General features: G+C 32.0%; 9 protein-coding genes across 12 annotated transcripts; 4 read left to right on the plus strand and 5 right to left on the minus strand.

Moving 5' to 3' along the window:
• Nucleotides 1-16,775: 16,775 nt before the first annotated feature.
• On the plus strand, nucleotides 16,776-21,898 carry LOC141674391 (uncharacterized). Of its 2 annotated transcripts, none has more exons than XM_074481099.1 (3): nucleotides 16,776-16,976; nucleotides 18,750-20,473; nucleotides 20,829-21,898. In XM_074481099.1, exons 1-2 carry the CDS (start codon nucleotides 16,851-16,853, stop codon nucleotides 19,062-19,064), a joined length of 441 nt encoding a protein of 146 aa, XP_074337200.1. In that variant the 5' UTR covers nucleotides 16,776-16,850; the 3' UTR covers nucleotides 19,065-20,473; nucleotides 20,829-21,898. The 2 variants fall into 2 exon arrangements, with proteins under 2 accessions (XP_074337200.1, XP_074337207.1); XM_074481106.1 differs by having other exon boundaries at nucleotides 18,750-19,282.
• Nucleotides 21,899-22,355: 457 nt separating this feature from the next.
• On the plus strand, nucleotides 22,356-22,787 carry LOC141714190 (uncharacterized). Its single transcript, XM_074517723.1, has one exon. It carries the CDS (start codon nucleotides 22,356-22,358, stop codon nucleotides 22,785-22,787), a length of 432 nt encoding a protein of 143 aa, XP_074373824.1.
• Nucleotides 22,788-23,702: 915 nt separating this feature from the next.
• On the minus strand, nucleotides 23,703-28,913 carry LOC141674401 (protein WVD2-like 7). Its single transcript, XM_074481113.1, has 10 exons — nucleotides 28,525-28,913; nucleotides 28,363-28,440; nucleotides 26,872-27,537; nucleotides 26,395-26,601; nucleotides 26,026-26,069; nucleotides 25,851-25,943; nucleotides 25,642-25,738; nucleotides 25,440-25,511; nucleotides 25,095-25,202; nucleotides 23,703-24,555 (listed from the first exon to the last, which is right to left on the minus strand). Exons 2-10 carry the CDS (start codon nucleotides 28,408-28,410, stop codon nucleotides 24,232-24,234), a joined length of 1,659 nt encoding a protein of 552 aa, XP_074337214.1. The 5' UTR covers nucleotides 28,411-28,440; nucleotides 28,525-28,913; the 3' UTR covers nucleotides 23,703-24,231.
• Nucleotides 28,914-35,719: 6,806 nt separating this feature from the next.
• On the minus strand, nucleotides 35,720-37,456 carry LOC141723457 (putative aquaporin NIP-type). Its single transcript, XM_074525275.1, has 5 exons — nucleotides 37,279-37,456; nucleotides 36,791-37,012; nucleotides 36,491-36,688; nucleotides 36,246-36,307; nucleotides 35,720-35,994 (listed from the first exon to the last, which is right to left on the minus strand). Exons 1-5 carry the CDS (start codon nucleotides 37,381-37,383, stop codon nucleotides 35,787-35,789), a joined length of 795 nt encoding a protein of 264 aa, XP_074381376.1. The 5' UTR covers nucleotides 37,384-37,456; the 3' UTR covers nucleotides 35,720-35,786.
• A 4,131-nt stretch (nucleotides 37,457-41,587) lies between these two features.
• On the plus strand, nucleotides 41,588-43,989 carry LOC141714195 (uncharacterized). The gene is made up of 4 exons (XM_074517729.1): nucleotides 41,588-42,347; nucleotides 42,460-43,022; nucleotides 43,177-43,565; nucleotides 43,929-43,989. Exons 1-4 carry the CDS (start codon nucleotides 41,615-41,617, stop codon nucleotides 43,987-43,989), a joined length of 1,746 nt encoding a protein of 581 aa, XP_074373830.1. The 5' UTR covers nucleotides 41,588-41,614.
• On the minus strand, nucleotides 43,297-46,746 carry LOC141674417 (serine carboxypeptidase-like 50). Of its 3 annotated transcripts, none has more exons than XR_012555842.1 (3): nucleotides 45,244-46,746; nucleotides 44,243-44,358; nucleotides 43,297-44,141 (listed from the first exon to the last, which is right to left on the minus strand). XR_012555842.1 is itself a non-coding variant. In XM_074481127.1 (2 exons), exons 1-2 carry the CDS (start codon nucleotides 46,611-46,613, stop codon nucleotides 44,355-44,357), a joined length of 1,374 nt encoding a protein of 457 aa, XP_074337228.1. In that variant the 5' UTR covers nucleotides 46,614-46,746; the 3' UTR covers nucleotides 43,297-44,354. The 3 variants fall into 3 exon arrangements, 1 of the variants encoding a protein (XP_074337228.1); XR_012555841.1 differs by having other exon boundaries at nucleotides 45,239-46,746; XM_074481127.1 differs by having other exon boundaries at nucleotides 43,297-44,358.
• Nucleotides 46,747-47,528: 782 nt separating this feature from the next.
• On the plus strand, nucleotides 47,529-49,144 carry LOC141674409 (serine carboxypeptidase-like 50). Its single transcript, XM_074481120.1, has one exon. It carries the CDS (start codon nucleotides 47,619-47,621, stop codon nucleotides 48,999-49,001), a length of 1,383 nt encoding a protein of 460 aa, XP_074337221.1. The 5' UTR covers nucleotides 47,529-47,618; the 3' UTR covers nucleotides 49,002-49,144.
• Nucleotides 49,145-49,953: 809 nt separating this feature from the next.
• LOC141723465 (uncharacterized) lies at nucleotides 49,954-52,275 on the minus strand. Its single transcript, XM_074525286.1, has 2 exons — nucleotides 51,931-52,275; nucleotides 49,954-51,155 (listed from the first exon to the last, which is right to left on the minus strand). Exons 1-2 carry the CDS (start codon nucleotides 52,060-52,062, stop codon nucleotides 50,571-50,573), a joined length of 717 nt encoding a protein of 238 aa, XP_074381387.1. The 5' UTR covers nucleotides 52,063-52,275; the 3' UTR covers nucleotides 49,954-50,570.
• Nucleotides 52,276-53,048: 773 nt separating this feature from the next.
• On the minus strand, nucleotides 53,049-56,119 carry LOC141674428 (nudix hydrolase 25-like). The gene is made up of 6 exons (XM_074481136.1): nucleotides 55,934-56,119; nucleotides 54,612-54,662; nucleotides 54,058-54,150; nucleotides 53,722-53,819; nucleotides 53,444-53,555; nucleotides 53,049-53,367 (listed from the first exon to the last, which is right to left on the minus strand). The coding sequence occupies exons 1-6, from the start codon at nucleotides 55,997-55,999 to the stop codon at nucleotides 53,263-53,265; spliced, it is 525 nt and encodes a 174-aa protein (XP_074337237.1). The 5' UTR covers nucleotides 56,000-56,119; the 3' UTR covers nucleotides 53,049-53,262.
• Nucleotides 56,120-61,120: the final 5,001 nt, after the last annotated feature.

Consider the following 61,120-nt stretch of genomic DNA (forward strand, 5'->3'; position numbering starts at 1 on the left):
ACCGAAATCATTAACAACAATAAATGTTTAACAATGAAAGGGTTTCAATCCTTGTAAGGATCAACAAGGTACTTTCAAAGCTTGAATGCTGGGTAATGAAAGAATTGGATAACAAAGGAAACAACATTTCAGGGTTTCAAGGATTTGGTCTTTCAAAGCATAATATATCATGGATTGAGTATATAATAATTCAGTTCAGTGTCTGGTATTTAGTTTGTATGTATTTGTGGAGTAGTATCGTAGATTTGTGGTTCGTGTTTGGGTATACAATAATCAATGGCTTAGAAAGAATATGGTTCATAGCTCAAGAACAATAACTGAAATCAGGATTTAGGTTTCCGTGCTTCAAAGCACTTGCAATGTCAACAAGACTATCAAGAGTTACAATATCTCGAGAAAGTTCAGAACACTTGCCTGGTATTAGCTTACTACTCTGCACTCGCTTCCAATCACAACCGTCTTACTCTTCAACTATCTGTTTTCCTTTCCTACGTCTTGCCTCTTCTGCTCACATATCATAAGCATCTATCAATCATCAACTCACAAGATTCTATTCAACACATACTTCTATCTACCCTTCGTTTTACCCAAATCCGATTAACGGATTGAAATCTATGCAATAACGAAGTAAACACCGAATATATAGACCGATAGTCAAACAACAGGTCACGTATAACACATAATACATCACGTAATCAATGACATATCATTTATAAAGAGATCTCGAGTCATAAATGTGCTTTTGGGTATTTAAAATAATTTTTAAAACATTTTTCGGAATTAAAACGGGTCGTTGGATCAATTTCGGAATAATAAACAGGGTTCGGTTGGCCAATTCTGGCTCTGAAACAATTTTAGAATAATTATCGAGCCTTGAAAATAATTTAGAATAATATTTTAAAGCTCGAAACTATTTTTTGAAATTTTTAAATCATTTTTAAATAATTAAATCTAATTAAATAATTAATTAAAAATCAATTAATAATTAATTAAATCAATTAATTTTCGAATTAATTGACTAATTAATCGATTAAAAATTAACTGAAATTAATTAACTAATTAATTCAGATTTATTTGTGAATTAAAAATAATTTTCGGAATTAAAATAATAATTTTTAGAATTTTCAGAAATTAAAAACGAATTTTTATAATAAAAATAATTAGGAAATATGATTTTTAAACATTTTTAAAACAGGAATCCAATTTTTGCAAAGTCTGGAAACTTCAGGGACCAAACTGCATCGTTTTCAAAACTGCAGGGACCAAACTGCAATTTTGCAGTCTAGTCGCCGGAAAAAGTCGGGGGTGGCCGGAGAACACGTTCCCGGCGTCCTCACCCCACCAACACCTCCAGATCACATCTACACAACACCAGGAATACAACCATGCAATCAATTCATCCTAACAATCCCTGAGTTGGCCGGAATTTGGCCGTGAAATTTCCCAGTTTCCGGCGAACATCGGAAAACTTCAAAACACAACTCCCTTCTCTACAGACCTCGTTAGTTCATGAAACTTATACGACTAGATTGCAAATTTCAGAGAGAACACAACCCACTATAACACAACATCAATCTATCACAGAATAAGAAACCCCCAAATTTCAATTAAGAACATTCATACGGGTTATAAACCCTAATTTTGAAATTCGAAAAAATCAAACTCAAATTTGAACATGTTATTGAACTCCAAATCAGACGTATGACATATGAAAATCATCAGGAAAACAAGCTCTACAACATGCAATCATCAAATCATACAAACAATCATCCGAACAAAAATTCATATTTTTAATAAAATAAATTCGAAAATAAATAAATTTTTAGAAAAATAACCTTGATTTCTGCAGTGAAACAAAGCTCAGAATCTGATAGAACACCTCAAATCCTTCGTTTTGGTTACTGAAGCTTTGAAAACAGAGATCGGTAACGCCTTCGTTTTGCTGTTTGATTCTTAGAACAGTTTTAGGAAATTAGGGCTTTTCTCTGAAAATTATATAATTATCTGTCTGCAAAATGATTTTGATACGAAATAAAATATGGTAAAAGGCTATTTATAATTATGGAAAATTAGTATCCCGTTGGATCATTCCGGATATAAAACGGTACGTTTATTTGTAAAAACTGATCCAAACGGTATCGGTTTTCGGGATAATTATCCAAATCAGTACAATTTGTACTGCGGTCTTGGTCTCAGCGCCTGGTTACACGTATTACGAAGTGATAATTGTGATAGTTTAATAAAAAGCTCCCGTTTATCGAAAATACGGGTTTTATTGATTTACCGAAATGAATATTGTATCGAAAATGTTGCGCCGGGACCCACGCAGGACAAACCGTACGCCGGATCGAAAAAGTCGAAACATGGAAAATGCTCGGAATATTATAATTAGGTTAGGAAGGAGTTCTCGGAAGAGTTTCGGGTTCCAAAAACGTAACAACGGTTGACGTCGGTTGGTTCCCGTTTTTATAAAATAGATTTTAATTACCCGGAAAAAGATTTTAGAAATTTCATATGATTCTTATAATCCATAAATCAACATAAAAATAATTAGGAAGATATAACAATTATCTATATTTTATTTTGGACATATAAAAATTAAAATACTCAATTAATATTATTTTTGAATATTCAAGTACAGATAACACTTAACAATTAACTCACAGAATAGATACTGAGCACACATAATAATATCAAAAATAATTACACGATATATCCCGGATATTACAACAATAGATCTTCAAACTTATTTGATGGAGGTCAGTCATTTAATTTGAGCATCTGAGGATATAAATTTGCATTATTCTTCCTTCAACATAACATGGCGAAACCCGCAGGTATGAATCTCAACCTGTTTATGGAAACATAAATTAGACTTAAGACGAGCACTTTTCGTAGAAAGGAATAATATCTTGCACCGATCATTTAATTAAAACTTAATCGTGATCTTATTTCAGTCTGAATTCAAACAAACATGGATCTCAAAAATATTAGTAGGTCACTCAATTTTCTATAAATCAATAAAGTAGGTCACTTAACTACCTAGATGAAGTGTATATGATAATCTTGAAGTTTTCCGTCGCGCCAATAGCTCATTGACCAAATAATGACTTGCACCAAGTTCATATATGATTTTAAGTCATCACATTCAGTTTAACAGATTAAGCATACTATGTGTTATTTGTCTTTCCATTCAATATTTACAGTACATAGATGTTTCTGCAGTTTAACATAACACCAAAAATGTTCAACTGATGCACATTCCTTGTATGATTAGTTGGGATAAATACATGGGATAAACTTGGCTTATTGAGTTTAAAAACTGGCAAGAACATCATAATCTGATGTTGTATTATCAAAAAAAAGGAAGTAAGGAAATGAAGGAGCCAAGAACATGTAATACTGACATATTCTTGGTTGACATGTAAAAGACAATCTTAAATTTGGCCAAGGCCTGTGACCTCTTAAACGTAAAAATGGTACATGAAATTTTTTTTATGACTTGCCTCGTGATAGAAATATCAAAAATATTGGATCCTTCTCGTCTATCTCTCAGGTATCGCAACTAAAACATTTACAATTAATCCATATACAATTCTAAGTGCTAAAATTGCATCATCCTAAGTAAAATGTTAATTAGTCCATATTCAACTAAAATTTTATGGAAACATATATTGTAAAATATTAATTAGTCCATATACAATTCTAAGTGCTAAAATTGCATTATCCTCGTAACTGAAACATTCATTAGTTGAATTGTTCTGAAAATATAGTATCATATTTGTTTACTTTGTTGTTTAAGCCTGACTTTAGAGATCTTATTGACTGATATAAGCAGCCCATCTATGAGGCACATACACTTCCACAGTCAACATAGTTTGTATATATTAAGGTCATAAACCTATAAACACAGGAAACTCACAGATCTAATAAGGAACTTTGATGGAAGGTCGGTCCATGTGAAAGATTTCTCCACATAAATTCATTAATTATTAGAATGCATATTCCAGTATGGACATTATATCTACGTCACAATTTTGTCATATTATTTATTAGTAATATCAATGTAAAATATTTTACATATTAAGATTGAAATATATAAAATTAATTGAAGACTCTATCAAAACTTCAATTAAATATTTGATCGACAAACAAACATATAAACCATTAGTAATATTTAAAAGAAAAAAATATAATACCTTCAAAAACTACTTGCATAATTCACAGACTGTCCACCAAGATTAGCACCCATGACACCAAGATAAGAAACACTTCCGCGCCCAATAACATTAAGGCTGTCAGATGATTGATTGGATGATCAATTTATCAAGTAGGTTAGCTCTGTCATATATTGATCTTCCGCGAATGTGCATTTGAATTTAAATCTCCATCATTTTCTTCACATTCGGAATCACTACTGTATTTCAGAAAAATCATAAATTTGTTCAAGCAAACAGTTATAAAACTTTGATTTGTGTATATGTATACGACATGACACTTAATGTTCTAAAAATGTTTCAAACACTCCACTGGATACGCTGACACAAAAAAAACCAGAATAATATTATAATACATTCATCAACTACTTCCATGGACTTCCCCTTATCCTCCTCCTCCTGAGCAGCATCACAATTCTCCTAGGTGACTCAAAATATAGTCTGGCATAACCACATAAATCTTAAACTCAACATCCATTCACAAATTCATGAACACATACAAATATGCATACACATTTACAAACTTATATTCTTACAGGATGGAAAAAAACATCATTTAAAAAGCAAAATACCATAGTAAATCAAAAAAGTAGAAGGGGCATAAAGTATCATATCTATATAAACACACACAAAACTCAATGTATCATATGTATATATACACACACAAACCTCAAATATAATTGTCAAAACAATTGATGTAAGGTTCATTATCCCTTCATCCTGCACAAATTTTTATAATTAAATAAATTAAACAAATCACAAATCACACATACATATACAAAAATTGACAATTTTCTTCCTATTGTCAGCAAATCTATACCACTCAAGTATTGTAGAAAAATATTTATGCATTTGCGCATTTGTGTGAGCTTGAATGGCATGGAACATTCTAAAACATGGTTGTGGATCTGGATCTTTACCCCCCTTTAGATAATTTATCTTTCTAAACTGTTTAATGCACTATTTGAGGCTTGCTGTAACAAACAATAAAGTCCCTACATCATTCTCACTTATGATCTTTCCCCCAGTGGCAGTATAACGCAGAGTGACCATTAATTCAATCACAAAATGCACCAAGAAGTTGAAACATGAAAAATTAGTTTAACGTACAACATTAATATAAAAAACAAAGTAATTAACACTGTAAGAATAATAGTTCTAAAAAATCTGATGTTGTTTTCCCGCTTAATTCTTTAAGATTCACAATCTAAATTGTTGGTGCATTTGAATTTACAATCTGAGTTGGTGATGAAAAATTATTAATACTGTGTCTGTAAGTATGAACGACAACGTTTATTACTGCATAACGTCAATTACTGCATAGAAGATTACTGTCATTTTTAAATAATATAACACTCAAATTAATGATGTATTCCAAGAAATTCCAGATTCTAACTTGGGGCAGGGAAATTTGTAAGCACAGAACTACATAAAAACTCATATTATGTATTCAGTAGTACAACTTAACGATAGATAGATCCAAACAAAATAAACTATATTTTGGTATAGAATAATCTTTGACAAAATTGGAAAATATTATGTACAAACCTATAAGGGAAGTGTCGAGAACTTTAATTACAACAGTCATCGAATGCCAACAGTCTAAGAAAACATCAACTCTTGAGTAACAATATTTGGCATTGTCATGATACGTCATATCCTGTTGTGCAGAGACAAAATAACATATAAATGATGAATGACGGATATGATGATACGCCATATCATGTTGTTATATAAATCTTAAACCTTTACTTCCATTGCCTTGTCATATCAAGGCCTGAAATAAATGTGAAAATAGTAAGTAACATGAATGTGTATCTGAAAAAACAAATTAAATAACAAAAATGAAAAACAAAATATACTTAAGGAAAAAAATGAGTCAGAGAAAGAAAACAAATAAACCTACAATTGTAAACACATATGCAAACTTCTGTTTCAGAAACAAATAATCTATCCACAATCACGACCAATTACAATCAACACAAATACATATAGTTCAAAAATAATATAGGCATGAATCATATCTAATTACAAAAATAACTGAAAAATTATCCGAGAAGATATGGACACAGAAATCTGAGAAAATACAAAGTGAGATAATAGAATTTGGTGGAGAAAATAATCAACAAACATGTACATTTACACTTGCATTATAAAATTTATAAATATCGATAAAAACTACAAAAGTCATGCTTCAAACATATGAGACATGAGGCTATAGATAGTAAATCATTACTTAGTGTCTAAAAAAGTTTTAGCTAATTAAGTAGATCCATATACCCAACTTATGATCACTGTGATTGAAAAATATACTCTTGAATAATGACTACAATTGAATCAAAAAAATATGAAAAGTATTTTATAAGATATAAAGAAAGCATATGTAAACAATTAAATTAAGAATTCCTTATGAAAATATTTACATACATCATTGTTATATGACCTGGTAATGGTTGGAGAGAAAGGAGACGATGGTCAAGTAGAACCGCTCCCGACTTTAAAACAGAAAACAGATAAAAGTGAATCAAACTCTGTGCACGAAGGGAGATTACTTATCAATCATATATGTCACCAACATCTGTAAAAAGTAATAAGGCATAGAGTAAACAAATTAAGCACGCTACATTTCACCAGACAACAATCATGTCGAAATTGATAAGTATTTACCTGTTGACGTAGCATTAGTATGGTTTGAGGCGTCTTGACAACATTTCTTAAACGGAGTTGTAAAATCATCTAAATTAATTAAATTACACTTAAATCAGACATAAAACAAAAGCAAATCCAGGAAAATAGTAAGAATAGTACATTAGCCAACCGCGGTGGCATTAGAAATGTTGGGATGAATCTTCTATGAGTTTTGACTCCAAATCCTACATTTTAAACCTAAAGAAAACAACACATAGAAGTTACTCATTTTCCACATGGCCACAAAAATTACAATTAAACTTTGATCAATAATCAAACCTGTAAGTGAGGATCTCGAGGATGAATTTGTCGAGGGTGGATCTATATCTGTAACTGACCCACAAATGATCAAAACGTCTTTATCATCAATTTAGATTTCAAGTAATCTAAATTGAGCTGGAGGATTAAAAACAAATCTCTTTTAGAAATTTCATCAAACATGTAAACCCCATAAACAAAATTAATATAATTGTCTCCGTATAAAAATATTTTCCCGGTTTAATAGAACCTAAATCAAAAAACCTTCATCCAGCATAAATCAGTTACAGTGGAATACGTTTCATCCTCCAAAAATCAAACAAATTAAATAATTTACACACACATATACAAATATATATATATATATAAGAAGGCGACAAAAATTGGGAGAAAGAAAAAAGTCTAAGAAGGAAAAACAAAGAAAAAAAATATATATTAATGATTTTGTATGTCTCGCCATTCTTGAAAGAGTTCTGAGAAAAGTGTCTACATCAATATATAAACAAAAGAGAAGAAAGATAAGCAGAAAATTGAGAGAGAATAAAAATGAAGAAGGAGAAGGAAAAAGAAGAAGAAAAAATTAATTGATTGTATGTATCTCCATTCTTGAGAGATAGAATGATTTATAATTTTGAATTTTGAAAATTGATCTGGAATGATGATAAGATACAGTTGATAATTTGCTATAATCATGGAGCGGTTTAGGTGTAAGTTAATGGGTTGAGATGAATATTTGTGTAAAAAATCCATGAATATGTGTATAATATAAAGTTTTATATGTAAAAAAAATAAAATGGATCATTAGTCATGAGTCATGGGTCATGGTAAATTTATGGGTAATAATAGTCTTTAAGATTATACAGATACGTACACTTCACATAGGCAGTGAAAAACATCAAGCTTCTAGACTTGTAGTTAGCAACAAATAGAATGCAATTCACCAAAACCTTGCAAACAACGTTTGACTGATCCATTCACATCGTACTACTCTCTGTGACACATATCGGAAATCTTAGGAACTGGTAGTGATGTGATGCTCAAATATTGGAAATCTCTGAAAGATAATGGAAGCAGGCATGCGTCTGTAGATGTAAATTTATGTTTTTATAATTATTTATGTACGTATCAGTTAGCAAAAAACTTCATTGTTTATATTATAGTCTCTCCGTCTCATTTTTACGTGAGTCACTATATAACCCAGCTGAATTAACCTCCTGTAATGTGATGTATAATTAGATGTTTATATTGCATGGTTCCCTGTTAACATTTTAGAAGAGATAGTCTAGGTCACGACACTTGATAAGCATCATTATTCTTTTTAAGGATCACAACACTTTATACAACAGTTCGGAAGATAATCTAAATTATGCCGGCTTCAAAATACTACTCCTATTCTAAGATGAGTACAGTAATCATCTTTGAAAACTACAATAACATAATGCTTCGTAGTGTACTGATCATTTCTGATAGATTTAATTATTCAATGACCGTAAATATAAAATTTGTGCTTACGTGGTATGTAAGTCTAATTTTGTTGTAATAATAAAATAACACACTTTTCTCAGTTTAAGCGGGTAGGCTTGTTTGTATACGTAACTAGCATCCGTCGGCCATGGAAGACGCACAATTTTGTTATGCAACACACGTGTGAAAGTCGATTTGTTAGTTTTATATACAACTGTTAGCAGATTAAGACAAACGACTTGCAAAGTGAGAGGCCTTTTTCATCATTTTTTAACTTAATCTGTTTCTAATTTGGCTGCTCTTATATGGCGTGCTCAACTAGTACTGACGACATATACATTAGTTTTTCAACATGTTTTTTTATAGGAAATGTATTTGACATCTAGTAAAGTTTATCAAATGTTGTACCCGATACATGGAATGAGAACCTACATTTAACTAATATTAAATTTGTGAATTAGTGAACTGTTGTCTTGTTCTTTTTCTTCTGATATTTTTGAGAACTCTACCAGTTTCAAAGTGTTATAAAAGGCAAGACGCCCTCTTAACCAGCTCATGTCAAAGTTCACGCCATCCTCATTTCCAAATAGTTCCTGTAGGCTATCGTTTTGTGCGCGAATTGGCAGATAATTTGAATTTATTTTGTGTTACAAATATATATCGACAAGCTAGGGTATGATGAAGACTCCTGCAAGATCATGTTTGCTGAGGAATGCAAGAACTTTGTTGCTGATATTAGTGATTGTATTAGGACTAATGGCTACTAAGGGAGATTCGATGAAAGTGAAAAGTATGGAATTCGTCGGTTCGATACAAAGTGAGCTTCCAAGAGGTCCGGTGCCTCCTTCAGATCCTTCTCCATGTCATAACAGAGTCAAGCTCATGCATGAAGGCAGCATGGAAAGTTATGGCCAGGCCCATTTTATCATGTGTCCGTGATTATTGTGCTGGCATCACTAGTCATTTTCGTTGCAGTAGGCCATTTATGATTCAATATTCACAGTTAAATATATCAGTATATACGCATGTAGTGTTAAGATTTGAAAGCATTTTGGCTGGGGAAGTTGGGGTATAGTAGTTAATTATAACATTTCTAAAGAGTAAGTAAGTTGATCTCGTTTGTATATCAACGTAGCCTTCAATGATCATACAGTTATATTCTTCATATTTGTAAGAGCATATGCAAACCAATAATAAGAAAAGTTTAGCACCACATGTCACCTTATTTGATACCCTAATAACAACCGATAACTTAAATAGAGTGCTGAAAAGGGTGTCAAATTACACATCACGTTGATACCCTCTTTAACACCCATAATTGGAGAGAGACTCTAATGTGCATACATTTCATTAATTTGTATTAGGCTGCAGACAGGGACAAGGATTAAAACGGATGGAGAGCTAGTTTAATTTTGATGGCCTGTTTAAACATTTGCCAAACATAATATATTAATTATTTGCGAGATGACATCTAAGCCGCTGATGATGATAGTCTGTGATCCGGAGTTTTCTCAGGGAAGGGAGGTGAGGAGAGTAGAAAGCTGATCATAAATTTTTTTCCCAAGTCTAATTTGGGGGATAAAGCATAAATTTGGGGTATAAAAATAATTGAATAAAAAGAAATGCCAAAGGAATTAAAAACATTTTCATAACGGTTTTCAAATACTGAGTTGTCATTATATATTTTAACTGTCAAAATAAATGGGACCGTCTTACAAATCAGACAGTAAATGGGACAGTTTTTTTAAGTGCAGAATGAAAATAATAGTAAAATAAAATATGCTGAAAACTGAATAAAGTAAAAACACCCTAAATTTTCAGAAGATTCGTCTCCTAATCCTAGTCTATGTCTTATATCAAGTCCCTAGAGAATGTTTTATATCAACATTAAGTCATCATCAGAAATCTCTCTGCAAGTTAACGTATATATAATCCCACCGGTAAGATCACAACAATTGATAAATACAAATAAATTATTTTATGAGATAATCTGTGACATCAACCCAAAAACTGGATAAAACAATTGAAAATAAATTGTACATAATTTTTTATATGGCATCATTTCCAATCTTTTCTAACAAAAATTCTGGAGCACTGGAAGAAAGTTTTTTATATATAAAAAAATCTTTTCCTTTCCACTCTTTTATTTAAAACTAGGGGAGCACTTTACATGATGAGATTCTGGATGAGATTCTGGCTAATCGCATCCCATATGTTTCCCATTTCCCAAGCCATGGTTCCACTCAAGAATTATCAGTTAGAGTTTATTAAAAAGAGAGTATTTTGTTTAGATCTCTAAATCAAACTAATATTGACTTCAAACTTAACCATTTATGTGTAAATATCTTAAAAATAGTTTTTAACATCGGAGGATAGTTGAAAGCTTCATCTTGCATCCTGCAGGAAAATGACACAAGGCAAGAATCATTGCTAGTTGTACTATAATATTGGTTTATTTTATTGCAGGTCAAGTACTTCAATACTACTTTTATCAATATTCACAAATGCAGATAATACAATATATAAACTTTGGTAACTATTGCCGACATCCAAAAAGATTATAGAAGATAACTGATCAAAGTGACCCTTCAAAATTTCTAAGATGGGGATTTCAAAATTATCTTATACACAAATTTCTGCACATCCTATTTGGAGTTGAAAGAATGAAAGGAGGAAAAAAAAAACTTTTTAATTCTTTTCTTGGTCAAATATAATTTCTTATCTATTTGTTTCTCATTAAATTAATCATTAATAATTTGTTTCCTAATTTACATTGCTTTTATTTTCTAAAATTATGATGCACTTTTCCTCCTTTTTGTAATAATGTACACTTTAGTAGTACTACATGTAGGCTCTAGTACAGGATTTTTCATTTCTTTTTTGTAGGTGAGATGAGTGGTTACAGAAGAATGCTATTCAACTAAGATAATGACTAGACATGCACCAAATATAAAACTAAATTTATTTTTATATTTACACCATTTTACTTGGTGCATGCAGTACATTAATTGTTTTTAATTGTTGGTATGTTATCTGATCACAGGCACACACCACATCTTAATTCCTAAAAAAATGAGTAGCTTATTAATACATTCGATTAGTTGTTACTAAATAACTAATATCAGTTTAGTATGTTCTATAATTAATTAGTAGACATGAAATAATATTTCACCTTAATATGTATTATGGAATATTCAAAAAATTTTAAAAAATTACTAATTAAATAAGGTAGGGGCTGAATTAAAAAATGGGTCTCAATAAATCTTTCCCTAAAATACAAATTAAGTAACTGAAATTAAAATACAATATGATATCATACTGATAATTATATATAGTAACAAGAAAATCAAACTAAAAAAGTGAAAAGTGAACCTCTTATTTTTTTTGCTTTCACAAAACTAACAAAATCATGCAAATTAAAATTCAGTCGAATATTATAATATTTCAATATTAATAAAGCAATCCAGATAAGGCAAAGAAAATGAAAATGTAAACAAGAAAATAGAAAACCTAAACTAAGTACTATCACAATTTCACCGTATTTTGAGATAAGACACATATTCCTGTCTTGAACGGTGTGAAACTTTCTAAACAACCTCTCAATTATATGGCTTAGTCTAGTCCTTATCAAAACCAAAGCATTTTAATTTGGAAATTTATTTTGATTTCCATTCAGCAACGCTGAAGTAAATGTGACTTTATTTATTTATTAAATTTAAAATTAATTATGAAATGAGCTTGAACTATAATTTATGCTTGTGTACCTTGAATTCAAATATAATTTAAATATCAAGTTATGAATTATGAAATTGGGGTGTTAGAGTAAATAAAATAGAAAATGTTTTAAGTCAAAGAAAGAATTAAAACAGAAAAATAAAATATGTTTTTAAAGATTTTAATTTAACTTGATTGGTGCTACGAATAAGCTCATAGTTTTTTTTGTCAGAGAAATACTTTTCTTATTTTATTTGGATGTTAGCTAAAAAAAAGTGAATAAGAATACTTACTCGATGTGGTCGGCGGCGGAACCGACTTTATGTTAATTTCTTAGGTCGCTTACTGTCCTAAATTTAAGTAAATGATGCCTCCATTTTTTACATCGATCTTGTTACCTCTAGGATTCTGTCACAACTCCAAATTTCGAACATATGGTAAATAAAAAAGTAATATAAAAACATACTAAAAGTTGGGCTTTTTAATGACGTACTAAAAGTTGTTAAAAGGAAAAGTTCTGTAATAATATTAGGGGATAGAAGAATTGCTGGATTCTAATAAGTTCCACCGGTGAGTCAAAAGAATTTTTATTCCTGGTGATCCTTACATTTAACTAAAATTACAAAGACTAATTTTTATGAAACTGAACATAAAGAACTAGCTCAAATGATATTTAAATTTGATGTGTGACTATTGTTTTAGACATTTTTTTTTATAATCTCATAAATATTTTAAAAGATATAATTTGATTTTAGTGTAGTTTAAATAAAAAAATTAACCATTAAACTTCATCAAAAATATAGTTTAATCTTGATTTAATTGTAAAATCACTTTGGATTAATTTTATTCTACAATTATTATTCAACGATTTTTTATAAAAAATGAATTTAATTCGCTTTTTATTTATTAATTAAAATTTGTGCTAAAATAACTGACGAGATGAATATGCATATATAATATATTTAATTTTGACCAATACCTTACAATTGAGAATGCTTTTAACATATTTGAGCGTGAGCAAGAATCAAATCATATATCACAACGGATAATATATTATAATTCTCTTTTTAGGTTCTATTTAAATGTTTCTTAATATTGTAAATTCTATACTTTCTTTAATTTATTTTATTAGTTAACTCTTTTAATATTGAGGCTTTAGTACACATGGTTAACAATTTCGGAAATAGGCCGAGCCAAATTATGATTTATGGGATGAATTTTTGAAAATTTATCAAAAATTTATCATATTGGTCGAATATTTTTGACCAACTTATGAAAGCATGATTTTGATAAAAGAGCTTGTATTGACAAATAAAACCAAAATGTATGTATATTGTTTTGTGAGGAAAATAAATACATAGTAATGATTTTATTAATGTGAAAATAGCTCCCGGGAGTCTTGCGATCAGAGGAGGTAGGTAGGCTTTTTGTTGCTTAATCTCTACCTACCAACTTACCCCTCATGTCAATTCTGGATCCCCTTCACTTTGCACTATAAAGTACACCAGTCATTCTTCATACATGCTCACATCTTTACATATCATAGATGCATTAAAAATAGATGCAGATGATCACAGATGCGGTGCAACAACGCCGCGGTGGAGTTGCAAATATGATATGGGTGAGTGAGTTCCATGCTATACTTGTCAAGTGAGCAGTCTCTTGCATTTCACCTTTGTTTCGTTGTCTGTTCGACCTTGACCTTTACTTTTAATTCTTACGTATACACTAGCCTTACTGTAATCTGTAATATGCGCGCATACATGAAAAACATTATATTCCATGAACAAACTTAGATATTCATTAAGATATCTCTGCGCTTTTGTTCGGGCCTGATTTATAGTCTTTGTCCCGTTTCTGACCTTCAAAAAGAGTCTAGTTATGCTTTTCTTATGATAAGATTTTCTATTTAACGAGATATTGACTCAGTCAATACTTTTATTTGGGAAAGTAATTTTTTTTTCATTCACAATAAACCGAGCTAGCTAGTATTTTTGCATGCTACGAGATTACAAGAAAGTGGAGGTTTTGCAGTGATGTAAAAGTGTTTCATGTATGGAACTTTCTGCACCTACACGCCTTTGTTGTCCACCGTTCATCTTTCTGCATTCCTACTTTGGAATTATATTTTGCAAATTCTTGTTTTTTTTTGTAAATACATTCGTCATTTATATTATGTTCGGTGATTCCCAGATGAGTCATTAGCTATGCTATCTTTTGAACAAATGCATGCGCAAGAATCATAAAATTAAGATATAAGGGAAATGAAGTTTAATTGTTTTAATTGTTTTTTTTGCTAGTTATTATATATATATATAGAATTAATTTTTTTCTAATTTTAATCATGGTGGTTATTTTAATAATTACAAAAATTCAATATTTATTTACAATTTTGTCAGTAAAATAGATTACAGGTAAGTGTAAGTCCTGACTACTAGGAGCATTTTTTTCTATATTAAAATTAATTTCTGTATCAACCATAGGAACATATTTTCGCCATTGAATTAGCATCCCATCTTGAAAAACAAGAAACAAATAGTGTAGAAACGAGGAACATGTTTATACATATTGGAAGAAAAGCATCTTACATCATGTAATCATCTACCAACTAATATTCAACATATATGTAATTGTTGTATATAATGATATGTAAATTTACAACAAAATACAAATATGTGGGGTGTAGAAATACTAGTATATGATTAGAAAAATAAAAAAAAAATAGATTAAGGTGGAACAGATAACGAACGTGAGGTAGCAAAGCAAATGACTGCTTGCTTGACAAGGCTTTTGCATGGAATTCAACACTACTTAGCGTTGCCCAACAGAATTCTTCAAATTTTTGGAAGCATTTTTGCAGAAGATAAACAATTTCATCACTGGGCATAGCCAGCTAGCCTTCTATATCATCATTAAAATTGTATTAGCACTAGCATTAATGTAATATAGGAACACTTGTAAACTTTACTCACTAATTTTTTTTAAAGAAATGTTGTTTTCAGCTCTGATATTTTATTTACAGAGTAAAGTGAAATCGAAAAATCAAAAAGACAAAACTGTTAAGTACAAAAATAGTACATAAATCAACGCATATAATGAGGGGGCAGTGTCATATTTCTAGTTTGACTCTGCTCTGATAATTATGTTTCAGCTCTGTAAATAACATTTCCTTTCCCAGCAAATTTCTTGCATATACACACGGGATGCTATTACAGGTACATAGACAGTAAATACAATATATTATTACAGGGGAGACTTGTAATGTGCTAAGACAAAAAGGATGTTTGCATGATTGATAAACACAGCGAACATATATATCGGGCTAAAATTAGAACGAAAATGACAAGAATTTGAAAGTATGCACCATTTGATTCACCCGTTTTATCAAAATAAAACTTTCCTTCCAAACAATTAAATTACTAATGCAAAGAGTGATTTTTTTTATCTTTTGCACTCGCTACCTACGGGTTAAACCCTACGGGCACACGCAATGGCCTGCAAATCACGTGAATCAAGGTAAATCGCATTAAGCGACAGACTCCAACTAAGGAGACATAATCAAAATTCTCCTCCCGTGGGATTCGAACCTATGAGCAAGAGGATAATTATTCCCTCTTTAAGCCAACCCACGTGAACCAAGGTAAACCGCATTAAGCGACAGACTCCGACTAAGGAGGCATAATCAAAATTCTACTCTCGTGATATCCGAACCTATGATCAAGAGAATAATTATCCTTTCTTTAAGGCAACCATTGCGGGCAATGCAAAGAGTGATTAAAGAGTGATTAGCATTATCCCATTTTGAATTTGGATGCAGATGAGAACTTTACTTCCATCAAATAAATTTATTACCTACTTACCCATTAGATTATCAATATCATTTCCACTATCTTTATTTTTTTTTCAATAAATATTAGGTTATTCAGATTTTTTCCTCAAAAATTTTCTCAATAAATATGTCTATGCGGATATTAACTTTGCTAATAATAATATGTGATCCGGCGTGTATAAGTATAGTCAACAAATCAAAAGTCTTTGTGTGTTACCCATGTCATTTGATAAATTTTTTGAGAATTTTTTCGATAACCCAACACTAATTTTTTTACCTCACTTCCGAATTAACTTCCGAATCTTAATTTTCTTTTTTTAAAAAAAAAAAATTAAAACGCCCCCTATTTAAGATCGACCAACATATGCATACAGACATTACCTGGGAAGTATAAAATATAAATTATGGGCAACAAAGACGTAAATGCAGAACTCAAAGTCTACATTAAATTGGAGTGAGATCGTACAAAGCACTCTTGGGCCCTTGGCATCAAGAAAGTGAGTCTACATAACCTACCCCTTCTCTCATGTCAGCCCATTTCTCACCTAATCGTTAACAAAGGCCCAACAGCTATTAAATCAGACATTGAGTTCCAACCGGTCAGTCAACGTCAAACATAAGTACAAAAAACATAAGTTTTTTTAAAAAAAAATAAAGAAGACTCGCCGGAAAATCAAGAAATGTCGTTGTCGTTGACTTGGTCACTAGTACGTGTCCCTGTATCTCCGGTCAGTTCTTCAGTTTATTCCGGCGTGCAAGTGAAATGTATTGCTACGGCTAAAACAGCTCAAGATCCTCCTCTTCAGGTTCCTTATTTATTTATTTATATATTCACGAATATGCCTTGTTATTTTAATAAATTCCGGAGTGAGTAAGTGTCGAATCCAGAAACTGAGACGATAAAATGATAAACTCTAGCCACTTCAGCTATCATATCGTGCTTATTTATTTATTTTTTAATTGTTAGATTTGGTTATTTAAAATTATGGTTGTTTTTTTGTGTGCTTAATTGTAGACCAAATTGTCTTATGATGTGCAATTTTGTACTAATTTTTTTTATATATTTTATACGATGCCTTTATAAATCTCAGAAAAGCAAGCTTGCTAGAGTATTAATATTGTCTAGTAAAGTAAAGTTGGTAAGGATAATAATTAATAGCCTTCATATATTTGAATGATGCTAGAGTTTAGTTTACTGGCATTGAGTTTAGTTGAAATGAAATGTAATGAGATTGTTGTGAAATTTAAATATAGTGTTCAAATCATAATTAACAGAATAGTAACTAATAAGAGATTGTTGTAATGGATTTGTGTATATATGTCTACATTTTTAGAGTGAAGTTTACTTGTGTGAGGCCTGACATTTTGGAGGCTAGGCTTATTTAGTTACGTGCACAGGGTTTGTTGGCTTCAATTGCAGCCAGCGGCCTAGTTCTCTTTATTGCCTGAGATTGTGTACGACTGTCTTTGTGATTAGTGGCCACTTCTTAACCTGCTTCCTTAGGCCTAGCCATCTCAGTTGCCAAAAAAGATTCGATATTAAGAAAAATAATTTTGTTATCTATGGGGAATCAAAATGTTGTTGCTGCGTCTCAAAGGGGGATTCATGCTTCCTTCGCATATCAGCATTAAGGTCTCCTTCATTACATAACTGTGATACTACTTTTAATACCCCAAAGGTGCCTAATATATCTTTAAGCGTTGCACCCTGGCAAATTGATTAGAAATTGAAATATTTGTTTTCTTGATCACAAAAGGAATTAATTTGAAAGCAGTAAAGTAGTATCTAATGTCTTGTAACATATCACATGAGATCCTAAGTTACCTACCAACGAGCTTGTGTAATGGCCATATCTTGTTTTTCTGAACATGGGGTAATGATGTACCCTAATTGAAGATCACGGGTATTCATTATGGCTTTGGCTTATGAAGATATATGTTGGCCAAATAGATTTTTGTCCTACTATATATAGAATTTTTTGTGCCTTTTAAAGCCTTACTCAGGTGCTCCAAAATGTTCAAAATACTTCAGTTTTTCAAAACTTCACAGAGAAATTCTCCAAAAACTGGGATCTCCGTCAAAAATAGCTTATCTACTTATAAGAGTAGAGGTAAGGTCTACGTAAATCTCACCTTTTCTGGACCTACTTTCAGCATGACATATTGAGTTTGCTTGAATTTGTTTGAGTCGCTTTAAGTTATATTGTTTTGTTTGAAAGGACAAAAATGAGAAAAAAAATTATACTGATGACTTTTACACCTTATCTTCATTCATTGTAGTCCACAAGTTAATATTACATTTCTCCTTTTCAGTTTAGAATAAATGTCAATTCCTTCTTCAACTAATGTCTTTTCGTAGAAATTCAAATTATCATATCCTTCACTCTACTTCCTTGACTTTCATGCCTTTCTTCATATATTTCATTTCATTCGACCTTCATTACATTCCACTGACCAAATGGAGCGATAGTAATTACTCTACTGTCAAAGCATTGGATAAGGTGGAAAATTGAACTTGTTAAGTACATCAAATGTGAATTTTCCTGTAAAGAAATTTTCTACCTCCATTTGTCTCACAGGTGAGAGGCAAAGAAGGACAAAAAGAGCAGCCACTAAAAGCCTTAACCACTGTCTCACGAAGAGCCATTGTAACACAGTTGGCTATTGCCTCTTTGGCTGCCACCACTAACATTTTACCAGAGCCTGCTGAAGCACAAGGTTTGGATCCTGACATCAAGAGCAAAATATTTGAAAAGCTGAAAATGTTAAGGGAAAAGTTTGGTTTAGCAAAACGTGGAAATGAGAATGAGGAAAAGACTTCTTCACCAGCAGCAGTGGAGAAAGAAAAACCTCTTCCCCGGCTGCCCCTATCACCTCTTCCTGTCCAGACATAAGAAGCTTTGGTAGAAGCTAGTCCGCCATGAAGTTTATGTTTGCGTTTATAATAGGGAACTAGATTGCCTTTTTAACCTTTAAAGAGTAGCAACCAGCATAAAGAAACTCCCGAAATAAAGTTCTATCGTACAAGGATTTCTAGGTAAAAATGTAATCACACAAAGAACTTCATCGGTCATTTTTGGTTTGGTGCTGCAGTCGTGCTTGTAGCAATAAGGTGGGTTAACAATTAAATTTTGATATCACTGTTTTATCACAGTACGGTAATATGTTACTTGTTTAAGCTGCAGACATTTTGGTAATCGAATTAGCAAGTGGGTTAACATGTTAAAAATACTGGAATTCCTGAATATTGAGTTGTCCATTTTTGACTTATGTTTATGTGGCGAAATTGGTCAATTGTTATAGCAAATCGATTTTGGTGATTGCTGAAATACTTGTGATAATTTTGTGGATTGGTAAAAGCATGAATATTGGCCGCGAATACTGCTGTCATGATTATCTTTTGGTACATATGGTTGAATTTTTATCTGCTCAAATATATCGGTAAATTATTCCTTACAGAGAGTTAAGATATTAGAATTCTCAGCACTTGTTCTGTGAATTCCTGCTTAGTTATTTGGGCGTATGAGTTGTGTGAATTTTGAGCATGGTATCCAATTTCTGAGATCATAGTTGTCAAGTGTACCGACTATTGTGGATTGTAATAGTCGATTGTGTTTTTGAAGGTGCTTATTAGGCTTTAAGACTATTACCAGGGCATTAGTTTTGCGATATTTGTTCTTTACATATTTGATGATATTAATACTGAGATACGAGATCGAGGGTTCAAATTTCATTTTTTTGCAATGGTAGCAAGTATTGCTTGGATCGGTAAGTTTCCAAATTCAAAAGTTGTTTCCTGGTTGAGTCTTGTAAAAAGTTATCACAGGTATAGTATTATTGCTATTGTAAGAACAAAGTTTATAATATTGTGAAGCTAACACGTCAAAAGATGTAAATGAACCGCCTGCACTAGGGCTGTGCATTCGGTTCGGTTAACCGAAAACTGAACCGGATAACCGATTTTATTTCGGTTCGGTTAATCAAAATATGAAATTCGGTTCGGTTTTCGGTAATGATTTTTTAAAAAATCGGTTTTTCGGTTTTTCGGTTTTTAACTGCGGTTAACCGAAAACCGAATAGATTAACCGAAATTATTTATAAGTAATAATAATTTATTATTTATATATTATAATTTATATCTACAGACAGACTACAGACATCATCACTCATCAGATATGTACTATACACTACGGTCTATACTTTCTTTTTACAAACACATAACCGAATAACTTAAACTTGTGAACTAAAGCTACCGGCGGTCCGGCGTCGCCCTCTACTCAACATCACAGTCCACACTACCGGCGTAAGTACTTTAATTTCCACTTCAATTTATACTTCTATTTTGCTTATGTTTATTTTCTCGAACTCTCAAATTTGAAATCATTTCAGTCACCTGGACTTTCCCTCACCCAGTCACCCTCACCTAGTCACCTTGACACTCTGTAGATGATATCATATGTACAGAGTCTGTAGATGATATCATATGTACTACAAACTACAGTATCAGACTATCAGTATTACAGTAGTCACTAGTCAGTATATATATGTTTTAATGCTGTTGTGTTGATATTGGACTTGAGTTTCAGTGTGTCTATAAACTCACAGAGTCACAATTTAAATTTTTAGTTCTAATTTTTTACCCATGTTATCTGTTTTAGATGGAAAGCGAACATGATTATCAAGAAGAATTAGAAGTTCAGACCGAAACCGTGACTTCGAATCCGAGAAAGAGAAAGGGAATGGAATCTCGAAGTGATGTTTGGGAACATTACGAGAAAATTAAAGATGAAATACAATGCACACTTGATTTGGGTCCACTTTACTTTCCCTGCACCACCTAATAACGTAACAAACTTGCTCTCAATTTTCTTTCGTTCTCACCAAAATAAATCACTCAAATCATAACACTACAACACACAACACCAAGCTTATTTAACCAAAACGTAGCACTCACTACAATTTCTCAACCTCTTATATTTCAACACCACAAAAAACATGTCATCTTTACTAGCAACTCTTTTAGCTCTTCTTGTCCTTCTAGCTCCAACAAACGGGTCGGATCCGAGGAAACTTGACGAAGTTCCCGGATCACCCGAAATCAAGTGTGGTACTTGCAACCAAAGTCCTCCTCCGCCGTCACCACCGCCACCACCCGCACCTCTACCACCTCCACCACCTCCAAAAAAGCCACCAACGCCGAGCTTGAATTGCCCGCCACCACCTTCTTACGTTCCGATACCAGGTGCTCCATTTTTGCCTTATATTCCGGTTCCCACGGGTCCACCCGGAAATTTGTACCCGGTAAATCCATATATTTCGGGTTGTCCTAGGAGTTCCATAGTAAGGTTGCCTCTTTTGGTTGCTTATGGGCTACTAGGCTTTCTGGTTTTTTGGTAACTTTATCTATTACAAATGATACGAGGAAAATAATATGTGCACGAGTCCTGGAGGAAGCTTCTGTTGCCACTGATTACGAGGAAGATACACTGGAAAGCTCTAGTTTCATAGCAATCATGGTACTTGCCACTGTATTTAAAATTTTAATCAAAAAGTTTTAATGGCCAATTAGCTAAAAGTTTATTTACCTTATTGGTATGAGTTAAGGCTTAAAGGCTGTATATGTTGACCTCGAATCCTCTATTAACACTGATTCTATCGTTGTAATTTGTAATTAAGACATGTTGCAAACTTGTAGTAGATTATTTATGAAAATTCCACCTGTTATACATACTGACATAGTTTAAGTAGATATTAAAAATAATAATATTTTGTTTATATCATCAATAATAATAATAATAATATATATTTATTTCAACGACCCCAAAAAAGTCAAGCTTGAAACCGATGTCTTGATTTTTAATTTTTTTTCTTGGTTAAAAATCATATACAGACCTATACATAATGGTGCATGTATGTGAATGTGACAACCAAGCCGATCAATATTCAAAATGCAATAAAAGACCATTTGGTCATTTTCTATTCTTTAATAAATTTCCTTATGCTGGCTCTTTTGGCTTTTCTTTTGTTGATGAAGTCCAAGCTTATCAATTTTAAAATTTGTACTAATAAACTCAAAACACCTCACATCACCCACCAAACAAACCCCTTTCTTTCTTTTGTTTCCTTGCTTACACACTATCTCTCACACACACTTCTCATCATAACTTATTTTCACAAACACATACATGACTTCAACTTACAAAAATATTGTCACCACCTTCATCTTCCTATCTATAATTCTCAATTCTCCGACTACCTCTACCTCCCAAGAATGTCCCTATCCATGTTATCCGTCGCCTCCGATAGGCGGAGGAACTTCTCCGCCCTCGAATCCGACGCCACCGGGGTCTAATTTACCACCTCCGGCTCAATATGGCAACCCTCCACCTACTGGCTTTTTACCAAATAACCCTCCACCACCTTATTATCTCAATACTAATGCACCACCACCTCCAAATCACATGGTGCCTTGGTTTCCATATTACTACAGGAAGTCACCACATGACTCTAATCAGTCTTCAGGTTCATCACCATCAGCTCATCTTTCAGGATGGACGGCTGTGATCACCTCTACAACCACTCTTGTTTTTTCTTCAGTTTTGTTTTTCAAATTATAAGTTGATGTAACATTTCATCATGTCAGTTTCTACCAGCTGTGGCCACTCTAGTTAATTTTGTTTGTTTTTCGCTTGGCGTTAATTATATTTTTTGTTATGCCAAATTGCGGAAATTTGAATATTCACGCATGTTCGTATTCGAATCCTTTTTTTTTCAATATTGTTTATTATGCTGAGTTCAAATTAATCAGCAAAACTGAGACTCGGAGCGTTTAAGAAACTGGTCAAGGTACAAGAGATAACAAAACACATAAATTTTGGCCTTACGTAAACCTGCTACAGCTGGTGTTATTCCATTTACCTAATCATATAATTAGGATTTTCTATTTACACAATAATGTTTTAATAGTTTTATCGCAAGTAGAAGTTAAAGTTAACTTGTTTTTGGAATCAAAACAATTATTATGAGCAAATGTTAAATAATATATGTTGTTGTATTGATATTGATATTTGTCAAATATATTTGTCGTCAATTAAAGTAAACATATCATATCAACTAGCGACTGGTTACTTAATATCAAGTAGCGACTATTTAAGAATAACATCAATTTCTTTATAAATGTCGCAGCTATTTTGGAAAATTTTATTATTTTTGCAAGTTTAGAAAGAGTCAATTTATTTACTTTGAATCGTAATTGAGAGTTTCCTATCTCGTAATTTATTCACTTTCAATTTGTTGATACATCGCTTTCTTTAGGCCGCCATGTCTAGCATAGCTATAAATTTATTCGGGTTTGGGGTTTAAACGGATAGGTTCGACAAACATTAACACAGGAAAGCAAGGAGTACATATTTTGTACTTACATTATTGATTGAAAGCAACAATGATCGATCAGACCTACGATTTAGTAATACCCTAGTGAAGTTTCTAATCTAATTCCCTTTGTATTATATGTGTAAACTTATACATCATGATCAAATTGAAATGCAAAATATCAAGAAAGTGCTTACTCTACATGGAAGATTGAAACGAGAAAGTACTTGCTCTACATGAAAGATTAAAACGATAAATACATTAATTTACATTGCTCGCCTTGTAATACTCAGCAATATATTCGACAAATTTAAATTCGGCCACTTTCTACCAGACATTTATATTTATTCATTTATTAAACTAAAATATAATAACACTCTAACGATGGTATTATCATTTCAGAGCAAAGAACACCATCATCGTCTTGCAGTGCTGTTTAAAAATGCTTGCTGTGTATTGAATAACTGATCAGAATGCAATATATAGCCAAAGCACGCGGTATTTCAAGCTTACCATTGTGTTTTCTGGATCATCTCCCCTGGTCCATGGAACTATTAAACCAACTGGGACGTAGACAGAAACAGTTTTAGGAGGCAACACCAACAGCTTGATGTCCCATTTTAGAACCACTTCCCATCTCAACACCGGTAATATTCTTCCTCATCGTCTGGTTGCTAATTCTCCTATATCCTACTTTCTGCTTCCTTTCAACCCCTGTTCCTTTACAACCTTGCTTCCGACTGTTAATTTATGTCTTTGTGGTTGGATGTCTTTCTTTTCACAGACAATCTTTCCGTATACTTCATTTTTTGTTACAGCTTCTGAAAGATTGATAATTTCACTCGTTGAAGCCCCAGAGTGTCCATCAGAGTTGGTCAACATTGTCACCTCTGGCAGTCTTTTATTATTTACAGGTTCACTTGCAGGAAGACTTTGGCCTTTTTCAGTCTTACTTTCTGTAGGAACAGGCCTCCTATCTGAAAGAGACTTGCTCTGGACTTTACTTGGTTTAGCCTGGGACAGAAGTCAACAGCTAAAATTAGCGACATTACGGTCTCTAATACATAAATACATACACACCAAGAAAATAGAATTATTGGAATTAAAAAAATATAACATCTACGACTAAGCTCTGCTTCTCTACCATGATAATTTTTTTTATATAAGTTCTAGTAGCCTCCAAAACTAGGGAAGACTTTCGCTAGTTTTGTTGCAATCAAGAATGTGCATGACTGAACTGGTATGGTTTTCAAGGATTGAGTGTCCAAACTCCTATTGGAAGACAATTGACTTAAAAATGGAAATTAAATGCTTGTTAAAATGACAGCATAAATAGCCTGCGGTTACTCTATGATAAATACAGCATCAACCTATTAATATTGCATTTTCGAGAACATATAAAAATGTTTGTATCAATTTGGACTCTCAGGTAGATAAAAAAAAAATTCCAATTGCACGATCTTTAACTGATATTATCAGACATGCATGCTTTTGCGTCCATTTGTCCAGACATCATTGGTAACAAAGACTTAAGAGGTTAACATTTAACACACCTTATTTTTGTCATTTCCAGATACTGCTCCGTGATAGAATGAAGGCATTGGCGTTGCTTTAAAATTAAGACTTTTTCTAAACAGTTTAATCTCGGCATCCGTCTTTTCCTGCATATTCAAAAGTAGACCCATCAAATACAGATGTTAGTTGTAATTCTAGGGACTACAGTACAATCATAAAAGATTTCAAGATAAGTCAGCATTTGAGCTGGTAGCTAAAGAAGATTATTTATGGTCAAAAAGCACCACAATATTAAAATTCGACACCAAAAGAAATTGTAGGAAGTGGAACAATCAGACTTGTTACTAATTATGATTACTTACTATTTAAATTGAACAACTTACCTGTGTCTTTGCTTGTACTTGATTTATCTCAGCTTCTTTTGCATGCATCTTCTCCTCCAATTTATTGAAGTACTGAGGCACAAAGATAGCAATACATTCCTTGTTTTATTACCGAAGCATGGTCGAGTCATTATGCACTAAAATAGTCTCCTGATTGGCAGCGAGTAACAACGTGATTGAGAAACACATCATAGCTACTTACCTCCTTCCTCTTTTCCGCGCGTTGATCACTTTTAAATTTGAAGCCTGAAGAACACTGTTTCACACTTTCCTTACTTGAACCTGAACTCTGCTTGGACCTGCCAAATTAAAAACAAAAAAGGAAAAAAAAATTGGCAACAAAAGCTGTTAGAGCTCAGAATTTCAGAATATCAACATTTTGATACATTATATAAGTTCAATATTACAGACCTGTCTTCAGTCTGACGCCCTTTACGAACAAGCTTCTCAGATGCAGATGACTGGTATTCAACTACTTTAGTTGTTCTAGCTTCTTTGTTGCAGCTAAATAATCAATTAAAACATCTTTCAAATTCTAAACACATCACACAAATGTTTGCAACTACAAGTCAGAAAGAAAACATACCATTTATTCTCTTGATTAGTTTTAGCTTTTGTCCTACACGGATCCTGCACAAAGGAAAAAAATTCAGGAGGATATTTTAACCACCAAAAGTTTCCAGAGTACTAGACCACTAATTGAAATGAAAAACTATTCCTAGTCATGCAGTACACTCCTAGATTTATTCATATCTTGGACAGCACTTCCAGGCCACAGTCATAAAGGTGGAAAGCTCTACTTGGGTCACAAATGTATGTGAGAACATAATTACTGTGCTTAAATAAGCAAGAAGTGAAAAACCAAACAATCACGCCCAACCCTTCTTTTCCAGAAAAGGAAGACATCCTTCAACAAAAGTAAAATAAATAGGCATAAATAACCAACTGTTTCTACCTCTGATTTTATAAATTTTCCTATTGAACATTTTGATGGAGCAGCAGACCGTGATGACTTTTTTTGCATCTTCAATATCTGCGAACCTTCTACAGCCCTTCCATTAAGTTTCTTTTCAGTTCTCTTAGGTGCTCCACCAAAAATGATAACCTTCTGAGCTTGATACTTCAGTCCCCGCCTTGCAAGTTCGGGTTTTTCTGCAGTCCTCTATAATCAGGACATAGCATAAACCACATTAAAAATATGACTTGGAAGATGAGATTGACTGCCTATCTATTGAAAAAAGTATGAATAAAAGCTAAATTTAATAATAATTTCTTCCCGTTGCCTTCATTGGTATAAAAGTATGAATAAAAGCTAAATTCAATTATAATTTCTTCTTGTTGCCCTCATTAGAATTGTTGTTGGAGTTACTAACTGTGGTCAGATAATTAGGGATACAAAACTACATTAAAATAAAGACGTTAAAAAACACACCTTGGAAGATAGAACTTGTTGTTTGGAGCCTACACTATCATCTTCCTCATCTTCTTGAGTACTTAAGGATGAATCAACAGCTGTAGATGTCAAATGGACCTGTAACGTTTTATCTTGTTGATCCTGTTTAACGGATGATTCACCGTCAGTTGGAGGTAAAATTTCAAAATCAGTTTGACTAGCTTCTTCAAGCTTCTCATGATCAGGCTTTACATATTCAATAACAATGTTCACAGCGTCGCTCCTGCTCATAGCAGTTGGAATCTCATTTTCAGAGTATAAGACTCTTGTATCCTCTCCTTCACGACTGATTACTGCACATTCCCTATCATACTCCCAACCATCAGGACTCTCCTCAGAGTGCGTAAAATGTATTTCTCCACTAAAATTGTCAAGGTCTTCTACATAATCCATGTTCTCCGAGCTTTCCTCAACATTCTGGTATTCTGTTCCATTTTGGCACTCAGACAGCCTCTGTTTTAAAAGGGCTTTTCTTCTAAAATGAGCCTCAAAATAAGCCTTCTTCTCAGTAACAGAACCTGGCTTTGAGTATTTCTCGACCTCTTCAAGATATCTATTATGTGAGAAAGAAGATTTCCTTTCCCAGGACAATGACTCAGTTTCAAATCTTCCAAATGAGATTGAGCCAGAGTGCAGGGAATCTGCCTGCCAGTTTTTAGAGTGGATGTTAAAGGCAGTCAATAGCACCTGAAGACTACAATGGCATAATGGCAGGAAGTCTCACATTATTCGTTTTCAAAATATTTGTCGATCTTATTCATATATATCAGCATGGTCTAAGACACCAATGGACATCCTTTATAATTTTCCATAAAGGAGAAGACTCCTCAATGGATAAAATATAACTTAAGCCAGAAATTTATGCTCTGTATCTATTAGTATTTAATATTAGGGTCCGGATCCCTGACAAGCGATGGTTGTAACCGCCTGTCCGCAGAAAATTTCGCTGATAGATTTAACACGTGACATTGATGTAAATGGGTGCGGCCATGTCACTCTATCCACGCTTAAGTTTTTTATTTTAGGGTTATTTCTATCCTTATTTCTATCCACGAAAATTTTCCGCGGATAGATGGTTTGTCAACAATAGCTGGATGTGGACCAGCGCCCTTAATACTAATCTATATAAGGACGAAGGTGTCCAATGTTGACATATTGTGATCAGTGATCAATTTAGCATATTGTTCATTCTTACAATCCTTAACAGCTCACTCTACCTAATTGTTTATGTCAAATAGTTCCTTCTATACGACTTACATAATCTTATATATCAGATCTGATCCAGGACCAATCAAGAATGATCAGTTTAGTAGGCAAACACTATCTGTCAACTAACTAGTTGAAGTATAATTCATGATCAGTATAGTGAAAGGTAAAATTTCCCAAAAGTTACTATAATGCAAATAATTCATAAAGTGAAATTAAAATCGAATAAAAGAACTTAGTAGTAAAGTGATCAAGAGGTAATACCTTGAAACTAAGTTGAAATGGGTCTTCAGTATAGCTATCAGCCATCATATTTGTATCATCACGCTGTAACGATCACTCCTACACATTCACACAATATTTACATAAGCAATCAAGAACCATGAACCTCACTTGAAAAGTAACCAAAAGTTAAACATTAGTTACCTTATCAAACAGACATTAGTTAAATACTATGAGAGGGAGGGAGGGAGAGAGAGGGAGAGAGAGAGAGAGAGAGGGAGAGAGAGGGGGGGGGAGAGAGACACACACAGAGAGAGAGAGAGAGAGAGAGATTTGTGGGGAAGGATTGGTGCTTTCAAAGGAAAGCGAGAAATGTAAAGATGAAAACTTTATGGTTGAATTGAGCAAGATTTGAAAGAAATGAATCTCTTGTTTGCTTTCAAGAATGAAGAGAGAGAAAGAAAAGGTGATAACGAATGAAACTTTAATGTCTGATTGATTAGAATTTAGAAGTGGTAGTTAAAAAGAGTACACAGAACTCAGATGTCAGATACATAAAAGGTATAGCAGTTTCTCATGTGATCTGTTCCCCGTTTGTTTTTGCTTGCTGGCACCATCCCGTACATTTTTATGTCAACAAGTCGTAGTTTTTCTCTTGTTTTTTTATCCCCTGATCTAGTTTTTGTCTGGCAAATTAAATTCGAAAGTTTAACCAGTAAAATGTTAATTGATCACTATACACGTACAAGTAGATTATCAAATTAAAAAGCATAACTTAGTAATTAAAAACTTTAAATTACATAAGTGTAGTTATAATTACTTGCATGACCGTTAAAATCATTTAATGTTTTAACATTTTTCCGTTAAAAACCTTTACATAAGTTTCTTATTAGGCTCTATGTCATTATACACGGTTGTAGGGTTCTAATACCCATCCCGACCCGACATATATCACTTAAATAATTGTAAAATTAGGGTTAATATACAGGCGAACAGAGATGACGTCGGAGATGAAATTGAAGGAAAAATTACAGGCAACTTCGGATCTTCTTTCCATCTCTTTTTCTACTGCTAAATCATGTAAATCTCTCATGTCATCTCTTTATATTTGAAGGTATATGTCGTATATATCATATATGTCGTATATCCATAGTGTTTGTTTTTTTTTGTCAGGAATGAAATACTTTTATTGATAAGATTTTGAAATACAAAATAGTATATCTTCCAATCACAAAATTCATCATCTAACCGAGAGGCACGCAAGTTGCCTCCGGACGTTTAGACAATAAAATCTTAATGTATGAAATAGATAACCCACAAAAAGGCTTCGTTAAAACCTCGCAAGAATAAAACCCTATGGGAAAAAAACTCAGGAAGGAAAAAGAGTGTCTTCTATAACTCAAATTTCATACAAAAACTAATAATAACTAGTATCTTTCGATAATTGCAAGAATGTCTCGTATCATCAATTTGATACTATATCCCTTGTTTTGTACTTCAAGGTCCCTCTGAAAAAAGAAACAAAGTAGAATCTCTTCCAAATATCCTGAAAATCAGAACAAATAAAATAAGAAAAATATATTAAAACATTAAAAACAAATCTACATATAATACGACCTAAAATAAAATAAAATCTAACCAAACGAAATATTTGGTTAGACACAAAGTTCCCATATTAGGACACAATAAGTCATTAAAGACTCATAAAACCAAAAAAATGGTCAAAAGCCATCATATATGGCATTTCCGTATTGGCACAAATAAGTCAGCTCATATGACACATCATTCTATAAATTGATTTTTGAAGTCCATTTATTTTGAAACTTAATGACCCTTGAAATTCTTAAAAGCATAATAACAGCACAATTTAAGAACTTTTCTAAATCAAAAACTGAATACTCACGTATATACATTTAATATATTTGTGATTTTTTTTTATTTTCGTGTATGGTAATTTTTGATATATACCCATATAGAGAGTTATAGTTAATTGTTAGTTAATTTTTGACAAGTCACAAGACTTTGATGTAATTACGAGGGTCAATTTGTGATTTGCTTTAAATGGAAATACAATAGGCCTAAATTTAAACATTTTAAACAAATTAAGGTTTGAGATCGTAGTGTGAAAGACATTTGGGACATGATTAGGAGTGTATTTAGTGATGATGATAGGTTATATTTTGTGAAAGATGTTTTGCATTAATCAGGATAGATAGTGATGTTAAAAAAATGGTTGAAGCAGTTAAAAAAATTGAAAATGGAGTATGTAAGATACATGTGTTTCACTCATGATCTAAGGCTGATCCACCAATTATACATGATGAAAGTGATTCTATGTTTGCTATGATCAACTGAAAAAGTTGGAAGTAGAGATGTAGACCAGTCATTGGTCTTAATGGATATTTTCTCAAACTGGTGGCCCGATGTTATCTGCAGTTGGGAGAGATGGTAATGATAGCATGTTTTCAATTGCAATGGCAGTTGTTGAGAGTGAATCATACTCAATCTGGTCATATTTGTTGTTGCTAATTGATGAACTTGATTTGAGATCTGGAAGTGGATACACACTCATATCAGACCAACAAAAAATATGCACATTCATAATTTCAAATTTTTATTTTCATATTTTCACAGTATTTATTTACTGATTGGTTGTGTTGTATAAAATTTCAGGGGTTGGACAAAACTGGTACGGAATTTCTACCTCAAGTAGAGCACATATTTTGTGCGAGACATCTGAGCTCAAATCTGTCCAAGAAGGAGCCAAGTGAGGCTGGCAAGCTTAGGATTTGGGTTTCTTCGACATCTACATTTTCAGAGGACTTCAAGACTATGTAATCTGTCATTTGAATTTGGTTGAGTGTAAGGGCACAATGTATGGTACCAATATTATTAACCTACGCATTTTGCAACTATAATCTCTACCTTTTTTAACTGTTTCGTCTACCATTTTGCACAATCTATCTTCATTTTACATACTATTTTGTAAAAATAAAGTAAGAAATTAGATGTATATTCAGGCAAGGTGGCCTAGTGGGTGGCTGCTTAATCGGTGAAAATATCAAACAAATTAGATGTATATGATTACTTCTTTTTATTTCTTTGGTCTCTGAGTATTCTCTTGCTTGCTATGCTAACTACTCAAAGTATAAATCTGGGATGTTGGATTACATTCACCCGAGGACATTTATATATTAATCTTATCATCTTTTTCGACCAGAATCTCTCTCTCTCTCTCTCTTTCTCTTTCTCTCTCTCGTTGCTTTATGCATTTTCTCTAAAAAATATTAGGCAAGGATTTGATAATGGTAAGGACTAATCAGGGTGGCCGAGTTCCTAGACCAGATCATTCTGATATATGTCAGACTGTCAGTCAATTTGTGGTGGTGGTAGTGATTATTACGATCCTCCGGTCACAACTCTCTTTGCTGATGAATTATATGGTTTAGTTCATCTCGCTCAGTTGGCTATTTATCACTACAACATATATCAGGATACTAACTATGAGGATGGCAAAGTCCAGAGAACTTATGGAAGATCGTTGTGCTGCTAAGATCAACATTCATTCACGGTGATCTCAAATTACAGGTAGTATCTTGTATGTAATGCATAGATCAGGTATGAAATTAAAATCATATTTATAATCGATTATAAAATATTACGTTCTCCATCTTGTTACATAATATTACATAATATCATAGATTTCCTTTTTCTCTAGTTTAGATCTTCTGTTTTCAGTGAGGTTTTACTGCCCTTTAAATTGTTTTTGGTGCGAATTTATCTTAATTTTTTCGTAAATAGTAAAGATCTCCATTTCTTTTTTTTTTTTTGTCATTTTTAACTGCTAGTAGATTATATTTTTTACATATTTGTTAAAAATAATATTTGTTAAAAATAATGTACATTCTTGATCCCTTGAATATCAGTTTTGTTTCTCAATATTCGTGATGCATTCTGGAGATTTGTATTGTTGATTTTGGCCTTACTGTAAGATGACCGTTATTTGTTTAGTTTTATTTGTTTTATATGTCATTATCCGTTTGATTGCAAACACTTTGTTTTCTGTGTTTTTCTGTCGTGCTTTGTTTAACAATTGTAACTCATATTCTTAAATTTCCGTATTTTTCTTTGAGAGCAATTATGGTTTTGGTTATGAAATTTAAATGCATTTAATTTTTCGGTTACGATTGATATTATGTTAAATGATACATTTATTGTGTTTTAATTTAAATTAAGGTTTAGATAATTTGAATTTTGCTTTCTAATTATTGAGTAACTTTACGTGGTTTAATTACTTTTAATACTCTAGTGTGTGTATATATATTTATCCTATATATATGTATTTGTACCTTAATGTGGCTTTTATTAGTGGAAGTTTCATATTTTTATAATAATTTCTCTTTATTTTGGTAACTGATGTGTTTATATGCTTTTAATGTGTTATTAATTAGGATTAAAAAATTTCCTTATTTGATTTTAATTTATAAAGATTTCTTGGCTAGGTTCATTTTTAGGAAAATTTATGTCAATTGGTTTTTTAGCTTTTAATAGCATAGCATAGTAGTTATTATCTCTTTAATGTTCTTATTAAAGTAGTTAACTTTTTTGAATGAAACTTTATGTTTTATGTATTAACGTCTTTTAATTATATTGGTTTTTGATTTGGATGGAGCTAATTTTTTCAGTAACGGTTTTTTAATTGATAATTTTTTAAGAAACATTTTTCAAATTGTGTCTTTATTATGATTTTAAAAAGTGTAAGGGACATTAATTTTAACATAAATGAACTACAAAACTCAATTTATAGAATGATGTGTCATGTAAGATGACTTTTCTGTGCCAATACGGGAGTGTCATATATGATGACTTTTAACCATTTATTGATTTTATGAGTCTTTAATGACTGATTGTTTCCTATTATGGGAATTTGTGTCTAACCAAATATATCGTTTGGTTAGATCTTATATTATTTTAATATCGTATTATATGTAAATTCGTTTTTATTTTTAATATATTTTTCTTGTTTCATTTGTTCTTATTTTCAGGATAATTGGAAGAGTGTACTTTGGTTCTTTTTCAGACTTTATGTCACAATAATCTAATAAGGGATCTTGAAGCACATAACAGTTTAGTTTTCAGAATGATGATACGAGAGTTTCTTGCAGTTATCGGAAGACAATAGTTATCATTAATTTTGTATAAATGTGAGTTATAGAGGGCGTTCTTTTTCCTCCCTGAGTTTTTTCCCATAGGATTTTACTCTTACGAGGTTTTAACGAGACCTTTCTTGTGGGTTATCTATTTCATACATTAAATTTTATTGTCTAAACGTCCGGAGGCAACTTGCGTGCCTTTCGGTTAGATAATGAACTTGGTGATTGGAAGATAGACTCTTTTGTATTTCGAAATTTTATCAATGAATTTTTTTCATTCTTAAAAAAAAGTAAGAGCAAAGTTACACACAACTATCATCTCTATTTTATCATTTCATTTCAATATTTATTTCACTTATTAAATAACCAAGTTACAAAACCTAACATACATGCTAAATAAAAAAATCTAACCGCAAGTTTCAGTTTTTCACTTATTTTCTGCATTTACTCTTTTATTTTCTCCAGCTTTCTCAAACATTTATAATCACAGTTCTGCATGTCTCAACATATTTGACTTTTTTTCTAGCAACTTCATTTCATCCCTCTTCAACGACAGGCTCAACATGTATACTCCCAATCTCGTCATGAAAAAAATTTACATCTTCTAGCCTCACTAAATCTTAAACAATCATAGAACCTCTGACCTGAATTTTTGGTTTGAGGTTTTCATACTGCCCATTCATCAGCTTCGATCTCACATTAGTAGTTGACAATCCCCGTCCTATTTGAATTGTAATTCTTCGATCTCTTCAAAATCTAGTATAGTTTGAGGAAGAATAACTCATTTTTTTTCTCAAGAACAGAGAAGATGGGAAAGAATGGAGTGAAGGTGAATTCAATTAACTAATTATAGGAGGACCATGTGGATCGGGTTATTAACCTATCACTAACTGAGTGTTTCTCTAATATTCCGTAATTTTTAAAATTAGATTAATAATTGAACAATAGAATAACGTCGTTTAGAGGGTCAAAAAGGCTATATTCAGATCTGGTCAGGTTTTGAGATAAGTACTTTTTGACTTACTTTTGTTTTCGAAAAAGTTTTGAGACTCTGATATTCGAATTTCGTATAAGATATAAGAATTCTGTTTCGAACTGTATAAGAAATAAGATACGAGAATTTTTTGAAACCCAATTTCTACATTTTCGAACCTGTTCGTAATTTACGCTATAGTTTCGGAACTAACCTTAGATACCCTTATTAGGCGAACAAGTGTGCAACTTTAGATACCTATTAAGGGCGCGTAATTATTGAACTTTAGATGCCGACCACTGGCAAAGTGTGGTATAAAGAATAAAAATAAGAATTAAATGTCGGCTACTATCAAAGTGTGGCTGTAGATCAACACTGTGGTATTTATAAGAATTATCATTTCATTCTATTTTACTTTGTTCTGATCTGTTATAAAAATCTGCTCTCTTCTGTTTTAAATTCTGAATTTTAAAATATAAAACTTTGGGTTTGATTTATTTTAGAAATTATTTTTACAAAATTATTATTATTTTGAGAAAAATCATTTTATTAAAAACACCCATTGTTTTTCAGTTAAATAGTTAGTCAATTTGTACATGCTGGGTTTTGTAGCTTATCTTTTTAATTTTTTCAGGTTTCGTCTAAGATTCCAGTTGGATAACATTGGACTTCGAGGACCTTAGGTTTGGAGTGATTTGACTTTTGGACTTCCATTTTTAGTTGCGCGTTTGAAATCATCTTTGTAATAGATTTTTGATCAATAAATTATATTTTTTTTTAGTTTCGGTTTGGAGTTAATAGTCCGCAAGTGTGGGTTGTTACAGTTTCTAAATTGATATTGGGTGATATTGTCATATAGGCACTTTCATGTCAGCAAAACGTTAAATTTTTAATGTTGCTAACAACTATAACCAAGTTGAAATTTTTTAATTACTATATTTGTTGACTAAAATCTTTTTTAGTTTGGTGATCTACTTGCAAGTTACATGTGACTACCTTGAACAATTAGTCATTTTGCCCAAAGTAGAAATAAGCAAGCTCGAGTTATAATCTTTATTTTTTTTTTGACGAATTATATTTGTTGGAAAATTGAACTTTTTCTGAACATATATTCGTGTTCTGAATCAAATTTAAATTTTATTAGCAAATATGAGATGTTTTTCTAAAACAAATTAATCTTTCTCTCCGATATTTACATGTCACATATTTAATCGATAGCTTTCTTGATAAAAAAATGTAAATGCTAGCTTTCTCACATTCGCACATCGGTACATGTCTCGAATATTTTATTCATTAAAATGGATCAATACATCATCCTTGCTGTACATATGATAGTCAAACTAACAAACAAAACTCCTGATGAATGATTCGCTCTTGGTGAGTTCGCGAAGTGGTTTATCAGTCCTTCTGATCATGTTGTAGGCAAAACCTCCAAGTATTGCTCCAATGAAAGGGCCAATCATATATGCCCATATTCCATGATATATACGAAATATAAGTGCTGGTCCAAGTGTCCTTGCTGGGTTCATTGATGCTCCTGATACTGGCCTGCATATATTACACATTCAAATTCAAATCACTCTATCAATATGTGAACTTCATGCAATACATATTTATATTTTGGGTCCGGTCAGGGCCAACAGAAAGTTTCCGCGATACATCTATAGTAAGATTTTTGGTGTGCATACACCGAAATCATTTTTATACGTATCGTGGAAATCTTCTGCAGTACAGTACGTTACAACAAGCGTTTGCTCTGACTATCTCCCTTATGCACGTGCTTTATATATATTACCCACCCGGCCATGAAAACGTTCATACATATGGTACCTCCAACGGCAAGTCCTGCCATATTTCCAATCTAGAAAAACAAATACATTAGCCCATAGTCAATTATATCTCATATTATCAGAAATTAGATTGTAAAAACATAAAATTGAATTCCTAGCATTCTCGCCTAGTGAATACAAATCTTCTTGTGATTGTAAGTTATATTAATGTAATTGATCTTAAACAAAGAATGAGACGGAGAATGTTACTGAACTGCTCTGCTGTCGGTGGCAACTCCAGAAATAACGAACATGAGAATCAAGGTGATGACAATCTCAAGGCAAAAGGACTGAGTAGCAGTCTCTATAGGCGTCGTCCCAAAAAAATGTACAATTTGTGAATCAAATATAAGGACCAACGTTGCACTTCCTAGGATCGACCCTAGTACCTGAGCCGCCATGTAAAAAGGTACCTGCACATTTAACATAAATTCAAATACTACATATGATGATTTCAGATAATCTGGGATGAACTAGTATTAAGATTCCCATCGGGGCTGTTAATAATAACATGCCTGCTTGTAGGGAAAACGACGGAAGATGGCAAAAGTGAGCGTGACTGCTGGATTAAAATGTGCACCGGAAATATGTCCAACGGAGTAAATCATTGCCATTACAACAAGACCCCAACACAGAGAAATCCCCGGAAACGATACAGAACCATATTTTTTATTCACTGCCACTGATCCTCCTCCGATGAAGAGCACAAAATACGTACCAACCAATTCTGCAAATACCTACAGATATGTACACATAAACTTATGATCACTATTAAATTCAGGGCCGATCCAGGAATTATATTCCGGGGGAACACCGACCATATTTTGTGAATACACACTTATATTTTGAATTTTTGGGGGACCCTATCATATATTTTCAAAAAAATTAGTGGTAAAAAAGGTAAAATTTGTTCCAGGGGACACGTGTCCCCATGACCCTTACTAGATCCTCCCCACATTGCATACATTTACGTTCGAGTGTGCAAATAAACTACTTATAATACCTTCTGTAAGAGCAAGACAGACTCTGGCGAAGTCCAGAAGCTCTCTTTTACAGACGTTTCTTCCCCTTCCACCTTGCCTTCTTCAATATCTGAACTCTTAGTCATTACTAACGTTCTAAAAACTCTATAACTACAAACTATAAATTCAAAGTTGTAACTTTTCGTTTATTTTTGCTTATTGTTGCATTACATTCTGAAGCAGTGTTGGTGTTTATGTAAGAGATAAGTTTGCAAACAATGGTTAAGCTATTTTTTAGAGGTTGTGTTGTTAAGCGAATGTAAGCATTTCTTCTACGGTCTTTATTGTTTCAAAGTCAGCCCAACTTCTTCCTGGCCATGCTCTTGACATCTGGCAATATTCAACAAACTATCTAACAAATGTATATCTTTTTATGAAGCTGATTAACAAAAAACGTGAGAAATAGAGTGATTCTGGAAGAAAAAAAAGATTCGCACAAACATATTTTGGAAAAAAAAACTATAAATCATATTTAAAGAAAAAGAAAGAAAAACATATTATTTCAATCTACTTATACACTTTAATTATACTAGCTTAGGATGCACAAATTTTTTCAAATATTATAAATTTTTTCAAATATTATAAATTTTTTCAAATTTAAACTAAATTTGAATTTAAAAAATACAAAATTTATTTTTTCAAGATTTTATATGATATGATTTGATAATAATTATATATATACAGATATATATTTGATATTTTGTTCGTATGTATTAAATTTGAAAAAATATAATAATACTAATTAAAATATATGGTATTATTATTATTTTTATGTGTGTTTACAAAATATAATTATTCTTTATATTTAAAAGAAAAGTTTTAGCTTAGCAAAAAAAGATAAGTCTTAACCCGTATCAAAATAGTATTACCAATCACATTTAATTTCATTTAATTTGATGTTAGTTTTGATTTATCTCGAGACCAATATTATCTTGACGAGATCCAACTATTATATTTAATTTGGTTTGAATTTGGATCAATAATATACTTCATTTCATTCACATAAATATTATATATATTATCTTATTTTAATTGGCCTAATTTTATTTTAATTTTTAATTATGTTTTATGGTGGAACAACTCTATAATTTTTCTATTAGACCGATCAACGAATTACTAGTTCAACAATATAACTGTTTTAGCCGAATCAAAAATATTAATTATTTTGTTTTAACCCGAAATTCATTATAACACCAAATTCAACTAATTATTCTTAATTTAATTTCAAATTTATTTTAAATTCAACTAATAGTATAATTTTTTAACTAGAATGAATAATATATATATTATTTTGTCTTATTTTAAAGTCGTTAGACCGATAAATGAATTATTTCTATGCCACATCTTTGTCCCAAAAACACACACAAATTTGCATTTCAAATAAACATAAATTATATTACCCAAAGTTTTGTTAAGTATAGTCGTTAAAATATTAATGTGTCAGTATGGCATAATAGTAAAAAAAAATGTGTCATATATCTGTATGTGATTTTACAAATGTTTTTACCTTATAGTATAATTTAATAATATATTTAAATGATATAAGTTGAAATAGGATTATATTAAATTTATAAAATGACTTTGAAAATCCTTGTTTTTAGTTAGCTAAGTTTACTTTTAAAAAAATGAGAATGGGCTTAGGATCGAAAAAGAAAAAACCAAATAAAATGGTCACACAAATTAGTTAAGATAAATTAAAAAATGGGGTAATGAAACCAGGTTTCTCGTTTGTATCCTAGTAAAAGAAAAAGAAAGAATAGGAAATTGGCATGTTAGTAGAGTGATCAAATTTGAGATCAGTTAGGTTTATTCGCCTAAGGACTAATATTATATATAATATAGGGATGGTTATTTTTATCATTATATATTATAAATGATAATTTTAATAATATATTATTTATACGATTCGATCTTTATATCACTTAAATAAAAACAATTTGATCCGACGGTTTCTAGATTAATAACCAAAAATCAACAACCAAATTTTTAATGTTTCATTTTTAATATAATAATATCGATAGATAAATGATAAGATAGCTTGTTGAATTAGTTACCAAATTATTTTAGGCTAAAAAGAGATTTAAAAAGAAAATAAATAAAGAAAAGATTAATTAGCTAATAATTTCTTAAAAAAACAGATTGTTTTAATGAAAATAATTATGTGGCCATATATGTTAATAAAAATAGAATGGTGGTAAAATACTAGTTGAATTAGAATATAAATTATCTACTTTTATTTATAAAAAAAATACAAACGATAATTCCAACTAATCTTGTGTGCAAAAGTCAAAACTGACAAATAAAAAAATAGAGAGAATAAGAGCATCTCCAAATGTAATGGTAAAATTTTTTAGCTAAAATATGATTAGCTAAATTTTTTTTGAAGAGGATTTATACTCGGGTGATATTAGTTATATTCATTAGTTATATTCAAAATATTAATTTTTTATTAATTTTAAATATATATTAGCGAAAGTAAATTAATTAGCATTATTATATTTATGCCAATATTTTAAATTAAGTATTATAAAATAAGAATAAAAAATTATGAAAATATATTAATATACCAAAAAATAAATAGAAAAATATCTTAATATTATTATATTAGAATTTTTTAGATTTAGAAAAATAAAGAAACATTTTATACTTAATATTACATAACATTAATATTTTATAAATAAAATATAAATAGTACATCAATACATATAATAATAATGACATATATACATAATTTTTTAATTATAATTAAGTATTTGAAAAGTATCTTAAATATTGAAAAAATGACTTAAAGCAACATGTTTTATACATTATAATAAAAAAATTATAATAAGATAGGATTAGGGTTACATAGAAGAATTTAAGCCTATAGATCAACAAATCTAGTTATCTAAAATTATACCTAATAAACATGAAATATTGTATTCCCTCCGTCCCGTTGATTTTCTATAGGTTTACTATTTGCACGCATTTGGAGACCTCTATAAAATATAGTTTCGTAAGGTTTTTTTCAAAAAAAAAAAATTTTGAATAAAAGTTTAAACATGAAATTTTTATTCAGAAAAAAAAAATTAAAAAAATATTGTGAAATTATGTTTTAAATGAACATTGAAAAACGTGCCGAAAAGTAACGTATTATATATAACAACTAACTCTTTAATACTCCCTCCGTCCCTCCCAATTGTTATCGTTTCTGGGAGAGTGCCCGGCACGCATTTTAAGATGAATAAAAAGTATAGTTTCATAACTTTTTTTAAAAATTTTCTTTTTCTGAATAAAAATAGAATGTTTAAACTTTTATTCAGAAAAATAAAATTTTAAAAAAAAGTTAAAGAACTATAATTTTTCTTCATCTTAAAATGCGTGCCGGACACTCTCCCAGAAACGATAACAATTGGGAGGGACGGAGGGAGTATTATATAAAACCCAGATTAGGTAGAACTAAAATAGGCTTAAAGATTAGGTACAACTAAAATAGTTATTATGGTTAAAATTCTCATTAAAAAAAAACTCTAAAGATGGTACCATCACGAGACGGCTGCATAAAAATTTACTGAGTATAAGTTGTTTGCAGTAGTAAATTTTGTTAATTAAATTAAATTATTAGGCATTATACATTCTATTTTTTGCCAAAATCAACCGCCAGCGAAAATAAAATTTGAAAAATTATTTACTTTGTATTCAGGTACATGGCCAGAAAATGCTCCTTGGAGCTTGATGGAAAGCGTAACATATTTTCTACGGTGCTAAACAGATTATTATGAGTGTGGCCCAACTGTAATTATGAGTCACATAGATGTAAGATAGGGATATACCAATAATTATACAGCCATTATTTTAGCATTCCTTGCATGTTTGACATATAATATTTGGGTTTGTCGGGTGTTTATGGGTACATACTAAATATTAAAATTTATAATTTTGATATATTTTAATTGGTATGATTATTGTGAATGCAGGGATTCACACGTTGTAAAATAATAAAAACAAGCTAAATTTTAAAAAAATTGTGTTTAATATGTGCCCATTCTCACACCAAAAATATCAAAAAAAACCCATAATATATATATATTGAAACAGAGGGGTCCCTTGAAGAAATAGAATAGTGTAATTATATCAGTGGGGTTCTTCAGTTGGCTGTTAGTTCTAATTCTACCAAACATAGAATATTTTTTTTCCCCTCACAAAGTCAAGCAAGGAAATACTTTTGTTCTTTGAGTTGATAAATAAGTATAGAGAAATTCTCATTTCATCAAGTTACAGATATAGTCTTTCCCTGCCTTCATTTGCAGTTGATCACATACCCTATTATATAATCAGATGGATTCTAAATTGTATAGAGCTGTCGTTAAGGATGACATCAATGTCCTCATGAAGATAGAGGGCAGGCTTAAGGTAGGCGATCAACGGACAGCTACAAATAACACCGTGCTTCATCTAGCAAGCCAATATGGCAGCAAAAAATGTGTGGAGGAGATTTTAAGTGTCCATGAATCACTTCTTTTAGAGATCAACTCAAGAGGTGAGACTGCTCTTCACCAGGCGGCAAGAGAAGGACACTATGATGTAGTGGTCTTACTTCTTAATGCAGCTAAGCCTTCCGTTCCTCAACCTAGTCACATTCAAAACGCCTTAGTGAATGTGACTGAAAAGGAAACGCATCAAGCACTGCAGCCCACATGCACAGATGAAATCATATGTGATCCTGCACCAGTGGATGTTGCAGGTCCCTCATCATCTCAGAAGGAAGTTATTACAAACACAGCATCTAGGCTGAATTTTCTTATCAGAAGTACAGATTTAGAAGGTGAAACAGCCTTGCATCTGGCCGCACGATACAATCGCTACCGCGTGGTTCAACTGCTCGTTCAAAAGGATCAAGACCATATATATCCTCCAAATAGGTGTCATGAAACTCCACTCTACGTGGCCTCCATTAGGCATTATAACGACATAATCTCAACTATTCTTCACAACTGTAAATCGCCAACATTTGGTGGTCCGGAAGGAAAAACCGCTTTGCATGCTGCAGTCATGTTTGAAAGAGGAAGAGGTAGATATATAAAATTTATCAATTCTCCCATCCCAACTTGTTTGCTGTTGCATACCACATTATATACTCCTCACAACTTAATTTATCTTACAAATCTTTTTTAACGTATCAGAATGTGTGAAACTTCTATTGTCAAAAGGGAACACTAATCTGGTTGAGGTACAAGACGATAACGGGTGGACGGCATTTCATGTCGTTGCTTATAACAAGTTGTATGAAATAATCGAAGTGTTAGTAGATGCAGAAGCTGATGCAGGGAACAAGTCTGCAGGCTACAAATTAGATAAGGAAAAAAGAACAGCTTTTCACATAGCAGCACGGGTAGGAGCTGTTGGTGTAATGGATGAACTTTTGAAATATTATCCAGATTCTTGGGAAATGGTAGATGGAATGGGAAGAAATGTATTGCATATCGCGGTGGAAGAAAAGGATAAGTGGTTAATTATCTTCATTTTGTCACAAGGCAGTACAACAGGCAATAGCCTTTTCAGTCAAAGGGACCATAAAGGGAATACACCTCTTCACTTGATTGCCAAGTTTGCATATTTTGTCCCAGAAATTATGAATCAAGGGAAGCTTGACTGGGAAGTTGACTGGAAAGTAACAGATTACGACAATCGCACTCCCCTGGACATACTGCAGTACAGGCAAGACACTGATACTCTTGCCCATACGGTACGTGGAAGAAATGTTCAACCTGAGTTTGTTTTAGCTAATTCTTTTTTGGTAATTGAGATGGGAAAATGTGGAAAAAATTAAATAAAACTTTGAGTTCTGCTAAACTAATATGGCAATCTCTACATGCTAATGGGATGATTGTTTATTGCAGGTGATGGTCAATACGATACGTTGGAAACTTATTTATAAAAAAGTTGCAAATTTTTCTAACCGGGGGGTTAGAAGAAGCATTTCAAACCTCGAGCACGACCTTGAGACTGGTAACAGACTTGCCAAACATAACGACAAACTCAACATGGAATATCTCAACAAATTTAAAGAAGCGGTCAATACACATATGATAGTGGCTGCACTTATTGCCTCTGTTGCCTTGACCGCAGGATTAGCGGTGCCAGGTGGTTTTGTTGAAGGCAAAGGATACCCGCAACTTTTAACCAAGGCAGCTTTCCAATTGTTTATGATCGCAGATGCAATAACCGTGTTATTTTCAATTGCATCACTACTCCTCTACTTCGTATCAACAATGAGTATTTTCAGTCGGTTTGTAATACCCGTGATCACAATATCTGGAGTGCTTAACGTTTCTTCCATAATAACAATGGTGCTGACTTTTGGGACAGGAACTTATGCTATGCTAGCTCCTTCATCAGCCCTCGCCATCATTATTTGTGTCCTTTGTGCCTTATTTCCCCTATGTTTTTTCATAAGGTTTTTTGGATACTTTCACTTTGTCTTTTATAATGGACTCCAGAATCGAAAACTAAAATATTCACAGCTTGCAACTGTATCTCCCAGCTTTTTAATATAATACAATTTCGGGTATCACATTACACTATTTTGTGCAAGTCTTCAATTTGGTTTCGAAGTAATAGAGGCCTTTCTCGAACTCATTTGTTGTTACAGCACTCTGGGCTCTGGCAAAGGTGATAAAGAATGGACGGATAGAAGGTTAAAAAGGAAATGATTTAGGCCACGTGTCTGTAAGCGCATGTACATTTTCCTCCCTTCGGACAACTTGCATTACATAACATCATTGACAAGAAACTTGAGTTGGAGAGTTTGTCAATAGACGATGATTTTGCAAAGAATTTTATACTTGGCCCTGGGCTGTACAAACTACAAATGTGTATGATAAGCGACGAGCTCGTGTAGAGTTCTAGCTGCACAGAGAATTAATGTACAAAAAGGTTTGATTGGTCTAACAAGGAGCAGCTTACCAGATCCGGCATTATCTGTTAGCAGCAAACCTCCTTCCGATGCTGACATGAAAGAATGTCTGAATGCCTTATTTACCTCTCCAATTCTGATACGTTTCAACTTATGAATAGATCACCTGAATTTAAGTTTAATTCAGTGTAGAAGACAGCAAATGAATTTTTTTGGTTTAAACCTCCTCTCCTTTAGTACAGGATCCACACCATACATGTAAACTACAGCTTTTAGAGTGTTCACATAATAACAGAGCTTCTTAGAGCTTTGTGTATATACTGGTTTATATTTTCCTAGAATTCTTCTACTTGAAATATTATAGCCCGGCCTTTCTTTAAGTTATGGTTCCGTCATTGGCTCAGTGCTAGTTACTGGTGAGAACTATCTACTATATGATGTTTGTTTACCAAGATTGTAATTTTATCTCCAACTTTAAGGTTTAATAGGTAATGAATGTTTTCTGGGCGATGAATCTTACCTATGTCTACATATAATCTTACAACACTGAATCTACCAACAGGCAACAGACATTCATTTAATCTGTTTACAAAACTAAGTAGGAACATGTCTCTCCATTTTAAATGTGGACAACATGTTGTGCACACATGCTGTCATCACCATCCAATGATATTTTATCAATTCAATTATTGTGGGAAACGACAATTTTATCTGATGCCAACTGTGACGTCAATTTTCTAGCTAAGTTCTTTATACTCTCCTCAATTTTTTCGATCTTCATTATCAAATACTATTAGCCAGAGGTAGTACATTGTTTCTTTTGTTACACTGCTGAAAATCATTTCACACATTTCATTGTCACTAGCTTAGGAGAAGAGTTAAACCAGCGAAGGTAATCATTATCGTGTTACATTATTCCTAAAACAGACTGCAAGTACACTAATGGATATTTTACCATAACGAAATGTGATGTATCACAAAAGACATATATCAGCTCCAACTACACATATACCATGAAGTTGAACAAGAATGAAAGCCAAAAATACCTTACTTGGAATCATAAGTAGGAATTGAAGGGTCCACAATTCCCTTATTCGAGAACAATCCTCTATCCAACACCCAATCTTCAATCATCACCTGAGAATTCACAGCCTGATCTGTAGGCACGAGATGTCCAGCATTAGACACAATAGCATGGCTCAAGCTTCCCCATTTCTGTACATAACCTGCAAGCTTCCCTTTCACTTCCCAAACGTTCCTATCCGCCTCCAAAAACTTTCCAATTCCATCCCACTTCATTTTCTTCATCCAAGCCTCAGTTGAAACGACGCCATCCCTCAGATCAAACTGCCCTTGATAAAGCAACACTTTAGTATGTTTAACTAAAAACTCGACCATATATTTCACACTCTTCATCACGTCTTCGTGCAATATATCCCCCACTATATCACTACATAATTCAAAAACAATTGATGCATTTGCGCCTAATGCTTTCTTAACCTCCACGCTACTCATATAAGTTTCTACAAGGCTATCTTCATAAGGAACTAATCTTCGGAAGTCGTATAAAGTGGCCAGGCCTGTCATGTTTTGCAACAGGTTTAGAACTCTATTCCTTGCAATTGTCGCTTCACTCCAGTTACCAATTTTGATCAGTTCAATAGCTACATCTTGCGCTTTCTCCAATCGAGCCTTTTGCTTCTCATTGATAAGTCCCGAAAAATAAGCACTCATAGCATGAGTAGCCACTTGTGTAATCGGGTCAGTCAAACCATTCCCTATAGCCACTCCAGCTAAATTCACTTGACTAGCTTTCACAAGCCGCGCATTTCTTTTCAGAATATAATACCCAATTGCCGGAACATATTTCCCAGCATAACTTTCACCAGTAACATAAATCGGACGAGTCTTAAACAACGAGTCCAATGCAACAAACGCTTTGATCGCCTTAAATAGGTGCTTACCAACAGCATGTTGGTCTTTTGGAATTTCTTGCATTGTTTTAGCTATACTAAACCCAGCTCCAATCGGATTATCGATAAAAACAAGGCCAAACAACCTATTCCAAGAACCCGCATTTGGCTCAAGCTTAAGGTGTTCGACATTATGCCCCTGAGAAGAAACAACGCGCCAGGGTCCAAGCTCATAAAAATTTCCTAACATGGAAGAACATCCAGGTCCACCCTGAAGCCAAATGAGAATCGGGGTCTCGGAAAGCGAGGAATTAGGCTCCTTGGCTTCATAGAAAGTGTAAAACATGGCTGATTTGGTTGTCGAATTGACTTCGAGATAGCCTGATCTAGTGGGAAGTGCTTCATGTGGGATAGGAGAGATTGAATGAATCGTTAATGGGGTTGCTAGCAAGTTGTAGTGACTGAGGATGATGAAAAATAGGAGCAGCTTAGTTGAAGCTGACTCCATTTTTTATGACAAGTAGACTTGCTAATGTGTTTCAGTTAGTTAAACTTAATGTACTATGATTACCTAAAGCTAAAGGACAGGTCAATGATTATGTAATCCACATTGTATAATGAGCTGGATGCTTTGATTGACAGTAACAAGAAAAACTAACCAATCAACAGAGTGATAATGATAACAAGACATAGCACCTTGATCCTTTTATTTTTGTAAGAGGAAAAAATAATGAAGAGTTTTAAAGTTGCACAGTAATTATTGGTTCGGTACTGTTAGGCGTTTTTGTTTATTCGATAAATATTGTAAGAACTCGTAAATTTTAAGTTTTAAAGTTACATTATATTTATAAAAGGGGTGCTTGTATACGTTTCATTCAATGTAATAAATATTTTGAGATTTATAAATTCGAATATTGTTCATGTTTAGGATATACATTTTCATAATTTCTATTCGGGGAATAAAGAGGCTTAATGAACATTTGAAGTTGTCCCTTGGTGACAATGAGGTCCTTGACTCCTTGTATATGTATCATTGTCATTTTTATGATTTTTCTGGAAGTGCTCTAGATGGGAGAGTAGAGATTGCATGAATGGTTGATGAGTTTTTGATGGTGAAGAGAAAGAAGAACAAACAATTAGTATTAATCAGATGTGTACCTTATAATCATGTCAGGATACAATGTAAAATTATTTATTTATTTAATCCTAGTGTTCTAACAAAAGTAAAAGCTAAAAGGTGCTCGTTTATTTATATTATGATTCTTTCTTTATGGATTGGACAAGTTGTTCTTATAGATTATGCAGCATGGTAGTATTTTTTTAATAATTAAATTTATATACCTTACAAATTAATACATGTTCTTGCAAGTTTCGGTGTTAGGAGAACTAAACTTGTACATGAGACGACAAGATATAAGCCCTGTCCGGACCCCGAAAATGTGTATCTTTAATGCAATTATGAGAAGTGTGTATCTGAGTCACTGAAACACATTAGTCAGTCTTCTTGTAAAAAATGGAGTCAATTTCAACCAAGCTTGTGGTCCTTCTCTTCATCCTTAATCACTACTATTTGCTGGCAACCCCATCAGCAGTTCATTCAATCTCTCCCATCCCAAATGAAGCGCTTCCCACAAAATCAGGCTATCTGCAAGTCAATTCAACAACTAAATCTGCCATGTTTTACACTTTCTATGAAGCCAAAGAGCCTGATTCATCGCTTTCCGAGACCCCGATTCTCATATGGCTTCAGGGTGGACCTGGATGTTCCTCCATGTTAGGAAATTTTTATGAACTTGGACCCTGGCGCGTCGTTTCTTCTCAGGGGCATAATGTCGAACACCTTAAGCTTGAGCCCAATCCGGGTTCCTGGAATAGGTTGTTTGGCCTTGTTTTTATTGATAATCCGATTGGCACCGGGTTTAGTATAGCTACAACAACCGAAGAAATTCCCAAAAACCAGCATGCTGTTAGTAAACACCTTTTTAAGGCAATAAAAGCATTTATCGCGCTGGATCCTTTATTTAAAACTCGTCCGATCTATATTACTGGTGAAAGTTATGCTGGAAAATATATTCCAGCGATAGGGTATTATATTTTGAAAAGAAATGCAGTGTTGCCAAACCCGAGTCAGGTGAATTTAGTCGGTGTGGCTATAGGGAACGGTTTGATTGATCCGATCACACAAGTGGCAACTCATGCTATGAGAGCTTATTTTTCCGGACTTGTCAATGAGAAGCAGAAGACTATATTAGAGAAATTGCAAGATGAAGCTATTGGATTGGCCACAATGGGTAATTGGAGTGATGCAACAAATGCAAGAAGTAAAGTTCTAAACTTGTTGCAAAACATGACAGGCTTGGCCACTTTATACGATATCCGGAGATCAATTCCTTATGAAGAAGACCTAGTGACAAAATTTTTGAGTAGTGTAGAGGTAAAGAAAGCACTAGGAGCAAACATATCGACTGTTTTCAAGGTATGTAGTGATACAGTAGGGCAAATATTGCACGAAGACTTAATGAAGAGCGTAAAATATATGGTGGAATTTTTAGTTAAGCATACCAAGGTGCTGCTTTATCAAGGGCAGTTTGATCTGAGAGTTGGCGTTGTCTCAGCTGAGGCTTGGATGAAGGAAATCAAATGGGATGAAATTCAAAAGTTTTTGGGCGCAGATAGGAAAGTTTGGAAAGTGAAAGGGAAGCTTGCAGGTTATGTACAGAAATGGGGAAGCTTGAGTCATGCTATTGTGTCTAATGCAGGACATCTCGTGCCTGCAGATCAGGCTATAAATTCTCAGGCAATGATTGAAGATTGGGTGCTAAATAGAGGATTGTTTGCCAGTAAAGGAATTGCAGACCATCTGAATTCTTCTTACGATTTGAAGCAAGTTATTTAGGCTTGATAAAAGTAGATTTTTTTATAATGAACGTGTTCTCGATTACAATAAATGAGAAGTTTATATAGCAAACAACTAAGCAATAATAACGGAAACTATCCAACAAGGAAACCAATATGACAATAGAACTATTCAATAATATTACTAACATAGTAACATTATATATGTTAACCAGGCTTACAGTCTGTTTTGATACATTATAATTTTTTTTAGTAAAATGTATTATCAGTGATCACCATAATTGTAGCTTTTTTTAGAAATATTGTAAAAACAATAATTACTAGTTTAACGAGTTTGAGTGTTTGACTCATCTCCCAAGCTAGTGACAGAGGTCTACTCTGCAATTAAGTAAAGATTGACTGCTTTTTGTGAAACTACCATCCGGTCTAACGAGTTTGACTCATCTCCTAAACTAGTGACAAGGGTCTATTCTGCGATTAAGTAAAGATTAACCGCTACATGTAACTGCCTGCAGCAGTGCATTTGTGAAACAGGTTCGAAATTAAGTTTGGATACAATTTAAATTGTAACTGAGGCACAAACCCGGTAATTTATAAGATGCCCTTAGAAATTTAGGAACCAAACTCTGTAAATCAACAAAGAATGAAAGATAATACAACAATTATGTGGCCTGCCTTGTCGCGGTACTGCAATAGCCAAGTAAACCATGAAAACTACAAGACCAGTCTAAATGATTTAAAACTTGCAACAATACAAATGTCATTCTAGTTTAACTTGCTCTAGTAAAAAAAAAATTAGATTTGGTTATACATGCATGCATATATCCAAAGAAACTTTAAAACAGTGCTTAAAACAAATGGTATAGTAGCTATTTTCCACTTTCAACAGTGCACAATATAACAATTTGGAGATCTTTTTCTGCCTAATACAGCATTAGAACCACTGATCTGAAAGTGGTTAGTAATTACTAATAGTACAATACAAAAGATGATGAATATTAATTGGTTTACATTTTGCTAACATAAAATAAATCTCTACAAGCGCTGAAACAAGAAGGGGAATGTAGCCAGCAAGCAATGTTAATTATTATGGCTCCTATAAATAGATGTAGTTTTACTTCGTCAGTCAATACAGAATTGCTTACTATAATTTTGTAAACTCTGAGAAGAATTTGTAGATATTGTAAATTTCTTACAAAAGTATAGCAATTTTCTTAGAAGACTCACCAGTTATAGCCTACGCATATCTGAATCATCAATTTTAGCTGCCTGCTAGATAAGAGTTCAACTTCCGCTCCTTTCAATTACTGTTAATCTCTTCATTATAACTTCAAGGTAGCTCTATGTACAGGATGAGTATTTTTTAGCTTACTGCAGGCTAATATATGGCTCCAAGCAATGCTAAGATGCACACTTTTTTCAACTATGAAGTCCTTCAAAGCTACTGGTTATTTATAGAACTCCATCCAGAAGGGGTTGTTTTTGTACTTGCTTTTTCTGCTATAAAGCTAATGATGAGCTAAATCAGCCAATCTGTAAGTTTGCCTGAGATGCACCACTTTTGCCAACTAAGGATTTATGTTTGTTGTTTTCAATACTTAAATATGTTTTATTCATATGCACCTGAGTCGGAGATATTTTCTAGGACTTCGTCACTCTTTGCTTTATTGTCTGAGCACAGTCCTTGGCAGGAAGCTGCAACTTCTGTAGTTTTCTGGGAACAGTTAACATGATAATCTATCTCCATATTCTCCTGGGGATATATTTCAACTTGTTGAAGTGACTCAATAACTTGAGTTTCTTTCTCTTTGCTGCACGTATCAGTTCCCCACTTTGCCTCGCTGTGTGTTTTCCCATGCTTATCAGGCCCATTATCTTTCTCACCGGTCCTACCCCTGCCCCTTTTAGTCCTCTTCCTGTTTGGCCTATCAGACTCCTTGTCTTTCTTACTTATCCTATCCCTGACCTTCTTCTTGCTCTTAAGCTCCAGTGTAGAGTTGGTGTCAGGAAGCAAATATAAATGTTTCCTAGTCACAAGAATTTCATCAGAGTTGCACAACTCACCTAAATGATGTTTCAACAATGAATTGTGAGCTAATGGCAGGTCCTTATACTCCTTTTTGATGTACTGAGATATTGACTCTTCACTTGAACCTCTTTTCTCATTTAACTCTTCAATCGCCCTATGTATCATCTAAATAATCAATCAACATAATAAACGATCATCAGGAAAAAATATTGAAATGGAACATACAAGACAGACTAAAAAGAGAAAGATATTGATAAAATAAACACTGAGGCGCTATTTAATCATAATAAACCCTGAGAATATGGTAGCTAATTGCAATTTAGCGGTTATTCTTGTAAAATTGGTTCTCTTAGGAAGCAACCACAGTGGCGTATTATCACCTCTTCTAAGGACTAAGTGATCAATATTATTTACCAGTTGACCAATCAAATAGTTAATACATTTCCAAATTTGAGTCGTCGTAAAATTGACAATAATACCAGATCAGCCCATAATATTACAATACAGGGAAAAAGGCCCTTTCAAGCACTTCAACCACTCATATTCAATATACTTATATCATGACAATAAGGCAAAAGGGAGCGCATTGCGCTTGCTGGATGAGATGCATCACTGGGTCACACTCACACTAGGGGAAAACAAAGAAACACAATTAAACCAGGCACAGAGTAATGTGTGACACCAGATGCACATCACCAACAAAAAAATTCTAATAAGATGACCCGGAAAAAAATAATAGTGATTTGGGTAAACATAATTTCTCAAAACAATAAAGACTTAGCATACCATTAGTATAAATCAATCTAAATTCTGAAAAGTAAAACATAGAGTAAAAAAACAGAATCAAGAATTGATAAACATAGAATTATAAGAAATTCTTTTGACAGACACATATTGCAGCATGAACATTATATGTATGCAGAAAGATAAAAATGAATACCGCAGCATATGGAGGATGATCAGGAGTTTTAAAACCAGATAAGAAGCTGTTGATGTGTGCATGAATTGAGCTTTTATGCTCAGAGTCTACAGTTTGAAAGAGCTTCATTGTAACATCTCTAAGATTATCCATAAGGTTGGATTTTAGGGTTTTAGGGTTTGTGATTCAAGTTTGATATGGTCTTTTAAGTGTCCACAATGCTAGGATGGAATGATGAGGGAAACTAGGACCTTGTTTGGATGATATTCTCAGCATGCTGACAGAACAATGGCAAGAGTAGTTATCATTTTCTATATAGGGACGAGGTGTTTTCTTAATTTGTAGGTTAACTTTGTTGCAATTTTTTAACTTTGTTCGAGTCATACGTGATCATATTTGAACTTGGGTTTTAATTACATAGCTGAGTTCGGCTTTGATTGAAACGCATAATATTGAAGGTCGAATTTTAATTTTGTCAAAAGTTCAAGGACTTGAACACACTAATCATGTACTTAAAACTGACAAAAACGATACATTAGGGAGATCACCTAAAGCTTAGGGAGATCTATATATGCAATCAAAATATTACAAAATATATTATATTACATAATATGTTTTATAAAGTTATTATTTTATCGAAAATATTAAAAAAGAATTTTTTTTTTTTTGAACTAGAAAATATCAAAAATTATTTATAAAAAACAAGTTGAACACATGGTGTGCAAGCTGATTTTCTATGTTCCCAAAGTTGAACATGTTTGTATGATAAAATGTTCTACTTGCATAATATATAGGATTTCCATGTTTTTAATAAAATAGCGATCTTCATAGTACATGATTTGTAATATAATAAGTTTTATAATATTCTATGTAATATTATTCTTATCCAAATTTTTACTTGCATAAGATATGATTCATAATATCTCGGTGATTTTCGTAAAACTTAACTCACTTGAAATAATTAGAAAATTATAAAATAGAAAAACTTGTATAGTCTTGCTAATACTGTTATAGAAGAATAATTTGATACTTTAGTAGAATTAATTATTCAAATATTGTCAAATTGAATTCAATTTTTTTTTGGTAGGACTGGAACTAAAATAACGCTTTAAAAAACCAATCATGAAGGTTGCCAGAAATTAACAAAATCTATGTGAAATTATCGCATTCTAACTCAGCTGATCAATCATAACCCAAAACTCTTATCACGTCTGTCATATAGGATTGAACTTTCAGATAAGCATCTTAATAAATTCAACAATTGTACTTAGATATCTAAAGGACATATCCATTCACAAGCAACAGAAAATCTATTGGTAACATGATCACATTTGCATCTCAGGAGATCACAATTCACCATTTTGTTGACTGGCATTTAGCAGGGGTTCTGTTTACGCCTAAGTGAGACCTGAAATTTCTCATAACTTCTTCATATGTTGGCCTCTTGTAATCCACTGCCTGTTCATTTATACCCATGTTAAGCCTGTCTTAAAAAAACCATTGTTATTGTGGACTTGTCTAGCTTGGAACATACCTGCTCAATTACATCTTCGGGGTTTGCCCATTTCCACTCTGAAAATTCTGGATCTGCTTCACCATTAGCTAAGTTAATCTCGCTTTCATCCTTTATTAGTCGCATAAGGAACCTGTCAATTTGAAATCTTTTATCATTACAAAAGTAAAGCACAGAAAGTCCATTTCAGACTTCACAATTAGGTAATTACAAATTCTAGAAATACTTAAAAAAATGGCAGTTCAGTAGCATTCAAAAATATTTCAAGAGGAGGATATATGTGTACACGAAGAACTCACCACTTCTGTGCCTGTCCATGCCATTCACCTCCTTCCCAGAGACGATTAACTTTTGCTTTTACAGCTGGTGGAAAGTCGTAAGTTAGCCAATTTGGCACCTGTCAGTCCACACTCTCATTAGGTATGCAGGGGTTTGAAAGAACAATAAAGTATGTTCCTTCTTAGAGTCTTGGTTAATTGTCAGTGTTATTGGATTACGAATCAAAAAAAGTTCAAGTAACGGCCACAATAATCCTACGTATTAAACTTACTGCTGAGGTAGCATAAAACCTTTGTGTCGCAAACTTATGACTGTGTCTTATTAAAAGTAAAAATAACAGAGCATGATATACAAACCTCAGCAATAACTTCAACTGATACTATTCCAGTTTCTTCACGCAATTCCCTAATTGCAGCAGCAATTGGCTGCTCGCCATCTTCAATTCCACCCTACAATGAAAAGCTGAAAGATGAGAATCTACAAATTTTATTTTCTATGCATGACATGAGCTTCAAACAACAAATTTTTAGACGTATTTTTATTTTGTTTCGTCACCAGTATTAAATTTTCTTTTAGCCACATCAGGATTTTTCTGTAAAGGGAAGTTACTACAAAGGTCATCATCTGACGACTGATGAATAATTTCAGAATGTTACTCAACGTGTTTGGAATGTTCCAACTTCCAAGGTAATAGATTTCAATAATTCAATCTTTAATTCTGTTTAAACACAGCAAAAAATTTTAAAAGGTATATACATGGTTACGGAACTGCAGTGTGATGAAAGCTGTTGCGGATCTTACTTGTACTGCCCATTCAATATTTTCCAATAAACTTTTTCAATTAATGTGACAATCAACCATACATCAGAAACTGAGATTTACGTTAACATAAATAAATTGTGTATCATACCTGAGGCATCTGCCATGCTCCTGGAACATTCAATCTAGAAGCCACAAATACCTGCAATATTGTTGGAGACCTATATAATTAACTCATAGGCTTTAAAGTTTAAAAGAAAAAAAAATACTGAATGTCAGACACTGTAATCTTATTATTTGACATCCACATTGCTAAGAAAGGACCAGGATGCTCAACCTCAGTCCTCGCCTAAACATGAATGAAAAAACAGATCAATCAAATTTATAAAATGGAGAGGCCATGTTTCTCTCTGAATGAAGATGTCTCATACAACAGTCAAGTACCGGTTCTAGTGGGATCAAAAATTCGAAACATTTGATAAACTAATTAAATGTAGGATTTTTCACACTAAAATAATTGAGAATATTTAAAAGATAATTTTGTATAAATCTTGATCTAAGATATATTTAATATAAGTAATATTCATAAATAATTATAAATTAAGTTGGGTCATTGTCATTACACGCTTTAATGCCGTAATAAGTTGAGTTTCCGTCTTTAATGCAGCTACGGCTCTAAATCAATAGTTAGTGATTAGATGAGTTTGCAATCCTCTCTTTTCCGTATACAACTATAAGTTTAGTTGAGTTAATTGTCGCCACACGATTTAATGTAGCTACACCTCTACATCCATAGTTAGTAATTAGTTGAGCTTCCAATCCCCCTTTTACCACAATTATAAGTTCAGTGTACACGATTTAATGCGGCTACGCCTCTTAATTCACAGTCATTTCTAATCTTCTTTACATCTGCAAACTTTAATGGAAGTACAAAACTAATTTCCCGGCTTGTTCAACCGGAGTAGCATGTTTGCAGTAACACATATAAACAGCTGGAAATCAGTAAAAAAATTCTCTGTCACACTTATCCAGAAATTTAAACTGCAAGGCATGTTGAAATCAAAAAATTTGCATCAGTTGATCCAAATTAAAACTATTAGCAGAAATAACAAAAAACTCTACACGCAGTAACAACAAAAACAGATTACATACACAACAATCTTTCTAATCATAAATAAAAAATATCCTCGCCGTTAGAAATTTACATGCAAATATTTCTCACCGGAGACAATCTCTCCGCTTCAAATTTAGATTCGAGATAAGGTCTACGTACACGTTACTCTCCCGTATAAAAGAAAACATTTACAAGCTTGAAGCTCCTAGCTATAAGTGAGACAGAGTAGATATATTTTTTAAGTCCAACAGTAAAAGAGAGTAGATTAACATGTAAAAGATGAATGAATATAAGGTTAGACAAGACATGAAGACAATCAATCATACTCCAGAGTGATGAAAGAAATAAGAAGATGTAACCTGATAATCGGAGTTGATGAGACAGACCCCAACGTTGGGGCGGTAACCAGAAGGCAAATTCTCCATTGAAAATCGAGGCACTTTGATTTCACAAAGTCAAATAAGTGATAGATAGTGATGGCCCTTTAGTTTTTTGAGAATATTACTAAAGTCAATTTGTTTTTGATAGTACAAGAGTTGTGTCAAAGTGTGTCTACTCTATCCTATATATAGAGAGGCATGACATGTTCTATCTACAAATTTTATACAAATCTTTTCGTAAATTTAAAATTAATCCTAGAAAAATTGTTGAAGAAATAATTTTGTATTTCACCGGAACCATTCATGATGTAGTACTAATGAAAAATAATAAATTACCAATTACCTCCTTTCCCACCTTCCTAATATAAATATAAAATAATTAAGTACGCTTAATTGAGTATATCTATTCTAACAAAATTGGGAAATAAACTAGAATTAATCTCAAAAAGAAAGAAAATATACAAGAGCATCTTCAACCATAAAGAGCCATTAGCTAAAGACTGAGTTGGCATATAAAAATAAAAAAATATAATCAATCTTTTCAAAAAATCATACTCCAACCATAGTCACCCTTTTCATATAATTATAGTCAACCTCACTCACACCGATCCTAAGAAAACTGTACGAAGATTATCAGTTATTATCATATTAAAGTGATATATTCAATTTATATTGAAAATATTAATAACATATTATTTTTAAATTATAGTCAACAAATATAGATAATAATATCGAAACAAAATGTCTTGGTCAATAAATTTTAGATAATGTCTTATAAGTCCAATTTAGCTGATCATTATACACTAACACAACGCATCAGAGATGCTCTAAGGGCAAATCCAACAGTAATCCAAAAATCCAAATTTGGGGCAGATTACCCCAAATTCCATTACAACAGTGATCCAAATTTGGATCAGTGTTGGATCACTATTGTTCACTGATCCAAATTTGGATCACTTGATTTAATATAAAATAATGGTTTGTTATTTGTAATTTACGAGATTTTAAATTGATTTTTGATTATTTAATTATATAATTAATAATATAATATAATTAATAGTTAACAAAATTTATTTTTAAAATAAAACTTAAAATAATGAGAAAACATAATTTCATTAAAATTTAAAAAATAAAAATAAAGAGACACATATTGCACTTAGAGATGCATTATTTGAGCATTTGTGGAAAGAATATACTAATTCGGAAAATTAGTGTGTTACAATGATATTTTGTATGTTAATTATTGCAATAAATGTGTTTTTCGTGAATTAAGTGCACAATTTTAATATTTTTATGTGTATTAATTTTTTTTGATTTAATTAATTTATAAAATGTTATATAAATTGTTAATAATAATTAAATGATAAATTTAAGATAAAATTGTTTAATATGATATTTGTATATTATTATATTAAAACTTAATTTGGATCAAATATTTGAATCAAACTGTTGGAGTTGGTCAGAAATTTGGATCAATATTTGAATCAGTTGGTGATCCAAATTTGAATTTTCGGATCATAACCGTTGGAGATATACGTGTTTAACCTTGCGCTATGACAATTAAATATAAGATATAGTTTTGTATATTCGTGTACTTTGTACTATATGAATGGAGGTGGAGTGTTTTCAGGACATTCTCAATTCTCTCGTGCAAAGCAATAAGCACCACAGGTTTCTCTATTACGTAATAATAAAAGAAATTGTAGTGGAAGATCTAACGAAGAGAAACAGCTCCTCATACTCTTTAAATTTAATTTATATTATTTTCCTTGTGGTCCCTTTACTCGAAAGCAGTTTACTTTGACATAGAATACTCAAAGATTTATAATCATTCCACAGTTATATTAAATGCAAATAATACTAATAATTTGCGTAATAGTCAACATTTATGATATCAAATGAGTGCAATAAATTGATAAGTAATAATATCCCAAATTTAGTAAGTCACGAAAGTAAGCGAAGGTAAAAGTAAGTAACATAGTTTTACTAAGTAGAAGGCTAACAGTAATTTTTTATATGCTTTCTTCCTAATTTCTTATTTTAAAAAAGAGAATGAAAAGGAAAACGAGGACACCACCCGTCTTCTCCTTGACAGTCTATATACTTCCCTTAAACTAATTAGCTATGGAGATTAAAGGGTATTATAGCCTCCACTAGAGCTACAGTAATTATAAATATTTACTAATATTGTATTATACTTTTAGCCCCATTTAAAAAAAACAAACCTATAATTATTTATACTTAATATTTTTATATCTTAATTTTTTTTATAAGTTTAGTTTCTATAAACTCAAAAAAAAATCTTACAATTTATATAGTCCGACATTTAAAATCTTAACATAAAAAAATCTTAAAATTATATCTTGATTTTTTTTAATTTTGAAACGTGTATATATATATATCAATTTTAGAACAATTTTTATGAATAAAGACCTCTACCGCTAAAATTCCACTTTAACAAAATATTATTCTATAATAATTCAAACTTAATTTTTTTACCTTAATTTAGTCCCTCACGACTAGATTTTTAGCCACTCAATTCAGCTATTTAAAATTTTAAACTCCTAAGAAAGTAAGTAAATCATAATTATTCTTTTGAAATTTTAATTACTTTCTTTTCCATCTCTTCTCTTCCTCACCTAAAAAATTCGAGGGAAACATGGCGCAAAAAAAATTCCTAAATTACATAATTTTATTGCAGGCCTCGTACTCTACTACAATTAAATTTCTACTACAGTTAAATATCGATAAAATAATAAACTCGTTAAAATAAAAAAAATTCTCCGATCGCAATATAATGGATACAATATATTTTTATTCCCCATGAGCTAATAAACTTGTTAAAATAATATTTTTTTCTTGGTTATAACCCTATTATCATGAACAGATTTAAGTGCACAGTACACTAAAAATCTTAAATTTGGAAGTACGATATGAGGAAATTATAGAGTAATCTAGTACTAGTACAGTTTGGTGGTGTTAAAATACAGTGTAGGTCTGTAGCTACAGCATTTGCGCATGATAGAAGAGGCGTCAGGTAGTCAAAGGGTGCACGGGTGGGGAAAATAAGGTAGTGCGTGGGGAAATGAAAGAAAGGGGGAGGAGAGTTGACTTTACAGGAAAAACATGATGATGATGATGATGATGATATATGATTCAAGTTGAAGCATCTGAATGATAATCGACATCAATTACCCCCACCTTTTGTCATTGTCAAAGTTTGTTTGCGATGGCGACCTCAATCCATCCAGGGGAAGTTTGCATCCTTTTTTAGATCGCTTGTTGTTTTGGTTTACGGCTCAAACGGAGAAAATTATATTTGAGTTCGTTGAGGAGGAAAAGAATTACCCAACACGTTTGATAATTGGATTCATGTTTACAGTTTTGATCATCGGTTCATCAGTTATCCAATGATTTTTTTAAAATTAAATAATTTATTAATGATTTATCACATCGGGTCAAATATTTTAAACCGATTTTTAGATTATTTATTGAAAGTAATCAATTTTTATAACAAAGATTGAATTTTCTAATTTATGGTAAAATAATGGGTTAAATATCAAAATGATCACTCAACCGAAGGTCATATATCAGTTTAATCATCAAAGTTAACGGGGTATCATTTGAATCACTAAAGTCATAATAAATATCATACATATAACTCAAAATATGTGCTCGAGAATTTAAATTTATTTTCTGGAGTTCTATATATTTTTTCTTGAATCCTATTACAACCAAATGAAAATGTATGATTTCTAGTATTTTCTATAATATAATAAGATTTTTTAAAATTTATCTACTATTTATTTTTAATTTTGTAGTCATTTGCTTTATTTAAATAAAAATAATTAGTAGATAAATATTTAAAAATCTCAAAAAATCATCTAAAATACTATGAATTCATAACTTTTCATTTGGTTGTAATAAGATTTAAAAAAATGTTTAGAACTCCATAAAATAAATTTTAATTCTCAAGCACATATTTTGAGGTATCTGTTTGATATTTATTATTATTTTAGTGATCCAAATGATACTCCATTAAGTTTGATGATTAAACTGATATATGACATTCAGTTGAGTGACCACTTTGATATTTAACCCGTAAAATATTCAAGAAAGTCGCTGTAAAGTTAAATAAATACTATTACGCATTTTTATAAATATGTATTCTAGCAAATAGAATTTGTAATTCAATAACTTCTATTTTTGGGAGGACCTCAAATTAATAACTTGTGCTTTTGGGAGGATTTTAAATTTTAGAATGTTGCCATTATAATTCAAAGGAACTATCTAAAAAATTATATCCACTGCTTTATAACCGTTTCGAATAATATTCATCTTTGTATTGTGCAATTGACACGTATTTTGATAATATTTGTGAATTTTTTTATTAAATTGATATTTGCTTAAATATTTCCTAGCAAAACTATAAATAATATCTACAAATTTCATAAATGACACTTATTTTATTAGTACATCCGTGTACTAATAATACAAGCGACACTCCTTTAATATTTTTAATTTTCAGTAATCAACAAATTTATTATGATATTTAAATTTTAAATATAATAGTATATGATGGATTAAAATCCAAAATTTGTACATTTATTGCCATAACTAATAGTATAACGTTTTAATTTTTAGATAATGTCATGCTTAAAAATCACATATATTCTATAACTAAAATATTACAAAATATTATTTTACAATTATGTTTTATAAATATTATTATTTTATTAAAAATCTTAAAAATTGTAAAAATTCAACAAACAAAACATTGAAAACACATATATTCAGTTTGTAGAATATATATTCGCTTAGTATTAAATTAGTGAAAAAAATTGTTTTAAATGATGTCTATTAGCCAAAAATCCATTCTAATTCATTTAAAATTAGGAATACGTGTAGACTATAGAACAATAAATTCATCCAACTTCTTCACAAACATAATACATAGTTGATTTCTATATATACCACCTTTTCTTCAAAAACTTTAGAGATCATTTATGATTTACAAGTAAAATATTCTATAAAAATATTGTAAAACGTATTATTTTGTTAAAAATGCTCAATAAAGACGGTCATTTTATTTAAAATCTTGCATGTATATGTACTGCATATAAAATATTATAAAATATTTAATATTACGAAACATTTTTAGTTCGC

The sequence above is a fragment of the Apium graveolens genome, chromosome 1 (assembly GCF_009905375.1).
Source record: "Apium graveolens cultivar Ventura chromosome 1, ASM990537v1, whole genome shotgun sequence".
Lineage (NCBI taxonomy): Eukaryota > Viridiplantae > Streptophyta > Magnoliopsida > Apiales > Apiaceae > Apium > Apium graveolens.

Coding starts and splice junctions, on each gene's coding strand:
- LOC141723457 (XM_074525275.1), bottom strand. CDS start 37,383: ATGACTAAGAGTTCAGATATTGAAGAAGGCAAGGTGGAAGGGGAAGAA. Junction 37,013..37,278: donor CTGTCTTGCTCTTACAGAAG/GTATTATAAGTA, acceptor ACATATCTGTAG/GTATTTGCAGAATTGGTTGG. Junction 36,689..36,790: donor GTCGTTTTCCCTACAAGCAG/GCATGTTATTAT, acceptor TTAAATGTGCAG/GTACCTTTTTACATGGCGGC.
- LOC141714190 (XM_074517723.1), top strand. CDS start 22,356: ATGACTTCAACTTACAAAAATATTGTCACCACCTTCATCTTCCTATCT.
- LOC141674428 (XM_074481136.1), bottom strand. CDS start 55,999: ATGGAGAATTTGCCTTCTGGTTACCGCCCCAACGTTGGGGTCTGTCTC. Junction 54,151..54,611: donor GAGCATGGCAGATGCCTCAG/GTATGATACACA, acceptor TTTTCATTGTAG/GGTGGAATTGAAGATGGCGA. Junction 53,556..53,721: donor CATGGACAGGCACAGAAGTG/GTGAGTTCTTCG, acceptor TCAAATTGACAG/GTTCCTTATGCGACTAATAA.
- LOC141723465 (XM_074525286.1), bottom strand. CDS start 52,062: ATGGATAATCTTAGAGATGTTACAATGAAGCTCTTTCAAACTGTAGAC. Junction 51,156..51,930: donor ATCATCCTCCATATGCTGCG/GTATTCATTTTT, acceptor TTGATTATTTAG/ATGATACATAGGGCGATTGA.
- LOC141674417 (XM_074481127.1), bottom strand. CDS start 46,613: ATGGAGTCAGCTTCAACTAAGCTGCTCCTATTTTTCATCATCCTCAGT.
- LOC141674409 (XM_074481120.1), top strand. CDS start 47,619: ATGGAGTCAATTTCAACCAAGCTTGTGGTCCTTCTCTTCATCCTTAAT.
- LOC141714195 (XM_074517729.1), top strand. CDS start 41,615: ATGGATTCTAAATTGTATAGAGCTGTCGTTAAGGATGACATCAATGTC. Junction 42,348..42,459: donor CATGTTTGAAAGAGGAAGAG/GTAGATATATAA, acceptor TTAACGTATCAG/AATGTGTGAAACTTCTATTG. Junction 43,023..43,176: donor CTGATACTCTTGCCCATACG/GTACGTGGAAGA, acceptor TGTTTATTGCAG/GTGATGGTCAATACGATACG.
- LOC141674391 (XM_074481099.1), top strand. CDS start 16,851: ATGTCGTTGTCGTTGACTTGGTCACTAGTACGTGTCCCTGTATCTCCG. Junction 16,977..18,749: donor CTCAAGATCCTCCTCTTCAG/GTTCCTTATTTA, acceptor TTTGTCTCACAG/GTGAGAGGCAAAGAAGGACA.
- LOC141674401 (XM_074481113.1), bottom strand. CDS start 28,410: ATGATGGCTGATAGCTATACTGAAGACCCATTTCAACTTAGTTTCAAG. Junction 26,602..26,871: donor AACAAGTTCTATCTTCCAAG/GTGTGTTTTTTA, acceptor TCCTGATTATAG/AGGACTGCAGAAAAACCCGA. Junction 25,512..25,641: donor GCGCGGAAAAGAGGAAGGAG/GTAAGTAGCTAT, acceptor TTTGTGCCTCAG/TACTTCAATAAATTGGAGGA.